Consider the following 72,089-nt stretch of genomic DNA (forward strand, 5'->3'; position numbering starts at 1 on the left):
CCTAACAAAACTTGGTTGCCTGTACAAACAATGGGTTTTTTCAAATGTGGTAATTGTGGAACATGTCGTTGGGCATGTCATAGGATTAGTGAATTTACTTTAAATGGGAAAGTCTACAAAATTTGTACAATGATCAATTGCAATACCACACATGTGATCTATATAATACGATGCAAATGTCTATGTATTTATGTAGGAAGCACTATACGCCCGCTCAAGGCCAGAATTTCGGAACATATGCGATCACTTAAAAATGGTGATGTGAGATATCCAATAGTTGCTCACATTTTATCTTGCAATTCACAATCAACCCATAAGAGCTTTGAATTTTTTGGATTAGAGCATGTTCCCCGCAATCCAAGAGGAGGAAATAGAGAACTAATGTTACGCAGAAAGGAGGCAATGTGGATAATGAGATTAAAGGCTGTGGAATCAGGTCTCAACTCCGATAGAGAATTGGAGTTCTTCTTGGGTGACTAGAATAACACAACTATGAGAAGATGAACCAAATAAGACATAAATATGACTGCATGTTATTGTAATACATGTGTACAGATGTTTTCTTTATTATTAACCAAAATTCTCACACTCCACTTCCACTTCAACAGTGGTCTACTCTTGACACTAGCACTCTCAACATATTGGACTCTCTATCACTTCTTTACTTTATCTTTCATTTAATAGATAGATTTTATAAAAAAAAAAAAAAAAAAAAAACTGGATTTGACAGGAGTACCCTGAGTCTAACTAGTTGCAACACACTTGTTGATTTTTGAAGTTGAGGTGGTTAATGTGTCGGTATAACAATCTACAACAGCGGTTATCTGAATAGAAATTGCCTGTAAATATTTGCTTTTCATGCAATCAATTTACATGTGCCATCTTTCAACAATACGCATACTTACTTGGATATGTATGATTTCATTATTTAGAGCTTATTACTCTTGGATGTCTCCTTTCTCTTTTCTTTTAAAAAAAACGGTGGTTTCGTCATTTTCAAACCGAGGCTTGTTAGTATCAACCATAAGATATGGATTTGCGGTATATCGATGATCTATGTTTAAGATTTGTGAAAGTTGTTGAATGGTGATTTTTAACCTACGATATAAATGACACCTCGCGTCTGGATTAGTTTGAAACGAAGGACTCCAGTCCGTCGTCTATTTTTAGTACACTCGACGCTCGCAGCATCCCGGAAATGTATTTAATTTCCGGTACTGCATAACGCGCCTGTGCGTACTCGCAACAAGGCGTTTTGTTAATCCTACGCTCGCCGAACCTGTAGCGTGTGATAACGAATAGGAGTTAAGGACTTAATGGACTTTATCTAATTGTTTTCTTTTTGGACTCCGTAATGCCAGAAAACAGTTTTCTCATTAATCGCAACCCTACGATTTATTTATTCCATAGCATTGACTGAACCGGTGTTTCCAAATATTGAATCCCGGGCAATTAAAGAACTGGACGTAAGATATAACTTTGCTATACACTGTCACATATGAAGTTTATATATTATTTGTTATATATTGATAGTACATGTTGGTCTTCTCTGTCCATTTAGGTTCGTAGGTAGATATATAACCTGCCTTTTGAAGCCAGACACGATCTTTTATATTTGAAAATCATACAAGGTATGATCACGTGGTAGCACACTGCACCTTTGACTCTATGGGTGCTTCTGTTATTGGTATTTGAACTCTTGATTTGATCTATTATATAGTTGAGCTTCGCTATTGTTGGACTCTGGCATTGGACTTTTCCCAATAACTAATAAACTAAGTAAGTCATACATTTAAATATATGCTGATTTATACTTTACTTGATATTGGTTTTTCTTTTTGGTTTCACTTATTATATCTTATAAATATGTAAAATAATTTGTTTACGTGGTGTTTTAGTGGACCAATGGCTAACTAGACTTTATTTCTCCTCATACATCGGAGCTATCATATTTAATAGAATCACCTCTCTACTATCACTATTGGGCCTTTCCTTTCTTTTACACAAGGGTCTTTAATAGACTAAAATTTGTAACAAGAAGTTTGAGCATTTTGGTTTCGGCTCATAGTTGTTTCTCCATGAACGATGCTGTAAAGTAGAAGACATTTCTAATAAATCTCTGGATTGGAATGGACTGAAAAACGATTTATGTGATACTTTTGACTGCATTTCCTTGAATTGAACTCACTTGAACTTGACCTACTTGTGTCACAACATTTCTCACTTGACTCTTGATTTGGATTTATTGTACTGAAATAAGTAGAACTTGTACGGAGGGGGCCTCACATTGTGTTAAATGTTTTGGTCGGGTTTATTCTAAACCTCGGAGGGATGGGTGTTTTCCCTTGTGGTGGCAACCCCTGAAGTTATATTTGGCCAAGTTTTTTTCCTGAGCGCCATTTATCCCCTGTTATTACACCCTCTTCTTTATTTTTATGTTCTCCAACGTGTTGTCCAGAGTGTTGTCTGCCCTGCTGAAACACATGCGCAGCTACATCGTTTTCCCTCCGGTGGAGGATTTGCCTACCGTGAAAGGTGACTTCTATGCCCTAGGACATATCCCCAACATCATAGGTGCCATTGATGGGACACATGTGGTCTTGGTACCCCCTGCAGGAGTGAACAGGTGTACTGAAACAGGAAGAGTTACCATTCTATGAATGTGCAGATGGTGTGTTTGGCAGACCAGTACATCTCCCATGTAAATGCCAAATTTCCTGGCTCAGTGCATGACGCTTACATTCTGTGGAATAGCAGCATCCCTTATGCGATGGGGCTACTCCAGAGGCACTGTGTGTGGCTATTAGGTGAGGACATGGACCCAATACAGTGTGACTAGGTGTCTGGGTCTGGAGATGTCCCTAAGAGTTAGTGTGTGTCTAAGAGTTGTCCCTCGACATTTGCAGGTGACTCTGGTTACCCCAACCTGTCATGGCTACTGACCCCAGTGAGGAATCCCAGGACAAGGGCAGAGGAACGCTACAATGAGGCCCATGGGCAGACTAGGAGGATTATAGAGAGGACCTTCGGCCTCCTGAAGGCCAGGTTCTGGTGCCTCCATATGACAGGTGGTTCCCTATTCCTCTCACCAAAGAAAGTGTGCCAGATCATCGTAGCCTGCTGTATGCTTCACAACTTGGCTTTGCGATGACAGGTGCCTTTTCTGCTGGAGGATGGTCCAGATGGAGGTGTTGTGGCAGCTGTGGAGCCTGTGGACAGTGAAGACGAGAAAGCAGAAGAAGAGGACATAGACAACAGGAACACAGTGATCCAGCAATACTTCCAGTGAGACACAGGTAAGAAGACAACACTTCCTGCTACATCTGATGTAATTCTTCTACCTCTCATCTGTCTGTCATTTTCACCCAGTGTATGGACATTGAGTTGTCACTTTCCCTTTTGATTTCACAGAGGTGGGTCCCACTGTTTGATCTCTGCTTTGTTTCTGCATGGACTAGAGCTGTGTGACATAGGTATGTTGACTTTACATTGGATATAGCATTTTGCCACTGTTATTGCTAATACACATTTTCGAAAGCACAGACTGACTCCAGATTGTTTTGTGATTTAAGGGTGTTTATTTAAGTGCAAAATAGTGGAGGGGGTTGTAAAATGGTCAGGGGTGATGGTGGAGGAATGTCCATGGCAGAGTCCAGTCTATTAGTCTCACAGGTGCATTGTCCAAGGCGGCAAAGGAAGTGGAGCTGGGGCAGTTGATGGATGGACAGGGTGACAAAGTGGGATAGAAGGATGACAATCAGGGTGGTCTCATTTCTTGGCAAGGGTCTTGGCATTGTTCTCTGTCTTTGTCCTGGATCTCAGGGACCGCTTGCGGGGTGGTTCTCCATCTGCAGGGTGTGGGGTGCTGGTGTTGTGGTCCTGTGGTGGTGTCTCCTGTCCACTAGCGCCGGCGGAGGTGGTGGGCAGTTCATCGTCCAAGCTAGTGTCAGGGGCCCCTTGTTGTGCCACAGTGTCCCTCCTGGTGTTGACGAGTTCCTCCAGCACCCCTACAATCGTGCCCAGGGTGGAATTGATGGATTTGAGTTCCTCCCTGAACACCAAATACTGTTTCTCCTGTAGCCGCTGGGTCTCCTGAAACTTGGCCAGTACAGTTGCCATCGTCTCCTGGGAATGGTGGTAGGCTCCCATGATGTTGGAGAGGGCCTCGTGGAGAGTGGGTTCCCTGGGCCTGTCCTCTCCCTGTCTCACGGTAGCCCTCCCAGTTCCCTGGTTTCCCTGTGCCTCTGTCCCCTGAACCGTGTGCCCACTACCACTGCCCCCAGGTCCCTGGTGTTGTTGGGGTGGTGGGTTAGCCTGGGTTCCCTGTAGTGGTGGACACACTGCTGCTTGACGTGTCCTGTGGACAGAGGTATGGGCCCGCTGGGTAGGTGCTGTGCTGGTGTTTCCAGAGGAGGGAGGCTCTGGTGTGGCTTGTGCCAGTGTGAGGGGAACCGACTGTCCCGAGGTCCCAGATGGGCCGGGCTGGTCATCTAGATCCAGTTGGACAGAGCTGCTGTCATCACTGTGGGCCTCTTCTGTGGATGGAGTGGACAAGTCTGGTCTCTCCTGTCCGGTGACGTTGGGTAGGGGTCCTGCAGGGGTGTAAAAGCATGATTATTGCATCTGTGTGTGCCATGGTGTGCAATGGGTGGGTGACCCTGTAGCCCAGTGCTTCCATTCTTGTGTGGGACCTCGTGTGATAATGGTTGAGGGGGTGTATGGGTAAGTGCAGTGGACATGCTTTGGTGATGGGTGTCCATGCTTTGGTATTACATGCAGGGCTTGGGTTTGGGATGTGTAGTTTGTGATATTGGGACATATGTGAGGAGTTGGAGTGATGGGGGTGAGGGTGAGGGTGGGGGTATGTGATAGCATGCAGGTGGGTGGGGGAGGAAGTACTTAAAGGTTTGACGTACCAGAGTCCATTCCTCCGGCTACTCCTGCGAGGCCCTCAGGATGCAGTATAGCCAAGACCTGCTCCTCCCATGTAGTGAGTTCTGGGGAAGGAGGTGGGGGTCCGCCGCCAGTCCTCTGAACCGCAATCTGGTGTCTTGAGACCACGGAACGCACCTTCCCCCGTAGGTTGTTCCACCTCTTCCTGATGTCATCCCTAGTTCTTGGGTACTGTCCCACTGCGTTGACCCTGTTCACGATTCTTCGCCATAGCTCCATCTTCCTAGCTATGGTGGTGTGCTGCACCTGTGATCCGAATAGCTGTGGCTCTTCCCAGATTATTTCCTCCACCATGACCCTGAGCTCCTCCTCAGAAAACCTGGGATGTCTTTGCGGTGCCATGGTGTGGTGTGGGTGATGTGTGGGGTGGTGTGTGTTGTGATGTGTAGGGTGATATTTAGCGGTGTGTTGTGTGAGGTGCGTGGATGTTGTGTGAGTGATGGTATTGAGTGCCTGTGGATGCTATTGTTCTTTCTGGTGGTGTCTCTCTCTGGCCTTCTGTGGCAATTGTTGTCGTAAGGGTTTGTGGGTGATGTGGGTGTGTGTTTTATAGTGTATTGAGTGTGTGGGAGTGGTGTGTGGATGTGTATCAGGTGTGTGTATTTCGAATTGTCCAATGTGGTTGTGTTTTGTAAGTGAATGTGTATTTTGAGCGCGGAGGTGTGTACCACCAATGGAATACCGCGGTTGAAAGACCGCCGCATGGATTCGTGGGTCGTGATAGTGTGGGCGTATTCCTGTTGGCGTGACGGTGTCAGTTTTGTTAAAGCCAGTTTATCACTGACCTTTGGTGTGGTGGACCTTTGTGGGTGCCTAGATTTTGGCGGATTCCGAGCGGTGGGTCATAATGGCAGTTGGTGGTCTTCTGCACGGCGGTAAGCGGCTTTTACCCCCAATGTTGTAATGGCCCCCTGTTGGAAAATGGGTTATTGGTAAGGGCAGGTAGGTACCTACACCTAGCAACAAGCCACTAACCTCCACCTAGGTACAGTTAGGTCTCAGTAAATTAATCCCAGCTCAACCCTTGGTAGCTTGGCAACGAGCGTCAAGGCTTAACTTAGGAGACAGTGTGTAAAGCATTCAAATATCACAAAACAGTAATTAAATAAAGCACAGGAAACAGTTTAAAAATCCAAAACCAATTTATAAAAATAGTTTATATTTTTATCTTTGAAATGACACAAAAACGATTAAAATCGGTTCAGGGGAACCGGAGATATGAATTTTTTAAGTATTATTATTGTTCTAGCGCTTAGAAACAATAAGCGCCAATCGGGTCATCTGGTTGCACCAGGACCGGGACAAAGTCAAAGTTTCAGGCCGACCGCGATGGAGCCCTGCTCGGCTACAAGTCGCGGGAGGCCTCGGTTGAAAAGTTACCCTCTGACTTAGTCTTTATTTTGAAGTTTTTTCTTCACCGGGACGAACCTGCCAGTTGAATCCGACCTCCTGGAGCCCTTGTCCGGATAAGCGATGTGGGTTTCCTCGGTGGTGATTTCTACCTTCGGACGTAGTCGTTTTTTCGAGATGAAAATCCTTCTACCGGGGTAAACCTGGATCTTGATCCGACGTCCGTGGAGCCCTTCTCGGATACGATGGCTGGGAGGTCCCGGTCAACTTTTTACGTTCGGACTTAGGCCCTCATTCTGACCCTGGCGGTCAAAGACCGCCAGGGCGGAGGACCGCGGGAGCACCGCCGACAGGCCGGCGGTGCTCCAATGGGGATTCCGACCGCGGCGGTAAAGCCGCGGTCGGACCGGCACCACTGGCGGGCTCCCGCCAGTGTACCGCCGCCCCATTGAATCCTCCACGGCGGCGCAGCTTGCTGCACCGCCGCGGGGATTCCGACCCCCCCTACCGCCATCCAGATCCCGGCGGTCCGACCGCCGGGATCCGGATGGCGGTAGGGGGGGTCGCGGGGCCCCCGTAAGAGGGCCCCTACATGTATTTCACTGCAACTGCACCCGTCGCACAGCTTCCACTCCGCCGGCTCGATTCCGAGCCGGCTTCATCGTGGAAGCCTCTTTCCCGCTGGGCTGGCGGGCGGTCTGAAGGCGACCGCCCGCCAGCCCAGCGGGAAAGTCAGAATTACCGCCGCGGTCTTTCGACCGCGGAACGGTAACCTGTCAGAATGAGGGCCTTAGTCTCTTTTTCGGATGTTTTTCTTTACCGGGACGAACCACGAAGTCAGGCCGGGTCGCGGTTGAGGCAAGCCGGCTAGAATTTCTGCGGCGGGTCGGTCCCTCTCTGGAGCTTTTTTACAAAATTTGTCATATCTTCTCCAAACTTCTGGGGCTTCACCCAGATGTTCCTTTAAGGTTCTTTTGGGGTCCACAGCTCACCCCAAGGGTCCAGAAGTTCTGTGATGGTCCTTGGGGGGTGCGGACTTCAACTCCCAGAATGCACCTGGCGCAAACTCCTTTTGGGCCACTGGGCAGTGGTCAACTGGTCTCTTTTTTAGGAGTTGGTGCAGGGGACTCTGGATAGCAATTTTTCACCTGTAGCAAACAGGGAGTCCCTCCTTGAACCAGTTGAAGCCAGGCAAAGTCCTTCTTGTGGTGAAGCCCAAGTGTGCAGCTGGTGCAGTCCTTCTGAGTGCAGGGTCCAGGTGCAGGCCAGGGGTCCAGCAGGGCAGTCCTTCTTCTCCTTAAGTTCCTTCTTCTTGAAAGTTGGCGGGGATCTGAGGTGTGGGGGCAGGTCTGCCAGTTTTATTCTTGCTCCTGGGTGAAAAGCAGGGGGGCCCTGGTTCTCCAATCAGGTACAGGGTCGCCCCCCTGTGATGACCACTTCCTGGGAAGTGTGGCAAAAATCCATCCCAAAAGGCAACAGTCTCTAAAAATCCAACATGGCTGAATCTGATTTTTGGAGGTTACATCTGGCTGAGCCCACCCACTGGTGTGGCTAAAAATCATAAACACACCCCTCTCCTGCCCTCTCCTAATCTAATCAAGGGGGCACCTAGCTGTCTGGGGTTGCAGGATGTGGGGGTGTTGCTGGGTGCTCCAGATGTCCTTCTCTGCCTTTGAAGACCAGTTTGGCAGCCCTCCCCCTTCCTGCCTCACCATCTGCTGAGGGGAGATTCTCTCCCCCAAGCACATTCCTTTGTGTGAAGCCAGGCCACTTCACACCTCATCAAAGTAGCCTGGCAGAAGCTGCTGCAGGCTGGCCAATCAGAGCACAGCAGCAAAAACAATGCAGAGCTGAAATTGGCAACTTTTTACGTAAAGTCTAAACTTTTTACCTGAACAAGTTATATTAAATCCAACAACTGGAAGTTGTGGGATTTATTACAACAATTAATTTGATACCGAATTCTTGGTATGTAACATTTAAGGAGACTTTAAAATTTAAAATAAAGTCTGCCCATTCTAGCCTATGAAGGCCATTTACTTCAATGAGGGAAAAACGAATGTGGCTGTTTTTACCTCACCAGGGCTTATAAATCTATTTTTATAAAGTCCCTGCTTATAGTTACATGGCACCCAGCCCTAGGGGCACATAGGGCACACCTTAGTGGTGACTTATATGTAAAAATAAGGTAGTTTAAGACTTTGGAAGTACCTTTAATTCCAAAGTCGAATTTGCATATAACTTTAATTTAAAAGCAGCCAGCAAGGCAGGCTTGCTTTTAAAATGACACTGGGCATCTCAGCAGTGCACCTAGGTGTGCACCACCTATGCTGTGGTCCCTAAACCTACATGCCCTACCATATACTAGGGACTTATAGGTAGGTTAACTTAGCCAATTATAATGAGCCTAATTTGCATATCCATTTTACACAGAGCACAGGCCCTGGGACTGGTTAGCAGTACCCAGGGCACAGCCAAGAGTCAGTAACCACCAGTACCTATCCAAAAAGAGTGGGGGTGATCAGGCAAAAAAGGAGGACTTTCCTACACTGCCCCCCCCCAGATGAAAGGTGATGGGTACTAACCTACACCCTGGTAGTCCTCATCAGCTAAGTGGAAAAACCTGGAAAGGCCATCTGCATTGGCATGGGCAGTCCCAGGTCTGTGCTCCACTGTGAAGTCCATCCCCTGTAGGGAAATGGACCACCTTAACAGTTTTGGGTTTTCCCCCCTCATCTGCATCAACCATCTGAGAGGTCTGTGGTCAGTTTGTACACGGAAGTGAGTGCCAAACAAGTAAGGCCTCAACTTCTTCAGGGACCAGACCACAGCAAAGGCCTCCCTCTCAATGGCACTCCATTTTTTCTCTCTGGGGAGTAGTCGCCTGCTGATGAAGGCAACTGGGTGATCATGGCCCTCTTCATTAAATTGTGCTAACACTGCCCCAATCCCTTCCTCTGAAGCATCTGTTTGCACTACAAACTCCTTGCTATAGTCAGGGGCCAGTAACACTGGTGCTGAACACATAGGCCCTCATTCTGACCTTGGCGGTCTTTTCGCAAGACCGCCGAGTTACCGCCGCGGTGAAGACCGCCGACCGCGGCGGTATGCCGCTGTGCGCATTCTGACCGCTGGGAGCGTTCCGCCGGAAAACCGCCAGCAGCCACACTGGCGGTCGGCGGGAAAGTGGAGACTGGTCAACCTCCACCGCCACGCCAGCAGAACACCGCCCACAGAATTACGACCCACATTTCTGTGTGGCGGTCTTCTGTTGGCGGTCTTCTGTTGGCGGTCACCTCCCCATGGCTCCCGTCGCCTCCCGGAGGACCAACGCACAAGGTAAGTTGACCGTCCGTGAGGGGAGGGGGTGGGGGGGTGTTGTGTGATGTGGGCGTGCATGGGGGTGTGCGTGTGAGTGTGTAGAGGGGGTGTGTGAGTGCGTGTATGCGGGCGGGGGGTGCTGCTGTGTCTATGGGTAATGTGTGCTGTTCGGCAGGTGCGCATGTCTGCATGTATGTGTGCGGGTATGTGTCCCCGTTGTGTATGTGTGTGTAGGGGGTGTGTATATGTGCATGTTGGGGGTGTGTGCATGTCGGGGTGCATGTATGTGCATGTCGGGGTGGGGGTGGGGAGGGGGTTCGTACCACCTCTGGGGGGTGGCAGGGGGGTGGAGGGTGTGGGGGGAGGACTCGGGTGGGTAGTGGGGGGTGGGGGAGACCCCTATCAGTGCCAGGGAAGGAATTCCCTGGCCCCGATAGTGCTTACCGCCATGGTTCGCACGGCGGTTCCCGCCCGCAAGAAACCGCGGCGGTAGGCAGGGTCATAATACCCTTGGCGGTCTTGGGACGACCGCCGGGCCGGAGTGCGCAAACTCCAGCCCCGCGGTCATGACCGCCGTGGCGGTCGGAGTGGAGAAGTGGCGGTCGGTCGCGGCGGGGACCGCCGCGGTCAGAATGCCATTTTTAATACCGCCGGTCTGTTCGCGGTCCGACCGCCGTCTCTCCACCGACCGCCAGGGTCAGAATGAGGGCCATAGCCTGTTTTAGGGTGTCAAAAGCTTTCTGACACTCTGGGGTCCAAATGACCTTCTTGGGCTGTTTCTTGGAGGTAAGCTCAGTCAGAGGGGCCACTATGGTCCCAAAATTCTTAACAAACCTCCTGTAGTACCCAGTCAGGCCAAGAAAGGCCCTGACCTGAGTCTGGGTTTTTGGAGCCTCCCAATCCAGGATAGTCTGGATCTTGGGCTGGAGAGGTTGTACATGGCCTCCACCAACAAGGTGGCCCAGGTACACAACAGCGCTTTGCCCTATCTGGCACTTGCTTGCCTTGATAGTCAGGCCTGCTTGAAGCAGGGCCTCAAGCACTTCCTTCAGGTGGACCAGGTGGTCCTTCCAGGTGGAACTAAATACAGCTATATCATCCAGATAAGCTGCACTGAAAGATTCCAACCCAGATAGGACTCTGTTCACCAACCGTTGGAAGGTGGCAGGAGCATTTTTCATGCCAAAGGGCATCACCTTGAACTGAAAGTGGCCCTCTGGTGTGGAAAATGCTGACCTCTCCTTAGCTCTTGGACTTAAGGCAATCTGCCAATAACCTGAGGTCAGATCAAATGTGCTCAGGAATTTGGCAGCCCCCAACCTGTCAATGAGCTCATCAGCTCTAGGTATGGGGTGAGCATCAGTCCTAGTGACTGCGTTTAGACCTCTGTAGTCCACACAGAATCTCAATTCTTTCTTCCCACCTTGGGGATTAGCTTTGGGCACCAGTACCACTGGACTGGACCAAGGACTATCAGAGGGCTCAATTACCTTGAGGTCCAACATCTTAGCCACTTCAGCTTTGATGTTGGCCTTGACCTGGTCAGACAGCCTGTACAGCTTGTTCTTGACAGGCAAGCTGTCACCAGTGTCAACATCATGGACACACCAATTGGTGAGTCCTGGGGTCAGGGAGAACAGACTAGCAAACTGTCCCAAAACCTGCTTACAGTCTTTTTGTTGCTGGTCTGTCAATTTGGGAGAGAGTACCACTCCCTCCACTGACCCATCTTTTGCCTTTGAGGACAGGAGGTCTGGCAGAGGTTCACCCTCCTCCTCCTTCCCTTCATCAGTGACCATTAGCATGGTCATGTCTGCCCTGTCCTGGTGGGGTTTCATCCTGTTTACATGCAGGATCCTGTGAGGATTCCTGGGGGTGCCAAAGTCCACCAAGTAGGTGATCTCACCTTTTTTCTCCAGAATTGGATAGGGCCCAGTCCACTTGGCCTGTAGTGCCCTAGGAGCCATGGGCTCCAAAACCCACACCAGCTGTCCTGGGTGATACTCAGGCAGGGTAGCCTTTTGATCATGCCAGAGCTTCATGAGCTCCTGGCTGGCCTCCAGGTTTCTGCTTGCCTTCTTCATATACTCAGCCATGCGTGACCACAGGCCCAGTACATAATCTAGCACATTCTCCTTGGATTCTTTGAGAGGCTTTTCCCAAGACTCTCTCACCAAGCACAATGGGCCTCTTACAGGGTGCCCAAACAGTAACTCAAAGGGGCTGAATCCAACCCCCTTCTGTGGCACCTTTCTGTAGGCAAACAGCAGGCATGGGAGGAGGACATCCCATCTCCTCCTGAGTTTGTCAGACAAACCCATGATCATGCCCTTCAGGGTCTTATTAAATCTTTCCACGAGACCATTGGTCTGTGGGTGGTAGGGGGTAGTGAACTTATAAGTAACACCACACTCATCCCACATGGCTTTCAGATAGGCTGACATAAAGTTTGTGCCCCTATCTGAGACCACCTCCTTTGGGAATCCCACTCTGGTGAACACACCAAGTAGGGCCCTAGCCACTGTGGGAGCAGTGACTGTCCGGAGGGGTATTGCCTCAGGGTACCTGGTGGCATGGTCCACCACCACCACAATGTACCTGTTACCTGAAGCAGTTGGTGGGTCTAGGGGACCAACAATGTCAATCCCCACCCGCTCAAAGGGAGTCCCAACCACTGGCAGTGGTATCAGGGGAGCCTTTGGTTTGCCTCCTGTCTTGCCACTGGCTTGACAGGTGACACAGGAGCTGCAAAACTCCCTGACTTTTTCTGACATTTGGGGCCAATAAAAATGGTTGACCAGCCTGTTCCAAGTCTTGGTCTGTCCCAAATGACCAGCTAAGGGGATATCATGGCTTAAGGTAAGGATGAATTCTCTATACTTCTGGGGGACCACTACTCTCCTAGTAGCCCCTGGTTTGAGGGCCCTTGCCTCAGTGTAGAGAACTCCATCCTCCCAGTAAACCTTGTGGGACCCACTGGTATCCCCTTGTTCTTGCCTGGCAGCAGTCTGCCTCAGGCCCTCAAGAGTGGGACACTCTCTTTGTCCCTGGCACAAATCTTCTCTGGTGGGCCCACCTGCCCCTTGCAGTTCTGCCAAATCAGGCATAGTTTGCAGGGAAAGTGTCCCTCCCTCAGAGTTCAGATCCTCCCCCTCAGGGTTGGATTCTTCCTGACCCTCTGTACTTGTTGGGGCTGGCAATCCAGACCCAGTGCCCTTTCTCTTTTTCTTGGAGGCTTCGCCCATTGTTCCAGGGTCCAAGTGTCCAGCATTTCCCTGTTGTGCTGCCTGTGACCTGGTCACAGCACACACCCATTCAGGGAGGTCCAGCATCTGTGCATGGACCCTTCTCTCCACTTCTGACCATTCAGATGCTTCAAGATCATTTCCCAGCAGACACTCTACTGGGAGGGCAGGAGCTACAGCTACCTTTTTAGGGCCAGTCACACCTCCCCATTCCAGACTCACCATAGCCATGGGATGGAGTTTGGTTCTGGTATCTGCATAAGTCACCTGGTGGAAGACACCAGGTAAGACCTGCTCTGGAGAAACCAGCTTTTCTGTGACCATTGTCACACTGGCTCCTGTATCTCTCAGAGCTTCCACTTCAGTCCCATTGACTTTAGGCCTCTGCCTATACCTCTCCATGATGGGAGGTAAGGTGCCCATAGTTGCAATGTCCACCCCATCCACGGATACTAAGGTGACTTCAGTGTACTCTGATTCCACCCCTGGGCCAACTTCCACCCCCAACCCTACACTAGCAATCCCCTGGGATTGCCCACCAGTGGGGGGCTTCTTGGAGCAGATAGCATCTCCTCTTTTATGTCCAGGTTGATGACAATCAAAACACTTGCCGGCCTTAGCAAGCTCCTGAAACCTTCCTGCTTTAGCAGGATCAAAGTTCTTTCCCTGATACCCTTTCCCTTTAAAAGTGAATTGGCTCGGGGCTCCCCCTCCCTGAGAAGTTTTTGGGGACTCTTGTGAGGACTCTTTGGGTTTTTTATCATCTTTCCCCTGGTTCTTCCCCTGAGAAGAACCATGTCCTCCCTTTTTCTGATCACCCCCTGGGGGTTTCTGGTTAACCCTAGTTCTTAACCAGTCATTTGCTGCCTCCCCCAGCTCTCTGGGGTTGGTCAACCTAGAGTCTACTAGATACTGGCGGAGCCTCTCTTGGACACAATTAGTTAGAAGGTGCTCCCTCATAATCAAATTGTACAGCCCCTCAAAGGTACTTACCCGGTTGCCCTGTATCCAGCCCTCCAGTACCTTTACTGAAATGTCCACAAAGTCCACCCAGGACTGGGTGCTTGTCTTTTGGGTGTCCCTAAACTTGAGCCTATACTGCTCTGGGGTCAGACCAAACTTTTTAGTCAAGCAACTCTTCATACTGGGGTATGAGTCTGCATCCTCCCCACTCATGGTTAGGAGCCTATCCCTCCCAGAGTTGGGAACTAACTCCCAAAGAAGTGAACCCCAGTACTGAGGCTTGACTTTCCTCATCTGGAGGGCCCTTTCAAAGGCCCCCAGCCACTTATCTATGTCATCCCCCTCTACATAGGCAGGAACCACCCCTTTGGGTAATCTGGGGGCAAAACCCCCACCCAGGGACACCTCAGCCTCTTTATCGCTGCCACCATCTCTTTTCTCTTTGCTTGCCCACTTTTTCTTTTCTAGGGCCAGCTTCTCTGCTTCCAAAGCTATGTATGCTAGCTGGGCCTCCAGCTCTCTTTCTCTGATGGATGGGTTCTCTCCTCCTGAAGGGACCTCCTTCCTACCACTAGCTTTGGGTCTGCCCCTAGTGACTGTATCTATTGAGGACCGTTCTTCCTCTTCCTCACTTAGGCTCAGATGCCTTCCCTCCCCTGAGTGGTTAGAGTTAGCATCTTCCCCTTTTTCTTCCTCCTCTGGAGCTTCCTCTGTCTCTACCTCTTGGGCCTCAGCCCATGCTGTCAGGGATTTAATCAGGATTTGCTTCCTGAGATCAGTGGTTGCAGGCAACCCTCTCTCAATACACAACCCCCTAAGCTGGACTACTGTCAGTGTGGGTAGGCTAGCCAGATCAAGCTCCATGGTTCCCTAGTTTTGTGTCAACAAAAACTTTTTGCAAAAATTGGAAACAAGAATTTAGAAAAATTACAAAAATTCAATAATTGAAATTAATCCAAATTAATAAAAAAATAAAATAAAAATAAAAATTTAATTTTTTTTTTTATTGCACTAAGACAATTTAAAGGATTTTTAATTTGTTTTACTTAAACTGTAACGTGATACTGAACACAAGTACAGGATCCCGCCGCTGCCACCAAAAATGTTGGAAAATGGGTTATTAGTAAGGGCAGGTAGGTACCTACACCTAGCAACAAGCCACTAACCTCCACCTAGGTACAGTTAGGTCTCAGTAAATTAATCCCAGCTCAACCCTTGGTAGCTTGGCAACGAGCATCAAGGCTTAACTTAGGAGACAGTGTGTAAAGCATTCAAATATCACAAAACAGTAATTAAATAAAACACAGGAAACAGTTTAAAAACCCAAAACCAATTTATAAAAATAGTTTATATTTTTATCTTTGAAATGACACAAAAACGATTAAAATCGGTTCAGGGGAACCGAAGATATGAATTTTTAAAGTATTATTATTTTTCTAGCGCTTAGAAACAATAAGCGCCAATCGGGTCATCTGGTTGCACCAGGACCGGGACAAAGTCAAAGTTTCAGGCCGACCGCGATGGAGCCCTGCTCGGCTACAAGTCGCGGGAGGCCTCGGTTGAAAAGTTACCTTCTGACTTAGAGGGTCATTCTGACCCTGGCGGCCGGTGGCCGCCAGGGCCACCGACCACGGGAGCACCGCCAACAGGCTGGCGGTGCTCCAATGAGCATTCTGACCGCGGCGGTTCAGCCGCGGTCAGAAGCGGAAAGTCAGCGGTCTCCCGCTGACTTTCCGCTGCTCTTTGGAATCCTCCATGGCTGCGGAGCGCGCTCCGCAGCCATGAGGATTCTGACCCCCCCTACCGCCATCCAGTTCATGGCGGGAAAGCCGCCATGAACAGGATGGCGGTAGGGGGGGTCGCGGGGCCCCTGGGGGCCCCTGCCGTGCCCATGCCAATGGCATGGGCACGGCAGGGGCCCCCGTAAGAGGGCCCCGAAAAGTATTTCAGTGTCTGCCTTGCAGACACTGAAATACGCGACGGGTGCCACTGCACCCGTCGCACCTTCCCACTCCGCCGGCTCGATTACGAGCCGGCATCCTCGTGGGAAGGTCGTTTTCCCCTGGGCTGGCGGGCGGTTTTACTGGAACCGCCCGCCAGCCCAGGGGAAAACTCGTAATACCCGCCGCGGTCTTTTGACCGCGGCGCGGTAATATGGAGGGCGGGATCCTGGCGGGCGGCCTCCGCCGCCCGCCAGGGTCATAATGAGGCCCTTAGTCTTTATTTTGAAGTTTTTTCTTCACCGGGACGAACCTGCCAGTTGAATCCGACCTCCTGGAGCCCTTGTCCGGATACGCGATGTGGGTTTCCTCGGTGGTGATTTCTACCTTCGGACTTAGTCGTTTTTTCGAGATGAAAATCCTTCGACCGGGGTAAACCTGGATCTTGATCCGACGTCCGTGGAGCCCTTCTCGGATACGATGGCTGGGAGGTCCCGGTCAACTTTTTACGTTCGGACTTAGGGCCTGATTCTAACTTTGGAGGACGGTGTTAAACCGTCCCAAAAGTGGCGGATATACCACCTACCGTATTACGAGTCCATTATATCCTATGGAACTCGTAATACGGTAGGTGGTATATCCGCCACTTTTGGGACAGTTTAACACCGTCCTCCAAAGTTAGAATCAGGCCCTTAGTCTCTTTTTCGGATGTTTTTCTTTACCGGGACGAACCACGAAGTCAGGCCGGGTCGCGGTTGAGGCAAGCCGGCTAGAATTTCCGCGGCGGGTCGGTCCCTCTCTGGAGCTTTTTTACAAAATTTGTCAAATCTTCTCCAAACTTCTGGGGCTTCACCCAGATGTTCTTTTAAGGTTCTTTTGGGGTCCACAGCTCACCCCAAGGGTCCAGAAGTTCTGTGATGGTCCTTGGGGGGTGCGGACTTCAACTCCCAGAATGCACCTGGCGCAAACTCCTTTTGGGCCACTGGGCAGTGGTCAACTGGTCTCTTTTTTAGGAGTTGGTGCAGGGGACTCTGGATAGCAATTTTTCACCTGTAGCAAACAGGGAGTCCCTCCTTGAACCAGTTGAAGCCAGGCAAAGTCCTTCTTGTGGTGAAGCCCAAGTGTGCAGCTGGTGCAGTCCTTCTGAGTGCAGGGTCCAGGTGCAGGCCAGGGGTCCAGCAGGGCAGTCCTTCTTCTCCCTAAGTTCCTTCTTCTTGAAAGTTGGCGGGGATCTGAGGTGTGGGGGCAGGTCTGCCAGTTTTATTCTTGCTCCTGGGTGAAAAGCAGGGGGGCCCTGGTTCTCCAATCAGGTACAGGGTCGTCCCCCTGTGATGACCACTTCCTGGGAAGTGTGGCAAAAATCCATCCCAAAAGGCAACAGTCTCTAAAAATCCAACATGGCTGAATCTGATTTTTGGAGGTTACATCTGGCTGAGCCCACCCACTGGTGTGGCTAAAAATCATAAACACACCCCTCTCCTGCCCTCTCCTAATCTAATCAAGGGGGCACCTAGCTGTCTGGGGTTGCAGGATGTGGGGGTGTTGCTGGGTGCTCCAGATGTCCTTCTCTGCCTTTGAAGACCAGTTTGGCAGCCCTCCCCCTTCCTGCCTCACCATCTGCTGAGGGGAGATTCTCTCCCCCAAGCACATTCCTTTGTGTGAAGCCAGGCCACTTCACACCTCATCAAAGTAGCCTGGCAGAAGCTGCTGCAGGCTGGCCAATCAGAGCACAGCAGCAAAAACAATGCCGAGCTGAAATTGGCAACTTTTTAGGTAAAGTCTAAACTTTTTACCTGAACAAGTTATATTAAATCCAACAACTGGAAGTTGTGGGATTTATTACAACAATTAATTTGATACCAAATTCTTGGTATGTAACATTTAAGGAGACTTTAAAATTTAAAATAAAGTCTGCCCATTCTAGCCTATGAAGGCCATTTACTTCAATGAGGGAAAAACGAATTTGGCTGTTTTTACCTCACCAGGGCTTATAAATCTATTTTTATAAAGTCCCTGCTTATAGTTACATGGCACCCAGCCCTAGGGGCACATAGGGCACACCTTAGGGGTGACTTATATGTAAAAATAAGGTAGTTTAAGACTTTGGAAGTACCTTTAATTCCAAAGTCGAATTTGCATATAACTTTAATTTAAAAGCAGCCAGCAAGGCAGGCTTGCTTTTAAAATGACACTGGGCACCTCAGCAGTGCACCTAGGTGTGCACCACCTATGCTGTGGTCCCTAAACCTACATGCCCTACCATATGCTAGGGACTTATAGGTAGGTTAACTTAGCCAATTATAATTAGCCTAATTTGCATATCCATTTTACACAGAGCACAGGCCCTGGGACTGGTTAGCAGTACCCAGGGCACAGCCAAGAGTCAGTAACCACCAGTACCTATCCAAAAAGAGTGGGGGTGATCAGGCAAAAAAGGAGGACTTTCCTACACCCCCTTAATCTCTTTCATCAGATCCTCTAAAGTTAGCAGAGGTGGAGACTTAGGGCCTGATTTAGATATTGGTGGACGGGTTACTCAGTCACAATGGTGATGAACATCCCGTCCTGTGAAATGTAAATCCCATTATATCCTATGGGATATAGATTTAGGCGGACGGGACATCCATCCCCTTTGTGTCCCCCGAGTATCCCCACCGCCAATGTTTAAATCTAGGAAAACTGGATTTTTTTGGTCTTTTATTGCTACCTCTCATTCCTTCTTTAAAAGAATTAGCAACAATGGATGACTGTGACTTAGGTTTTGGGACAGAGAGCATCTGACTATGGCCCTCATTATAACCCTGGCAGTCGGTGATAAAGCGGCGGTAATACCACCAACAGGCCGGCTATAAAAAAAAAATAGAATTATGACCACTGCGGAAACCGCCAACACATACAGCCACTTTAACACACTGACCACCACGGCGATAGCAACAAGTACCGCGGCGGTAACCGCCAACATCCAGGCGGAAGACAATGTACCGCCCACTGCATTATGACCAGCCTATCCGCCAACTTTTCCGGGGAGGTACCAACGCCATCAAAAGCACAGCGGAAACAGTACAGACGGGAAATGACTCACCTCTGGAGACTCAAGGAAGAACCACGACACCAAGGAGCCTGAACTGCAGATGTTCCCCATGCTGGTCTACCTCTTCCTACACCAGGAATACCAATGCCCGTAGCAATGACCACGGTGAGTACTGCCACCTAGCACACAGGGGAGGGGGGATGAAAAAGAGAGTGACACACACACACAACACGCTATACCCCCACCCTCAACACCATACACACAAACAGGTGCAACAACATTACATATCCACCCCCTACTCCTCAGGAATAATGCAAGGACAAAATGATTTGAAGAAAGTGAGTGTAATAAGATAAATAACTAGACATACGTCCTCAAAAAAAAAAAAAGTATTAACAGATATACAAATGAAGGGACACTACCCAGTCCATAATGTCCGTGGGCCACAGGGCCATATCACATAGGCCAAGGCCCCACTTGACTCCTGCCTCAATACAGAAAGGACACTGTTGGGGCATCAGGTCAAAAATACACAGGCACCTTAGGGGGAAGGGGAAGGGGAGGACACCTCAGCTGCAAGATGCTACAACGCCACTGCGCCTGGAGGGGGCTACATGCCCTCTGCGATGTCCTGGGGAGCGCAAGGCTACAGTCTCTCAAGTGGGTGGTTTGCCCACTGCTTGGTCCTGGGGAGTGGAAGGCCAGCGCCTCTCAAGTGGGTGGTTTGCCCACTGCTTGATCATGGGGAGTGAAAAGCCACAGTCTCTCTAGTGGGTGGTTTGCCCACTGCTTGGTCCTGGGGAGTGCAAAGCCACAGCCTCTCTTGTGGGTGGTTTGCCCTCTGCGATGTCTGGGGGAGTGCAGGGCCACAGTCTCTCAAGTGGGTGGTTTGCCCACTGCTTGGTCCTGGAGAGTGCAAGGCCACAGTCTCTCAAGTAGGTGGTTTGCCCACTGCTTGGTCCTGGGGAGTGCAAAGCCACAGTCTCTCAAGTGGGTGGTTTGCCCACTGCTTGGTCCTGGGGAGTACAAAACCACAGTCTCTCTAGTGGGTGGTTTGCCCACTGCTTGTTCCTGGGGAGTGCAAGGCCACAGTCTCCCAAGTGGATGATTTGCCCACTGCTGGGTCCTGGGGATTACAAAGCCACAGTCTCTCTAGTGGGTGGTTTGTCCACTGCTTGGTCCTGGGGAGTGCAAGGCCACAGTCTCTCAAGTGGGTGGTTTGCCCACTGTTTGGTCCTGGGGAGTGCAAGGCCACAGTCTCTCAAGTGGATGGCTTCTCCACTGGTTCTGGAGGGGGCTTTGTGCCCAGTGTGCCTCATCCTGGCAAGGAGGGGGTGAGTGGATGCCTTCTTCCACTGGTTCTGGAGGGGGCTTTGTCCCCAGTGTGCTTCATCCTGGCAAGGAAGGGGTGAGTGGATGCCTTCTTCCACTGGTTCTGGAGGGGGCTCTGTGCCCAGTGTGTCTCATCCTGGCAAGGAGGGGGTGAGTGGATGCCTTCCTCCACTGGTTCTGGAGGGGGCTCTGTACCCAATGTGCTTTATCCTGGCAAGGAGGGGGTGAGTGGATGCCTTCTTCCACTGGTTCTGGAGGGGGTTCTGTGCCCCGTGATGCATCACATGGGGAGTGCAAGGTCACAGTCTCCAACCTGGGTGTCAGATCCATGAGATTTGTTGTTGGCAGGATGCATGACACTCCATGGAGGCAGGACTACGGTCCATCCGCCAGCAGCGATGGCTGTACAGTGGCAGCAGTGGTGGTGCTGGTGTCGGTGCTGCCAGTGGCGGGGGGAGGCTCCAGCCCTTCCCCTGCAGCCTCGGACTGCTGCCCACTGGGGCTGCTGCTCCCGCCAGTGGTGCTGTGGCGGTGCTGGTGGTGGTGCTGCCAGTGGTGGGGGGAGGCTCCAGCCCTTCCCCTGCAGCCTCGGACGGCTGCCCACTGGGGCTGCTGCTACTGCCAGTGGTGCTGGTGGTGGTGCCGGTGGCGGTGCTGGAGGTGGTGCTGCCAGTGGTGGGGGAAGGCTCGAGCCCGTCCCTTGCAGCCTTGGACGGCTGAAGCGGCATGGTTGGTGGTGGGGGCTCAGATCCTGTCACAGCACCAGGTCTCCTGTCCCTCCTGCCTGCAGGGGCAGGCCCTTTGCCCTTGCCCTTGGCAGCTGGTGGTGCCTCTTTGCCCTTGGCAGCTGGTGGTGCCTCCTTGCCCCTGGCAGCTGGTGGTCCCTTCTTGCCCTTGGCAGCTGGTGGTGCATCCTTGGCCTTGGCAGCTGGTGGTCCCTTCTTGCCCTTGGCAGCTGGTGGTTGTTCCTTGGCCTTGCCCTTAGCAGCTGGTGCAGGCACACTGCCAGTGCTGATGGGTGTCTCCTTGGAGCCTCTCACACCTGCAGTACCTGCCGAAACTACGGTGACCGTGGGCTGGGTGGCTGAGGTGCTGGCCTGGGTTCTGCCCACCCTGGCCCGAAGTGAAGGATGGGGGGAGGGTAGGGAAGAGGTCAAGGGTGGAGACGAAAAGCTTCTTGGGGACACTGAGGCGGGTGAAGGTTTGGAAGTGGAGGAAGAGGGAGTGGTTGTAGTAGGTGTCTGTCTGCTGTGTTTGGGTGCAGGTGCACGGGCTGGATGCTGTAGTGAGGTGGACGGCTGTTGGGTGTCTGAGTGCTAGCGTTTGTTTACCTTGGGTGAAGGGGGCACAGACACAGTGGAGAGGACACCAGGGGAGTCTGCATGGATGTGGGGGTGGTGACTGCCAGTGAGGGGTATGTAGTGAAAGGCGTGATGGTGATGGAGGTAGTGGATGAGGATGTAGTGCATGCAGGTGTCAGTGTAGATGCTACTGGGAGGGAGGTGGACGAGGAGGAGGAGGAGGAGGGGGACACTGTGGAGGCAGTGGATGTCGGTGTGTCGGCCTCTGTATGTTGTTTGTGTGAGTGCTTGTGGGATGATGTGAGGTGCTTGTGTTTGCCTGAGCCACTCCTGTGTGTTGTCTTGGGTGCATGCTGGTCTGATTGTGTGCTTGGGATAGGTTGTGGTTGAGGGGAATGGGACTGGGTAGAGGAAGATGGAAGGGGGAGGCTAGCGACAGGGACAGTGGCTGGCATCAGGGAGGAGGCCAGAGCCTGGAATGATCTATGTTGGGCTACCACACCAGAGTGAATGCCTTCAGGAATGCATTTGGATGTTGCAAATACCACGCCAGCCCCTGGATGGCATTCACTATGGTTGACTGCCCAACAGAGAAGGATCGCAGGAGGTCAATAGCCTTCTCACTTAGGGCAGCAGGGCTAACTTAGGTAGGGCCAGAAGTGCCTGGGGCGAAGGAGATGCCCACCCTCCTGGGTGAGCGGGCATGTGAAACTCACTGAGGGGCTGCTGGGAGGGTGATGCTGGTACAGGGGGTGGTGGCTGTACATGTAGTTGGGGTGGTCACAGAGGTATCCAACACCAGCAGGGAGCTTCTATCAGAGGAGGTATCACTGTCAGAACTGTCCCCTCCTGTCTCCACCGTGGTGCTCCCCTCACCCTTCAGTCCACTGGTGCCCTCACAGTCGGTGGATTCGGCCTCCAGGCCCATGTGGGTGCCCTCCCTCGCCGGTGCCTCTGCTCCTCTGCTCCTCTGCCAGATGATGCTAATGCACATAAGGACAGGTTGACAAAACAAAAAGGGGGGAAGACAGATGTTACACTTGGTCAATGCCAGCAACAACACCACCGTTCGCTTACACAACACACAGGGGACAGCCCTAGGCACTAGGCGATGCGCTACCACTCACAATGCTAGTCACCAGGCCATGGACAGTAATACCTAACACCAGTTGCAGCATACCTGAGACCCACAGATCCCAGCCCAGTAGTAGATGCCCACTACCATGTTTGGGGGTGGAGTGCATCAGCCCCTGCCCAACATGGAAGCTACCCTGCGATGTCCAGCCTGGCCTAGTGGCACCCACAGGCCCACATCCCCCACCCAGAGACCACCCCACAACGGGCAATTTTCAGATTTAGAAACTGTACTCACCCCCTTGTGGCTGCTGTGATGCCCTCAAGCGCCCATCCAGCTCAGATAGGCCACTGCCAGGATCGGAACATCAGGGGGGTCAGGGTTCGACGGGTACCCCTTCCTTTGTTGGGAGGCCATTCCCAGCTGGGCCTCTGCCGTCTTCCTTGCCCAGCATCTCAGGTCCTCCCACCGTTTGCGACAGTGGGTGCTCCACCTGCCGTAGACCCCCAGGGTCCGCACGTCCTTGGTAATGGCACGCCATATACCCTTTTTCTGATGGGTGCTGACCGGCAGATAAATGAAAATGGAAAAAAGGGATCAGTCATACCGTCCAGCCTGTTACACCCATGGCCCACCATATCCCTCCCATCCCCTTAGGCACACACATTGCCCATCATACATGCTGCACGCTGCCCAGGACCCTCCACCCCCATTACACTAGGCCTTCACACACATCACACCAGGCATTCATGCCCCATGCATCGTGCTTACAGTGTACTCACCTGTTGGTCTGGAGGCCCATAAAGCAATCGGTACTGTGGTAGGACCCCATCCACCAGTTTATTCAACTCCGCAGTGGTGAATGCAGGGGCCTTTTCCCCAGTGACTCGAGCCATGGTCGCTTCCAGACAAAGGTCACAGCAGCACTAGCAGTGTATGTCCTCTCCTGTTGAAGGTCAGGTAGCAAGTGAGTGAACAGATAGAAAATTGCAGCCACATCTGCGGCGGTGCGGCCCGTCACCGCCGGCGTACATCACCATTGGCTACTGTAACCCATAGGGCCCAATGATAACCAATGAGGAGTTGCACGGTGGTGCTCGCCCGCCTCCCGCAACGGCGCACAACATCAGCGGCAATACCTCGTTTCCACCTGTCCCTCCACACAGGACTGGCGTCTGCCATTTCAGAAGGGAGCAGGCCATGGCACCTAACTGCATCACAACCGACATAAGCACATTTTGGGAATTAACATAAACATGCTCTTTCTGTCACAACATAAAATGCATTGTACTTTGAGGAAATGTTGGAAACTGACCAGATGCTCATCGTTTTGCCCCGTAGAGTACAACTGCTGCAGATGAATAGGAGATGGAGACATCCCTCTGTGTACAGGCAACAATGGAGGATAGGCACATTACTCTCACCTACACACTTGATAGGGCCACAATCCAAGAGCTGTGTGCCCAATTGGAGCGAGACCTGATCTCAGCTATCCGTCAGCCCACAGGGATCCCCCCTCTTGTGCAAGTCCTATCTGTGCTCCATTTCTTGGCAGGTGGCTCCTTACAAGTGACAGTGGCCATGGCAGCAGGAATGTTCCAGCCAATGTTCTCAAACGTGCTGATCAGAGTGTTGTCTGCCCTGATGAAACACATGCGCAGCTACATTGTTTTCCCCCAGGTAGAGGATTTGGCCACAGTGAAAATTGATTTCTATGCCATTGGACATATCCCCAACATTGTTGGGGCAACTGATGGTAAACATACTGCCTTTGTCCCCCTCAGGAGAAATTAACAGGTGTTCAGAAATCAAAGGAGCTTTCACTCCATGAGTGTGCCTGGAGGACCAGTATATCTCCCATGTGAATGCAAAGTATCCTGGGTTTGTGCATGATGCCTATATCCTGAGGGATAGCAGCATCCCATATGGGATGGCTCAACTCCAGAGGCACACGGTGTACCTAATAGGTAAGCCCATGGTCCCCACCCAGTGTATGTTGGTATATAGGTATGGGGTTGGCCCTAAAAGTGAGTGTCTGGCTAACAGGTATCCCTCAATATTTACAGGTGACTCTGGTTACCCCAACATCTCACAGCTACTGACCCCTGCGAGGAATCCCAGGACAAAGGCAGAGGAATGTTACAATGAGGCACATGGGCGAACAATACGAATTATAGAGCAAACCTTTGGACTCCTGAAGGCCAGGTTTCGGTGCCTCCATCTAACAGGTGGATCCCTGTGCTACTCACCCAAGAAGGTGTGCCAGATCATCGTGACATGTTGCATGTTGCACAACCTTGCCTTGAGACTCCAGGTGCCTTTTCTGCAGGAGGAAGAGGCTGGAGATGGGCGTGTGGCAGCAGTGGAGCCTGTGGACAGTGACAAAGAGGAGGCAGAGGTTGAGGATGTGGACAACATAACATCTATCATTCGACAGTACTTCCAGTGACACACAGGTAAGAAACTATAACTTCACCATCCATTGCAGTTTTGTGTTGTAAATTTTCACTGGCAGGCTGCTGTTCCTGCTACTATGGGCACTTACTTTACCCTTTGACATGTCTATTCACAAATATTTGTGCCCTACTCTGGCTCCTGGTGTACTAACTGCAGCACAATACAGGTCATACCTATGTATACGTTACTGAACAGTCTACTTGCAATGTCTACAGATTGTTAAAGGAATACATACTTAAATGATTTGACATACTACATACTTTTTTTTTTAAAGGGTGTTTATTTAATTGCTGAAAATTTAATTTAATGGGTATGTGCAGTGGGCTTGGGTGATGATGGAGGAGAGTCCAGGATAGAGTCCAATCTCTTTGTATCACAGGCGCATTGTCCAAGGGGGCATAGGAAGTGGAGCAATGGCAGTTCAAGGTGGACAGAGTGGGACACAAGGGTGACAATCAGGAGAGTCTTATTTCCTGGCGGAGGTCTTGGCAATGTTCTCTAGCTTCTGCCTGGATCGCAGGGACCGTTTGCAGGGTGGTTCTCCTTCTGCAGGCTGAGGGGTGCTGGTGGCCTGGTGATCTTGTGGCGGGGCCTCCTTTCCACTAGCATCAGGGGAGGTGGAGGGCTGTTCATCGGTGTGGCTAGTTTCAGGGGCCCGTTGGTGTGCCACTGCCTCCTTCAGGGTGTTGGCCATGTCTGCCAGCACCCCTGCAATGGTGACCAGGGTGGTGTGGATGCCCCTCAGGTCCTCCCTGATCCCCAGGTACAGTCCCTCCTGAAGCCGCTGGGTCTCCTGCAACTTGGCCAGTATCTGGCCCATCGTCTTCTGGGAAGGGTGGTGTGCTCCCAGGATGTTGGTGAGTGCCTCAAGAGTCGGTTCCCTGCGCCTGTCCTTCCCCTGTCTCACAGCAGTCCTCCCAGTTTCCCTGTTGTCCTGTGCCTCTGTCCCCTGAACCGTGTACCCACTGCCACTGACCCCAGGTCCCTGGTCGTCCTGTGTTTGTGGGGTTGCCTGGGATCCCTGTAGTGGTGGACACACTGCTGATTGACGTGTCCTGGGGACAGAGGGATAGGCCTGCTGGGTGGGTGCTGTGCTGGTGTTTCCTGAGGGGGGAGGCTCTGTGGTGGTATGGGACTGTGCCTGGGTAACCGACTGCCCGGAGGTCCCTGATGGGCCAGGTTGGTCATCCTGATCCAAGCGAGCAGAGCTGCTGTCATCACTGTGGGCCTCTTCTGTGGGGGGACTGGAAGTTGCTGGCACCTCCTCTCCAATGGCGTTGTGTGGGAGACCTGTGGGGATGTAAATGCAGTGTTAATGTTTCTGCGTGTGACATCTTGTGCATAGGTGTGTTGGCCTCTATGGTTGTGAGTGCCCTGTCAGCTTTGCCTTGTGTGAGTTGGTATTTTGTGGGCTATGTGATTCTCTCTAGTGTGCTTGCTGTGGTGATGGGTGTCCATGCAGGTCTGTGAGTGGTGTCCATGCATTAGTGGTGCATGCAGTGCAGGGTATTGGGATGGGTGGGTTGTGATGGTGGGGTGTGTGGGAGGTGGTGGAGTGATAGGAGTGAGGGTGAGGGTGGAGGTATGTGATGGCATGCAGGTAGGGGGTGAAAGTTGCAACGATTTGACTTACCAGGGTCCAGTCATCCTGCTATTCCTGCCAGGCCCTCAGGATGCATGATTGCCAAGACTTGCTCCTCACATGTTGTTAGTTGTAGGGGAGGAGGTGGGGGTCCACCACCAGTCCTCTGTACAGCTATCTGGTGTCTTGCTACCACAGAACATACCTTCCCCCGTAGGTCGTTCCACCTCTTCTTCTTGATGTCATCCCTTGTTCTGGGGTGCTGTCCCACGGTGTTGACCCTGTCCACAATTCTCCGCCAAAGCTCCATCTTCCTTGCAAATGATGTCTGCTGCACCTGTGGTCCGAATAGGTGTGGCTCTACCCGGATGATTTCCTCCACCATGACCCTTAGCTCCTCCTCAGAGAACCTGGGGTGTCTTTGTTGTGCCATAGGTGTAATGTGTGTGGTGTATGTGAGGGTGTGTGGGGTGATGTGTTGGGGTGTGTGCTGTGAGGTGCGTGGATGGTGTATGGGTGATGGTGTTCTGTGGCTCTGGTTGTGTGGATGCTCTTGTTGTGTGACAACTTTCTCTCAGTTGTCAGTTTCTTTGAGTCGTAAAGGGATGTGGATAGTGTGTGTGTGTTTTATAGTGGTGTGGGTGTGGTGTGTGTATGGGTGTCAGTTGTGTGTCGTTTGAATTGTCCAATGTGGTGTTGTTTTGTATGTGTGTGTGTGTATTTTGAGAGTGGCGGTATGTACCGCCAATGGTTTACCGCGGTTGAACGTCCGCCACAGTGATTCGTGGGTCATAATGCTGTGGGTGTAGTTCTGTTGTGGGTTTTGCTACCTCCATTTTATCACTAACCTTCGGGCTGGCGGACTTGTGTTTGTGTCCGTATAGTGATGGATTGTTATGTGTGGGTCATAAAATGGGTAGTGGTATACCGCTGCGGTATGTTGGCGGCAGTGGGCATGGCAGTCAGCAGGACTTACCGCCAATGTCAAATGATGGCCTACATATTTTCAATATATTAGTATCCTCCATGGCAAAGCAGGAACCACTGAGAGGAGGCAGCAGTGAAGTTGATTGAAGAAAGATTTTTCCTGTGACTGTTTCATTAAAAACACACTAAAAGTAGTTTGTAGAATGCAGGCGTAATAAAGACAATGTAGTAAAATATGCTGATGTAGAAATCTGTGAAAAATCGCTGCAGATATACAATGAAAAAATAAGAAACAGACAGCAACCAAGAGAAGAATCGTGTGATTTGAAAAGAATAACACAATAAAGGCCACAAACAAGGCCTTTTAAAAAATATGAAGCTATATCTGTGAAGCTCTTCCACACAGGGGAAGGTCCCAAATATCTTCTTAAGAAATGCACTCCTTTGAACTTTTAATTAGACCATTAAATTAGAAAAAGCCTTTAACCTCTTTATATTATTCCAATGTTTTGCCCATGTCGTCAAAAACTGAAGAAAACACTATGGCCCTCATTCTGACCTTGGCGGTCTTTTCGCAAGACCGCCGAGTTACCGCCGCGGTGAAGACCGCCGACCGCGGCGGTATGCCGCTGTGCGCATTCTGACCGCTGGGAGCGTTCCGCCGGAAAACCGCCAGCAGCCACACTGGCGGTCGGCGGGAAAGTGGAGACTGGTCAACCTCCACCGCCACGCCAGCAGAACACCGCCCACAGAATTACGACCCACATTTCTGTGTGGCGGTCTTCTGTTGGCGGTCTTCTGTTGGCGGTCACCTCTCCATGGCTCCTGTCACCTCCCGGAGGACCAACGCACAAGGTAAGTTGATCGTCCATGAGGGGAGGGGGTGGGGGGGTGTTGTGTGATGTGTGCGTGCATGGGGGTGTGCGTGGGAGTGTGTAGAGGGGGTGTGTGAGTGCGTGCATGCGGGCGGGGAGTGCTGCTGTGCCTATGGGCAATGTGTGTAGTTCGGCGGGTGCGCATGTCGGCATGTATGTGTGCGGGTATGTGTCCCCGTTGTGTATGTGTGTGTGTAGGGGGTGTGTATATGTGCATGTAGGGGGTGTGTGCATGTCGGGGTGCGTGTATGTGCATGTCGGGGTGGGGGTGGGGAGGGGGTTCGTACCACCTCTGGGGGGTGGCAGGGGGTGGAGGGTGTGGGGGGAGGACTCGGGGGGCAGTGGGGGGTGGGGGAGACCCCTATCAGTGCCCGGGAAGGAATTCCCTGGCCCCGATAGTGCCTACCGCCATGGTTCGCATGGCGGTTCCCGACCGCCAGAAACCGCGGCGGTAAGCAGGGTCATGATACTGTTGGCGGTCTTGGGTCGACCGCCGGACCGGGGTGCGCAGACTCCAGCCCGTCGGTCATGACCGCCGTGGATGTCGGAGTGGGGAAGTGGCGGTCGGTCGCGGCGGTGACCGCCGCGGTCAGAATGCCATTTTTAATACCGCCGGTCTGTTCGCGGTCCGACCGCCGTCTCTCCGCCGACCGCCAAGGTCAGAATGAGGGCCTATGTCATAATCATTGAATATGAAAGTTTTTGAATGCTGAGGCACATATTTGTGCAATCATACTTGAAAATATTGAAAATACATCATTAGAGACCATAGTTATACTAACAGTGACTAATGAAGAATTGAAAGCACGCACAATATAAATCCTGAAAGGAACAAAGAGGCCAAGAGAGTGCCATGCAGGAATTCATACTGAAAAGAAATGACAGTTCTGGAACCTGCAACAGTCAAAAACAATTCACTGATCCACTCTCGTAAATCAGTTCGGCCAGACGTTCATTGCTGTTATATATGAAAAACAGGTCTGGGACTAAGGAGCCAGTCATCTTGCAAACACCCAAACAACACCCCATGTCATTTAGGCCCATATTTATAGTTTTTTAGCACCGCATTTGCGCCGCTTTTTAACGCAAAAGTAGCACAAACTTACAAAATACAATTGGGGCATATTTATACTCTGTCTGCGCCGAATGTGCGTCAAAAATTTTGATGCACATTCAGTGCAAACCTTGCACATATTTAAACTTTGATGCCTGAGGCCTCGGATGTCAAAATCCCGCTGTGTGCGTCATTTTTTGGATGCGATAACCCATCTTGCGTTAATCATATGCAAGGTAGGCGTTCCCGTCCAAAAATTGACTTAAACACCCATGGGTCGTATTTATGCTTTCGGACAAAATTGCTGCACGGCAGGGCGGCGGAGCCGGAAAATTACGCACAGCCCGATTGGCGTCAAAAATTAACGCCTGGGTCAGGGCAGGCGTTAAAATGGGGCAAACACACCTGTATTTAATCAGAACACACATAAGCAACAGCAGAGCAGCAGAGCAGCAAAAGGAAGACATGGAGGTGCTTCTCATCCAGCGTGCATGCAGACGCAGAGCCCAACAACAACAACAGCAGCTACCACAACACCAGCAGGGACCCCAAAGGCAGCGCAGAAGGCAGGAGAGGATATTCCGCACCAGAACAACCCTTCATGGCCTCAGGGAACTTGACATCATCCAGAGGTACAGGTTGAACTGGCAGGCCATTCAGCAGCTGCTGCGCAACATTGAGCCACAGTTGGCCCCCACCTTGCTGACACCCCGCACCATCCCAACAGAAACCAAGCTGATTGCTGTACTTCACATGCTGGCAAGTGGCTCTTTTCAAACAACTGGTGCCCTGTTTGCCGGAATATCACAGCCATCATTCTCTGCCTATTTGCCCAAAGTACTGGATGCCATCATTGGACTCACAACCCACCACATCTGCTTCCCTAACACACTGCAGAAGCAGCAGGAAACAAAACAGGGGTTTTACCTCATTAGTGGCTTCCCTCATGTCCTTGGTGCAATCAACTGCACACATGTACGTCTTGTGCCACCTGCTGCAACTGAACACCTCTACCGCAAGAGGAAGCACACACATTCCATCAATGTGCAGGCCATTGTCAATCACCAAGGATTGATCACCAACATCGTGGCAAAATATCCTGGGAGTGTCCATGACTCATTCATCTTCCGTCACTCTACCATCAATCAACACTTCAAGGATGGACGGTATGGCAATGGACTACTTGTTGGTAAGTACAGAAACCTACTTATATACACACTGCACAGCAACCCTCTAGGACACACAACACATACACCACAACAGCAACATGTTGACAGGAACACACTGAGGTCGTGACATCATAGGTCTCCATTCAACCTGTCACACATCTGAAATTAGTGTACAGTCTAATGTTAAGACGTCAATGATCACAAAGTTTGGAGTGGTTTGCCTAATTGTTACCTTGCAAAATGTAAGGGTCTCAATGATGTTTAAATTAATCCATTGCATAAGTCTAAAGGTATGGGATGATCAGGGTACATTGATGTGAACGTGTTAACAACACCTGTATCCCAAGTCACAATGCTAGGGAGTGCACACTGTACTGCAAATCCCAAAACATACTGCTGACAACCGGTCAGCAGCCAAACACTTGTTCAGCCAAGGACACAACACAATGCAGATGGAACATCCTACAAGCCTAGGATGCAACACAATAACACAAAAGAGTCACAGACAACACAAGACAACTACTGCCATGCAAGGTGATATCAATGGGGCAAGCTACATCAACATGATCCCATTCATTTTCTCTTTCAGCTGATCAGGGGTATGGTATCCAGCCATGGATAATGACACCATTTGGCAACCCAAGCACTGCAGCAGAGCGTGCCTACAATGACGCACATAGGAGGACACGCAGCATAGTCGAGAGGACCTTCGGCATCCTAAAGTCGAGATTCAGGTGCCTCAACATCACTGGTGGTAGCCTCCTACATTCCCCTGAAATGGTCTGTAAGATCATTCTAACATGTGCCATCCTGCACAACATTTGCATAAGAAGGAACATTCCCCTCTTGGAACCAGAGCCACACATGCCTGAAGAGGAGGAAGAGGAGGATGGTGGCCTGCAACATGTGGGGGAACAACAAAACATGGCTGCTGGATTGCGTAGGCGCCAACATATCGTGAACAATTTCTTTTAAAAATAATCACCATCACCACTGTATGAACTAATGTAAATAAACACCGATAATAATCACCATAGCATGGTCTGGCAAATAATTTTTTCTCACCTTTATCTCTAACTATCAGAATAAGAGTGTAGCCTCATGGAGCACTGCTGATATACCGATAAGGACACAGAAAATCCCAGAGCAATTGTGATGCGTATCATACAACAGTCACATACACAAACACTGTAAATTACATATATCGTGTACATTTCACCTTTGAAGGGCAATAGCAGAGGACCACACCTATTTCACACATATATGTTGGAAACATGGTTCATCGCAGAATATGGCACACAGCTAAGACACCATCACTCAATAAGGGAAAACAAGCTCATACATGAGGCAGTTGATGTGCTATTGCATTGGTAACAGGAATGTATGACCAGACCCTTGACAGCAGTAAGTCCAACTGCATCCAATCTTTGCAAGGACTATCTGTGACTGGAGTTCCCTAGAAGAAGAATATAGACAGCACAAGTGCCATACCTATGACAAGCAATGGGCACATGACATTCAATGTACATGTCAGCCCATTTCCTAACTCCTGACACACCCATGCTCCTGGTCACAACCCACCTGTCTGAAGAGGTCCCTGGAATAGTAATATGTGTACCCCGACATTCCCTCCTCTACACACACAGACAAACAATTGTAATCCAGTGTGCTACACCCTTCCCTATGGTATACCATTGTCACAGTACATCTGACTGCATGGACGTGGCAGTTTTGCGTCAAAAAGTATAAATATGGGCCAATTGTATTTTGTACGTTTGTACCGCTTTTGCGTAAAAAAGCGGCACAAATGCGGCACTAAAAAAAGTGTAAATATGGGCCTTAGTGTTAATCACAAATGCTGGATTCTGCATTCCTTTGTTGAGGGTACAAGAGAGATATCCTTAAGTAGTAAAGAGAAGCGGATGTCGAGAAGGAAGTTGCCAACTCTTAGAAAAATGATTGATGAGAAGGAAGGGCAGCTAATTAGACGGATTCCTTCATATTATTCACACAGCTTTAATTAGAACTGAAAACGTTAGTGGATCATAATTGTTGATGATGTACATCTAAGTGACATAATAACTTCTAAACCTTTTAGTCATGCATAAATTGACGCTACTTTGAGTGGTTAGTGAGTCCCGGCTTTACAGACATTATTACTTCATGGTTATTCACAACCTCGTCCTTCCCTAGTTTGTCAAGAGTGGTAACCATGTTGTATACTGGTTTGTGATTGATTAATGTACATAATTCCGCTTATATATGGGAACAAATCATTCCTAAGAAAGCATTCATATACTAGGATAGTCCACATCTGGTTTATACGTGGGTAGGGACACTAGATTATTTTCTTTTTACTAATTGCACACTGGAGAATGTAAGAGCCATCCAATCCAAAATGTATAGATGTTTTATGGTCACACATAAACAGAAAAAGCTTAATAATTTTTGAGATCTAAACATCGGCTTTCGTGGAATTGACCTGATCAGCTGTGACAACATAAGTGCAGACAGGGTATTCAAAGTTCCACAAGCAGAGGTGAGATGGACTTGGAAGCTCAGAGCAGTGGATGTGAAGAAAATATGGATTATGAGATACAATATTTGTTTTAGGGAATAAAACAAAATAACATTCTATGAAGAAAACCTGGTAAACAACGCATTGCAAGAAAATCTTTTCTGCAGCATTCTGGCAAAACACCAGCTTGGAACCATCTTCCTTATCGTAATGAATAATGCAGTCTGTCAATAGTGGAATTCTTTGCCATTGTCTTTCTATATACTTATGTATTTACATGTATTCATGCCAAAGCTTTAATGCAATATTATTGCAAATTGAGGCTGACATTCTATTTCTCATTTGTATAATTACTTGTATGTTTTAGATTATTAAAAAACATGGAGTTGAGTTATTTGAGAGTTTAGCTTCCCCGCTGAAGCGTTTTCTCAAGCTGAGGGTGGCATTACTGTTGCAATTCACACTCACTAAAAATACTAATTTCTTCAGCCATTGGGCAGCTGTTTGGACTTATTTGGATCCTGGGAAGTCCCAAAGGTGAAGCCCACTGCCAGCCAGTTTCCACTCTTTCTGTACCAACATATCAATGAGTAACCAGATGTGAAAATATTACTTAATTCCTTTAACAGGACTTACTTCCCCCTCAGTCATTGAATATGGTTCTTTAACCTGACCCTGGGAAGGAACTCCTTCTTTAATACGAAATTGAACAAATACCTGAATATGGCAGTAATGGGAATGAAATGGGTGAATGAGGCAAATGGGCACTCTAGAATTGTCAATTACTAGAACATACAGCTGAAAATAGACAGAGAGCATCACGAAATGAGATAGACTTGGGGACTGATTACGAGTTTGGCTGTCAGAAAATCCAACCTCCAGACCCGGGGTGAGGAGACCACCGTCTCCCCACCCGCCCTATTACATCTTTCTCACTGGGCTGATGGACGGGAACCGAGGCTCTGTCCATCAGCCCAGTGGGAAAGGTGCAGCAGCATTGCCCCCGGCTAAAAATTGAGCTGGCGGCAATGCTGCTGCATACTAGGTGCACCGGCACCCTTGAAATGCATACTGTCTGCACAGCCCATGGCATGGGCTGTGCAAGACCCGCCCATGGGGCCGCCTACACTTATTCTCTGCCAGCCTTTTCATGGCAGTCAGACCACCTTGAAAAGGCTGACGGAGAACAAAGTTGTAATCAGCAGGGCGGTGCTGAGTTCAGCACCACCCGGCTGATTACAAGAAGAACCGCCATCAGCCCCTCAGGATCACTGATCCAGGCGGGGACAGTGGTAGGCTGGCAGGTCTTCCTGCCAACCTCGGATTGTGGTGGTTAGACTGCCACAGCCACTGCAGTCCAACCACCACCGCAAGGCAGTCGGTCTTGAGACTGCCAGTCTAGTAATCGGGCCCTTGGTCTCTGTCTTAGCCTCGATTATGAAGAGTATTTCTGAAGTATCATGGTCATGCAATCAGTTTTCAGGTCTAACATCCACCCCATTCCTGTATCAAGTTTATCATATCAGTAACCAAACTCAAACAATGTCAGGTGAGGAAATGAGTGTTATTTCACTAATATTGTTTGGCTCCTTTCGCCCCTCCTTTCCTATTTTTACATGTTTATTCATCTTTATAGTCCCATAACCGAGTTTGTGAGTTTTTGGAGGTGTTCGAAAACAACCCACATACTTGTTAACTAGCTGGCTGGTCTCCTCTCTTTATCTCCAGTTGCCTTGCATCTCTTAGTAGAATGGACAAATGGTTTATATAATTTGAACATTCGCCCCAGCTTGTTTCATTTGTTCTGAAAATATGGACCTGCCAATCACATGATTCACAAGGTTTATGGAGGAAAAAACTACTAAAACTTGCTAGGAAATTTCAACTTACAGCAGAAAGGGGCCTGTGGTCTACAGGTCCAACCTGTGGTCTGGGAACCGCTGCAGGTCATCAAAGCCTCCTCAGGGGGTCCTTGAAGGCTTAGAAAATTGAATAATATTAAGAGATTAATAAAGTGTATATAAATAATGTGGCCAAATGTACAGTTGAAATTTTTGAAGTGTACTGTAAATGTCAAGGAATTTGAAATTGGAGGCTACAAATTAAATTAACATCCTTAGATTAATTGGTGGGGGCAGTGCAGGTGCATCAAGTAGAATATAGTATTGGCGATGTGTGTCTTCAACTGAATTTAGAAAAGCTCCAACCTTCCTATTAAAGTTATTTTTTTGTTTTTCTTTATTTATATTTGTTTGCAAATTAAGTAAACTGTGTTAAAATTTGCATATGTGTTTGATGAATGCTTGTTTCTGTATTTTTTATTTATTATTTTGCATTTCAAATCATCGACAATGTTTAGGCCAGGGTCCCCGGCTTCCAGTAATGACTCAGCAGGGCACCCCCAGATTCCAGTAATGATTCAGGGGTGTTCCCAGGTTGCAGTAATGATAAAATGGGGGTCCACAGAAGTCAAAAGTTTGGGAACCACTGCTGTAGACTGACCTACTAGAGAATCTCTTTGCAACTTATGATACTATTCAGAGCTGTCGGGGGACTGGAGCGTATACTTTGCTTGGCCACAAGTGAAGTAGAGAAAGCTTTAGACCACTTAGAGGGCACAGTTGAAGACCATTGCGTGGTTTCTGGCTGGCAGACGGGGAGCTTTGCATTTCCCTGGGTCGATCCTCTTGCCTGCATGGAATGACAATAGCAAGGAAAGTGTAAGGCTGACAACTATTTGATGCTGGTAGATGATGTAAGCCTGTTGGCCATTTGAGGTGCCCGTCTCGGGTTTCGGGGAGCATGAGAGTTGCAGCCCCAAGCTTTGAGTGGGGCCTGCAAAAAGACCAATCTGTGTTTTTCACGTTGACAGGTAACGAGGTTGAAGCACTATGTCATTGGGTGGGCAGAATCATTTCCCCAAAAATGCCCTAATTGCCCCACACCCCCTAGAAGGTAGGTGCAAAACTAACTTACCATTTTCTGGTAGGCAGTTCAGTCTGGCTTAGATTCTGTTCGTGAGAAAACACCTCCTCACAGCTTCATGATCCAGGAAGTGAAAGGGGGCGGGGGTGGCAGTATTGTTTACACTAGTTTCATATTTCGGCCACTGTTTCACTCCAGTTTTTAAATTGCCACTACAACACCATGGCCACATTTGGCTACCAGCATGGATACAGAAGTGCAACAGCTTGGCATGAGAATCTAGTACTATCAATTCTACACACATGCCAGTGGATGACTTTACAGCCCTTATGAAGGACCACATCTTTCACCGACTAACACATATGATGTACGTTTTCGCTATGCCCGTAGTATACATACTGCTTTAGAAATGTACTGGTTATATCTCAAAGTAAATCTGATGCCTCGGCTCCTGTTGTGGTCCAACCTAAATCAATTGTCGAACACAGGTGAGATGCAACTCCACACTGGGCTCTGCCTTCACTGCCTGCCTCACACTGGTACTTAATTGGGCCCTGAGTGTAAGAAGGTGCAGGACTTCAATAGAAACACATCACCCCTTGTTCCAACATCCCTTGCCCGCAGGAGGTGTAATAGAAGTTAACGCTGCTCCTGTAGTTGGACAGAAGAGGTGTGTCCTTCCCACGCATAACCACAGGAAAACGGGTTGCCTAGCAACGACTTGAAAGATAGAAATGAGGACATTGCAGGACACCACAGAGCATCTCACTAAACAGGAGGAAAGCATGAAGCAACTAGGACTACATCGGTATTACCAATAAGATCGACGGGGATATGAGAACACAGACATTAATACCAGTTATCGCAGGCCTTGTACAAAGGACACGCTAGAATGAACCAACTAAAGACAAAGCAAAATCACAGTGGTATGAAAAAGCCAAAGGTGCATTGCACAGAATGTCACACTGCTTTGCGTCAGAATCTCAATAGCATGCAAAGCGGGTGGAAGCGGATAGGGACTGCACAAAACCACAGTACTTGAGATGCTTGCCAAGTATCAAGGTCTTGATTCAACCTCATACCTCTTTCTTCCACCATCAAACGCAACTTGTCTCCATCTCACTCCTGAAGTGTTTTTTCATCCCCACTTCCCCCCTTTTCCACAGTTCTCTTCTTCCCTCTTTATCTTTTTTCTACTTTACCCCTCTTTTTGTCTGGGTCAAAGTCTGGTTCTGAACACAACTGCGCCCTCAGCCCTCACCCCTCCCAAAAAAACGAGCACTTCTACCACTGGTAAACGACTGCTTAAATTAAGCACTAATAAGGTAATCAGGATGCCAAACATTACAGCCATTGGGAAAAAGAAAAAGATTATCACTGGTGCTAAACAGCTTTTGGGGGAAAAAAAATGAAAATGTCCAGACAAAGGCACTAATTTTGAATATGGCGGGCCGAACCTCCACATTATGTACATGGTGACGGCCGCCAGAAGCAGCTGTCACCCACCGCCAGGCTCCTGCCATCAGGCAGCCTGGTGGCTGGTTGAAACACCATCCGCCAGGGTAGCTGCGCCACCCTGCGGATAATGTTTAATTTCCCGCCAGCCTGGTGGAGGGGGTGCCCCAGGTTACCCCTGGGATCCCCTGCACTGCCCATGCACTTTGCATGGGCAGTGCAGGGTGCAACTGCACCTGCCACACAGAGGCATTGACCCGTCAATGTCCCGGGAGAGCCTTTCTGTGAGCCGGCGGGCGGAAACAAGGTTTCCGCCCGCCGGCTCTCAGGAAGGTTCATTATCTGTCCGGCGGGGTTCCGGGGTCGCTGGCGGTCAGTGTTTTGACCGCCAGCATGAACACGGCGGTTGTTTCTGCCGTGTTCATAATGACCCCCAAAGTCTGATGATGTGTATCTATGCATACGTCTCTACGCATGCGCACGTATATGTCATGACATTGGGCAGTCATTTTCTTTTAAGTTAAAATGACAGGTGCCTATCTTGAAGTAGTAATTTGGTTTTTTAAAATGTGGAAAGCACTTTTCTGACAAAGGAGCAACCGGGTAACAGACTGAAGATGCCAGATCCCTCAAAAATCAATAAATTAATTAATACATTTGTAACATGTGGCGGGAAAGCAGTGGTGCAGGTGGGGGGAAGCAACAGAACACCTCCAAAAGGTGTGGGTAGGCAGAGAGCTATAGAGGAGCTGAGAGAACTAGCAATGGAAAATAATTAAAATAATTTGAAGGGGCAGTGAGAGCAGTGGACAACCTAGGAGGAGTAACACGGAGAGCGTATGGCATGGGTTCTAAGTAAGAAGCAGCGCATGGGAGAGACAGCAAGAAAACACGACACTCCCCTTGAGTGCCAACAGAAAACAAGTAGCTCCCTGAATGGAAGCACAGAAAGGATACAAGTCATCCGGTCAATAGGATGGTAAAAAATGTAACCTCGAAATGGATAAACACAAGAAGGTGAAGGAAAGCCATAGAACATGAAGCAAACAAATGAGACTGATAAGAATGCCAACCAATGATAAACAATAATCACTGTAAGGTTAAGATTGTGCACAATAGGTCTTCACCAGCAGACTGCTAAAGAAGGCAGTAGGCAAGACATAAAAAAATGCCGAGATAGAGGAATAATGCATTATAACAGTTTATTCACCCTTTTGTGGTTCAACCCAATGTCTAGGTTTTCTGAGGTAATTCCGAAATTCTCCAGGGAAATAGAAGCAGTTTCTTCATGGAGTGCCGTGTTTTTCTGGAGAGCTTCTTCAAGAGGCCCGTGCTTCACCACAAGCGCTCTCACACCTCACCTTTCATGTCTTTCCAAGTAGGATGCGCCATTGATCAAATCGCACGAGTACAAATTGAAGGGCACGAGAGGATTGTACTTCAGCAAAAAAGCAATACAGAGGTGTTGAGAAATGAAACAGAAACCTATCTACCCAGGTTCATGCTGCAGAATTGAAAACTGTCAGATGATAACAGGTCTAACATTTCTTTTTAATACACTGTCTTTGATATCCGCGGTGTAGCTCAGTGAGCTAGGAGCCCTGTACTGCCATCACCAGGCAACCTATGCATTAACCAAGAAATGCGACATATTTTATTAACAGTACAATTAATGAGCAAAACTGGAGTATCTGATAAGTCAAAAAGTAAAGCTAATATCAATAAAGTGCTGAATTGATATTCTTGTGTCTGCAAAATGGCTCACTGAGTGAGGCTGACACTGCTGACATCTGTTATGTTTTTGCACAGAGTCCCACGTGAGTCAGGACTTTTGCCTGTGGAAAATCAGATGATTCTCATTAACAAGCATTAATCTATTAACACGCCCTCTTCTAAGATGAATTCAGTTCTGTGCATCACATCTAGACAAAGACAAGATTTAGTTGTGAGACCATTGCGCATTTCTTTGGCGCTTACTAGTCTTTCTTTCTTTAATGATCTCATAGAAAACATAGGGGGTCATTACAACCCTGGTGGACGGTGTTAAAGTAAGACCGCAAACAGGCTGGTGGAAAAAAAATGGGAATTATGACCGTGGTGGAAACCGCCAACAAAGACAGCCATTTTAACACTCCGAACGCCACGGCGGTACAGACAAACAGCGCAGCGGTCACCGCCTACAGACAGGCGGAAGACAAAGTACCGCCCACAGTATCACAACCTACCAATCCGCCACCTTTTCCGGGGCGGATTCACCGTGGATAAAAACACGACAGAAACAGCCATTTCAATGGGAAAACGCTCACCTCTACACACTCCACGAGGGAGGAGGACACCATGGAACCAGAACTCCAAATACTCCCTGCGATAGTCTTCCTGCTCCTGTACGACCATCATCAACGCCGGCGCCGAAGACAACGGTGAGTACTGCACCTACGACATAGGGGTGGGGGGGAGGCAAAAGTCAGGGACACACACACGCAACACCCGCACCTCCACCCCGACCCTCACCCACTACAACACACACACCAATGCACATCCAAACATTACAGTAACAACCCGCAAACCCCCCGGAAGAATGCAAAGACAAAAGGAAATGAATTCAACCATTGTAATATATCAAAATACAGTAACCAAATATATACAGATATAATTTCACATTCAACAAAATATACATCACGATTTGTAGTGCAGGTAATGCACCATTCAATGTCTGTGGACCACTGGGCCCAAAATGCATGGGCGAGGCCCACACACGATACCTGAGCAAAACGGAGAGAACACTGCTGGGGCATCAGATAGAAATACAACAGGCACCTCAGGGGGAAGGGAAGGGGGGGCACCTCAGCCGGATGAGTGCAGCACGCCAGATCCACGAGGGGGCTCCATGCCCATTGATGTATCCTGGGGAGTGCAAAGCCACAGTCTCTCAAGTCTCTACAGTGGGTGGGTTGCCCACTGTTCAATCCTGGGGAGTGCAAAGCCACAGTCTCTCAAGTCGATAACAGTGGGTGGGTTGCCCACTGTTCAATCCTGGGGAGTGAAAAGCCACAGTCTCTCAAGTCGATAACAGTCTCCACTGGTTCTGGAGGGGGACTGGTGCCCAGAGTGCTTCATTCTGTTAAGGACAGACGGAGTGGATGCTGTTCTCCACTGGTTCTGGAGGGGGACTGGTGCCCAGAGTGCATCACTCTCCCCGTGACGGTCCCAGTTCCGTCACTGCCCCTGCCGCACATGGGCTAGCGGTGCTTGAGTTGGCGGTGCTTGCCCTGTTCAGCGGTGCTTGCCATGGCGGTCTGTGCCCTGTTCAGCGGTGCTTGCCCTGTTCAGAGGTGCTTGCCGTGGCGGTCTTTGCCTTGTTCAGCGGTGCTTGCCGTGGCGGTCTTTGCCCTGTTCAGCGGTACTTGCCCTGTTCAGCAGTGCTTGCCACTGCGTTCTTTGCCCTGTTCCGCGGTGCTTGCCCTGATCAGCGGTGCTTGACTTTGCTGTCTATGACCTGTTCAGCGGTGTTTGCCATGGCGGTCCTTCATTGCCCAGCGGGCCTTTGGCTGCCGGGGCCCTCCTGGGCACTGACTCTGGTGGTGGCCTCCTGGCCAGTGACGATGGGGCTGCCCTCCTGGGCACTGACTCTGGCGGTGGCCTCCTGGCCAGTGACGATGGGGCTGGCGGTGGCCTCCTGGGCAGCGGGGATGATGGCGGTCTTCTCCGCCGTGCTGCTCTTCCCAGACTTTGGCGATTTCTTCTGCCCCTTCCCCACCTTGGGAGGAGTCACAGCTGAGTGGACACTCCCCCCGGGACCCTTGTGAGTGGCTTTGCCGGCTGGAGATTTCCCCCTCTCCCGTCGGGCACTGTCCAACTTCTGGTGCTTCACATGGGGGGGACTGGCTGTGCTGTGGCTCTGTGTCACACTGGCTGCCCTGGTGCCCAGTGCACTCCACTAACAGGCACCACTGGTACCAGCGATATTTTGGCTGAGGTGCTAGTACGGGACCTATGAATTGGAGGGGGGGTGGTGGGAAAGAGGTCAAGGTTGCTCAGGAAAAGTTTCTTACGAACACTGGGACGGGTAGCTGGAGGGGGTCTGGGAGTGGAGGAAGAGGAGGTGATTGTATGAGGTGTAACTTTTGTTGATTTGGGTGAAGGTGCATGCGTTGGAGGCTGTCGTGAGGTGGATGGTTGTTGGGTGGGTGTGTGCTTGCGTTTGTGTACTTTGGGAGGGGGCGTCACAGACACACTGGGAGAGGACACAGGGGACGTGTGAATGGTAGTGGGGGTGGTGAGTGCAGGTGAGCGGGGTGTGCTGGTGGGTGTGCTGGTGCGGGACCTAGTGGCTGTAGTGGTAGTGCATGCAGGTGAGAGTGTAGACGAGACTGGGAGGGAGGAGGGAGACGACGAGGAGGGGGACACAGTGGAGGCAGTGGATGTTGCTGTGTTTGTATGTGTGTGATGCTTGCGTGAGTGCCTGTGGGATGTGTGGTGCTTATGTTTGCCTGAGCTTCCCTTGTGTGTTGAGGTGTGTGCAGGCTGGTCTGATGGTGTGCTTGGATAGGCTGGGGTACAGGGGATTGGGTCTGGGTGGAGGAATTTGGAGGGGGGAAGCTAGAGACAGGGACAATGGCTGCCATCAGTGCTGAGGCCAGAGATTGCAGGGTTCGATGAAGGGCAGCCTGACCAGAATGAATGCCCTCCAGGAATGCATTTGTGTGTTGCAATTCCCTTTCTACACCCTGGATGGCATTCAAAATGGTAGACTGCCTAACAGTGAGTGACCTGAGGAGGTCAATGGCCTCCTCACTGAGGGCAGCAGAGGTGACAGGGGCAGGGGCTGAGGTGTCTGGGGCGAAGGTGATGCCCACCCTGCTGGGTGAGCGGGCACAAGGCGAAGGCTGAGGGGCTGCTGGGGGGGGGTGGTGCTGGTAGGGGGGCTGGCGGCTGTACCTGTAGAAGTGGGTGGCACAGATTTTGCCACCACCACAAGGGAGCTCCCATCGGAGGACGAGTCCGTGTTGCTGGTTGCTGATCCTGTGACCGCCGTGAAGCTCCCCTCACCCTTCGTCCCACTGGTGTATTCAGAGTCCATGGTGTGGCCCTCCATGGCCAGGTGGGATGCAGCTCCCTCGTGCTCCGGTGTCACTGTACCTCCGCCTGATGATGCTGATGCACACAAGAAAAGGGAGAGCACAAAAAGGGGGAGGGGGGGACAGTAGAAAGACAGGTTGAGTGCATGGCTTACCGCTACCGTTGGCGGACAATACAGACACAGCAGCCCCATGCACTACGCCGCGCTGTTGGGCTCTACTGATGCAGTTCCTGGGATATGGCCTACATGGCTATGGTGGACATCAGCACACATAGATGAAACAGGGACATGTATACCTGTACTTGGCACTCTACAGAGGTGGGGTGGAATGCCACATGGCCTGCATTACGGAGAGGCCTAGCCTACGGAACTCGCCCTGGCCTAGGGAAACCCAAAGCCCTCCTCCCCCACCCAGACACCTTCACTGCGCGCAAAGTCCGCTGAATGAGAGTGTACTCACCCCCTTGTGTCTGCTGTGATGCCCTCAAGCGCCCATCCAACTCAGGGTAGGCCACTGCCAGGATCCTGAACATCAGGGGGGTCATGGTGAGACGGGCACCCCTCCCACGTTGGGAGGCCATCCCCAGCTGAGCCTCCGCCGTCTTCTTGCTCCAGCGGCGAATGTCCTCCCATCTTTTACGGCAGTGGGTGCTCCGTCTCTGGTGGACCCCCAGGGTCCGGACATCCTTGGCGATGGCACGCCAAATATCCTTCTTCTGGTGGGCGCTGACCTACATGACATGTACAGGGGAAGAAGAGAAGTCATTACCAACTGCACTGTCAAAGTGAGTGGCCCACATCCCTACCCTTGCCATGTGGCACATGCATTCACAGTCCTTCATGCTCGCAGAACTCTGCCTCCTTCCTTCTTACAACCAGCCCTCTCCACCCAGGCATAGCCCATACAACTTGCTCCCTGTGTACTCACCTGTTGGTCTGGAGGACCATAGAGTAGTGTGTACTGGGGGAGGACCCTGTCCACAAGCTTCTCCAACTCCTGTGCAGTGAAGGCAGGGGCCCTTTCCCCAGACACACGAGCCATTGTCTCTTCCAGACCGGGGTCACAGCAGCACTTGCAGTGTAAGTCCTCTCCTGTCGAAGATCAGGTATCGAGTGATTCAACAGATAGAAAATGGCGGTCACATCCGCAGCGGTGGCGGCCGCGGCGATGCGTATCATCACCGCCGGCGCACTTCGTCATTGGCTCCTGGGACCCATAGGGTCCAATGTTAATCAATGCAGCATTGCGCAGTGGTCTTCGACCGCCTACCGCGACGATGTACAATGCCAGCGCAGTTACCTCACATCCCATTGTCCCAGTTTAGAGGTCAGGCAGCCGCCATATCAGGGGCCCACATGGCTTCATTTTCAACTCGTCACACATACCTAGGCCTGGACTCAACACACATACAGACAACCTTTTGGATTATGTTTCGTGTTCTGTGTAGACTGTGGGTACATACCTCTGAGTTGCTTGACTCTGTGGTCGCTGTTGTCCTTCCTGGGCACCGTCAGCTGGGACATGTGAGGAGATGGCGGAATCCTCCGGTGTACCAACCGCTGGTGGACCTGTTGACAATGGAGGAGCGACATTTAATCATCACCTACAGGTTTGACCGTGCCACAATCCAGGAACTGTGTACCCAGTTGGAGCCTGACCTGATGTCAGCTATCCGCCATCCCACAGGGATCCCCCCTCAAGTGCAGGTGCTATCAGTGCTCCATTTCCTTGCAAGTGGGTCTTTTCAAACAACAGTGGCCATGGCATCAGGGATGTCCCAGCCTATGTTTTCCAACGTGTTGTCCAGAGTGTTGTCTGCCTTGCTGAAACACATGCAGAGCTACATCGTTTTTCCTCAGGTGGAGGATTTGACTACTGTTAAAGGTGACTTCTATGCCCTTGGACATATCCCCAACATCATATCTGCCATTGATGGGACCCATGTGGCTTTGGTCACCCCCCACAGGAGTGAACAGGTGTACAGGAACCGGAAGAGTTATCATTCGATGAATGTACAGATGGTATGTTTGGCAGACCAGTACATCTCCCAGGTAAATGCTATGTTCCCTGGCTCAGTGCATGACGCCTACATCCTGCGGAACAGCAGCATCCCTTATGTGATGGGTCAAATCCAGAGGCACTGTGTGTGGCTATTAGGGGACTCTGGTTACCCCAACCTATCATGGCTACTGACCCCAGTGAGGAATCCCAGGACCAGGGCAGAGGAACGCTACAATGAGGCCCATAGGTGGACTAGGAGGGTGATCGAACGCACCTTCGGCCTCCTGAAGGCCAGGTTCAGGTGCCTCCATATGACAGGTGGTTCCCTATTCTACTCACCAAGGAAGGTGTGCCAGATCATCATCGCCTGCTGTATGCTTCACAATCTGGCTTTGCGATGCCAGGTGCGTTTTCTGCAGGAGGATGGTCCAGATGACGGTGTTGTGGCAGTTGTGGAGCCTGTGGACAGTGATGAGGAGGAAGCAGAGGAAGAAGACATTGACAACAGGGACTCAGTCATCCAGCAATATTTCCAGTGACACACAGGTGAGAACACGTTCTTGCCTACTACAATTACTTTCACACTTCTACCTCTATCCTGTCTGTCAATTTCAAGCAGTATATGGTAACTGAGTTGTACATTTCCATTACGGTTTCACAGGTGTGGTTACCAACGTGTGTCATCTGCTTACATTCTTCATGGACTTGGATCTGTGACATAGGTATGTTGACATTACATTAGAGAACGGATTTTGTCACTGTCATTGCTAATACACATTTTCAAGATCACAGACTGACTCCAGATTGTTTTGTGCTTCAAGGGTGTTTATTGAAGTGCTAAATATTGGAGAGGGGTGGTAAAATGGTGAGGGGTGATGGTGGAGGAATGTCCATGGCAGAGTCCAGTCTATTAATCTCACAGGTGCACTGCCCATATGGGCATAGGAAGTGGAGCTGGGGCAGTTCCAATATGGACAGGGTGACAAAGTGGGACAGTGGGGTGACAATCAGGGTGTTCTCATTTCTTGGCGGGGGTCTTGCCATCGTGCTCTGTCCTGTTCCTGGATCGCAGGGACCGCTTTCGGGGTGGTTCTCCGTCAGCAGGGGGTGGGGTGCTGGTGTGGTGGTCCTGTGGCAGTGCCTCCTGTCCACTAGCGCCGGCGGAGGTGGTGGACAGTTCATTGTCCATGCTAGTGTCAGGGCCCCCTTGGAGTGCCACGGTGTCCCTCCTGGTGTTCAGTATCTCCTTCAGCACCCCTACGATGGTGCCCAGGGCGGAGCTGATGGTTCTGAGTTCCTCCCTGAAGCCCAAATACTGTTCCTCCTGCATGCGCTGGGTCTCCTGAAACTTGGCCAGGACCGTAGCCATCGTCTCCTGGGAGTGGTGGTATGCTCCCATGATGGAGGAGAGGGCCTCGTGGAGAGTGGGTTCCCTTGGCCTGTCCGCCCCCTGTCACACAGCAGCCCTCCCAGTTCCCCTGTGTTCCTGGGCCTCTGTCCCCTGGACCGTGTGCCCACTACCACTGCCCCCAGATCCCTGTTGTTGTTGGGGTGGTGGGTTATCCTGGGTTCCCTGTAGTGGTGGACACACAGCTGATTGACGTGTCCTGGGGACGGAGGTATGGGCCCGCTGGGTGGGTGCTGTGCTGGTGTTACCAGAGGGTGGAAGGTCTGTGGTGGGCTGTGCCTGTGCGAGGGGAACCGACTGTCCCGAGGCCCACGATGGTCCGGGCTGGTCATCTGGATCCAGTTGGCCAGAGCTGCTGTCATCACTGTGGGCCTCTTCTGTGAGTGGGGTAGAGATGTCTGGACCCTCCTGTCTGGTGACGTTGGGTAGTGGTCCTGCAGGGGTGTAAAAGCATGATTATTGCATGTGTGTGTGTCATGGTGTGCAATGGGTGGGTGAGTGTCTACCCCGGTGCTAGCATTCCTGTGTGGGGGCTTGTGTGATGATGGTTGGGGGGGGGTGTTATGGGTATGTGCAGTGGGCATGCTTTAGTGAGGGGTGTCCATGCTTTGTTGTGTCATGCAGGGCTTGGTGTTGGGATGGGTGGTTTGTGTTATTCGTACACTAGTGAGGAGTTGGAGTGATAGGGGAGGGGGTGAGGGTGGGGGTCTGTGATGGCATGCAGATAGGGTGGGGGATATGACAGTTAAGATTTGACTTACCAGAGTCCATTCCTCCACCGACTCCTCCGAGGCCCTCAGGATGCATAATGGCCAAGACCTGCTCCTCCCATGTTGTTAGTTGTGGGGGAGGAAGTGGGTGTCCGCCGCCAGTCCGTTGTACCGCGATGTTGTGTCTTGAGACCACGGAACACACCTTCCCCCGTAGGTCGCTCCACCTCTTCCTGATGTCGTCCCAATTTCTTGGGTGTTGTCCCACTGCGTTGACTCTGTCCACTATTCTTCACCATAGCTACATCTTCCTAGCTATGGAGGTGTGCTGCACCTGTGATCCAAATAGCTGTGGCTCTACCCGGACAATTTCCTCCACCATGACCCTGAGCTCCTCCTCGGAGAACCTGGGGTGTCTTTGCCGTGCAATGGGGTGGTGTAGGTGATGTGTGGGGTGGTGTATGTGGTGATGAGTGTGGTGATGTGTAGTGGTGTGTGGTGTTTTGTGCGTGGATGTTGTGTGGGTGATGGTGTTGTGTGCCTCTGTGTGGTGTGGTTGTCTATGCTGTGCAGTCTCTCCGACCTTCGTCAAAATTTTTGGTCGTAGGGGTTTGTGGGTGATGTGGGTGTGTGTTTTATATAGTGTTGGGTGTGTGGGAGTGGTGTTTGTATGTGTATCAGGTGTGTGTATTTGGAATTGTCCAATGTGGCGGTGTTTTGGAGATGTGTGTGTATTTTGAGCGCGGCGGTGTATACCGCCAATGGAATACTGCGGTTGAAAGACCGCCGCGTGGATTCGTGGGTCGTGATAGCATGGGTGTGTTTCTGTTGGCGTGACGGTGGAGGATTTATTTTCGCCAATTTATCACTGACCTTTGGTGTGGCGGACTTGTGTGGGTGGCTGAATTTCGGCAGATTCTGAGATGTGGTTCATAATAGCTGTGGCGGATTTCCGCGGTGGTGTATTGGCGGTCTTCTGCACGGCGGTAAGCAGCTTTTACCGCCAATGTTGTAATGACCCCCATAGTTACTACTCTAGTTTGGTAACTGTGAAAAACAGAGTTTGGTGGAGAAGATACTGAGGGCCTGATAGAGTTTGGTGGATGGGATTATATAATAATTGTCAATTCAAAATGACAAGTTCAGTAAGAGCTTTATTGGAGCATCCAAGACTGAAGAGAGTAGCCAAGCAACTGACCGCCAGCCACCTCAACAATCTAGAACACATGTGAATTATAACAATAAGAACTAATGAGATGAAAGATATATAGCTACAGCATCTTACAGTTAAACTGTAAATGTAAGTAATTAACTTTAAGTAAACCATTTTATTAACTTACAAAATGTCTACAGGTTACTTCATCACAAACGTGATGAACATCCTGGTCCGCAGAATTACAATGCCGTCATATCCTAATGATGTCATAATACAGCGGACAACATATCTGTCACATTTGTGGTGGAGCAACTCATCTGCCAAATTCTAAATCAGGCCCAGCGTATTTATCAGGAGGAGTTTCGAGTGTCATGAGGTAGACAATGACAGCAAAGACTGAGGTGGTCATTCCAAATTTGGCGGTAACCAGACCACCAAATAACAAATAAGGCAGTGAACCCAACGCAATACACACAACTCACAGCGAGCACCGCCACCACCGACGAGCAGCATCCGGCGGCGGTAGCCAACTTCAGGCTGGCGGGAACCGATGTCCCACCCACTATATAATGAGTCACCAGACCGCCAGGATATCCGGGGTGGGCTGTCCGCGATGAAAATCTTGGCGGTAACAGAAAGTACAAAAGTAGACACCCACCTCCAGGCACACAGACGCATCCGCGTCTGCCAGGCAAACGAACTGCCACTCTTCCTAGCGTTGTATCTCGCCATACACCGTCAGGACCAGCGACAACGAAGAAGTGGACAACCATAAGTACCCCTAGCAGAGAGTGGAGGAAATGGCAGTGGTACACACCCACAGATAACACACAGTCTTGGCATGGACAACAAAGGCCACACACACATGCATACAAACATACCGTAACAGCACACACATCAAGACACACACATGCACACTCAAAATACATAAACTACAAGTACACAATACACACACAAAGCCAAGCAGAGACATCACAAACATACAGCACAACGCACACAAACACCACAAACACAGTCATACACATCCAAACACAACACCCCATAACTACACAATAACAACTAGACCACAAACACCTCACAAAGGCATAATCAGGCATGTTGAGAAACACCACATATACACACAAAAATAAACTGTATGTAGCAATGACACACAATTAATAGCAGTGAACACACATCCAAACAGTGACACATCTGACACATCACGTACAACTAACAAACAAGGAAATCCACAGATGCAGCAACATACACACGGATGCACACAACACCCCATACAATCCCACAAGCAACAGTCAGACACCTAACAACAAGCACATGGCACAACCCATCTACCCAGCGCATGCAACAACACAGACACAACCCATACACAGACCACACACACCATTGCACACAGATGTCCCCCCACCATGTAGAAGGAAACCAGGACAAGCATCTCAACTTGCCAATCTTAGCAATGTGGGGCGATGTATTTGGAACCATGACAGAGATAAAAACTATATACAAAATGTGCCAAATGGCAAGTCCAATGACCAGAAAATCAGGACACATTGTCCAGACATCATGGCCCCAACTTGACTTCCGACAGCAAGTAGGCCTCCACGTCACAGGGGCATCAATTGGTAACGCAGGCACCTCAGGGGTTTGGGATGGTGGGGGTGGCATGGTTTGGATTTGGAAGGGCATGTCTCTGTTTGGGCTTGGGAGGGGAAACTTTGGCTCTGGGAGGGCTGGAGGTTTTGCTAGGTGGAGGAGCAGGGGAACACCAGAGGGGGCACCTGAGGAATGGGAGATGGAAGGGCCTGGGAGGGGCAGAGGGACACAATGTTTAGGGGCAACACAGGGTGGGAGAGGAGCAGGGACGTGTTCAAGGGCGGCAAGGAAGACTTTTTTAGGTACACAGGGGCTAAAAAATGAGGGATGGGAGTGGAGGTAGAGGGACTGCCCGTGTGATGTGTTGGTGTGCTGTACATGGGTTCTGGTGTGTGCAATATGTGCATGTCTGTGGTGGGTGTATGTTGGGTTGATGTGTGGGTGCCTGTGAATATCTTGGGAGGAGGTGGGTAGAGATGCAAGGAGAGGGAATGGAAGATGTGTGAGTGAATGTTGTGGTTGGGATGTGCAAGCGAGGTGGTTGTACTGAAGGTGGCAGAGAACGTGGTCGTGGTGAGTGTGGATGTGATGTGTATGGTGGGTGTCCATAAGCCTGCTGTTGTGGTGATTGAGGGTATGACAGGAATGCTAGCAGGGCCAGTGTGTGATGATGCAGTGCTGGCAGGTGTGAGTTGTGATGTGACTGTAAGGGAGGCAGTGTGGGAAGTGTCTGTTGTTGTGAATGCAGATGTGTGTTGTGTATGTGCATGCATGTGGCTTCATTTGTGGTACTTATGTTTGTCTTTGCGCACCTTGTGTGTTGTAGTGGGTGTATGCTGGTCTGTAGGTGTACCCTGGATGGGTGTAGTGAGAGGGGTTGTGGATTGGGAACAGGTAGCTGGAGGGGGGACGGAAGAGGAAGGAACACTGGCTGCCATCAATGAGGAGGCCAGAGCCTGAAACCATCTTTATAGGCCAGACAAGGCACTGTGAATGCCTTCCAGGTAGGCATTGGACTGCAGCATATGGGATGCCAGTCCCTGGATGGCATTCACAAGGGTTGTCTGCACCACAGAGATGGACCTCAGGAGGTCAATAGCCTCCTCATTGAGGGCAGCAGGGCTGACAGAGGTGCCTGCAGCGAAGGAAACACCCACCCTCCTGGGTGAGTGGGCCCGGCAACTGGGTCGGTAGCTACAGGGAGGGAAGTGCTGGTAAGGGGGGTTGGTGGTCAAGGATGGTGCTGGGGTGGTCCCAGATGGGTCCGCCACCGCCAAGGAGCCGCCATCGGAGGAGAAATCTGAATCAGTTGTGGTGGTAGCCCCTGTCTTCCCCGTGGTGCTCCCCTCGCCCTCCGTCCCACTGGTCCCCTTGGCTTCGCTGGTGTCAGCCTCCTGGGTCCCGAGGGCTGCTGCATCCCCACTCGCCGGTGCCCTTCCTCCTTTGCCAGATGATGCAAATGCACACATAGACAGAGGTGGAGAGAGAAGGAGGGTGGGAGAAACAGAAAGGGAGGAAATGGTAATAACACAAACATCCACTTCACATACAAACAAAACACACATTTGCCCCGTCAGAAAAACAAGAGACCATTTTGCAGTCATGAACAATAGAGTCCTGAAAGCTATATCCAAACTTATCACCGATCACCTCATGCCTGTCAACTGGCTAAATAACTGATCCAACAATTCAACCCATTAACATACCCAACCACATGTTAGTCATCACAAGATGAAACAAATCTGACCTCAGAGGAACTGTGCACACAACCTAAATGACAGGAATGTGTGGAGTACATTTGGTACAGAGGTCCATTGATGTTGCAATTGAGGCAATTGCAATGTTAACAAAACATAACTGTCATTACCCAAATACAGTGCCAATAAGATCACCTTGTACTACTACAGAATATGCAGAGATGGAGTATGATGCCAGTGAAATGTCCAAACATTTGAGCAACCCATATGTACAGTAGAATGTGTGTTACAATACCACCACTTCTGTTCCTGCATGCTCAATATAGCTAACGTTTCACACTCCAACATGATTGGTGTGACAATTTCATCTGACCACGTATCCCAAGTCCAGTGAGGGTCACAGAGCACAACTATGCAGAAGTCACCTAACAGTCTACGCCTACCCCTTGTGGCTGCTGTGCTGCCCTCATGCACCCACCCAACTCTGGGCAGGCCACCGCCAGTATGCAAGCCATTGCGGGGGGGTTTCAGGGTCCGACAGGCACCCCTTCCACATTGGGAGGCTGACCCCAGCTGGGCCTTTGCAGTCTTCTGGGTCCGGCATCTCAGGTCCTCCCACTGCTTCCTGCGGTGGGTGCTTCGCCGGCTATGAACCCCCAGGGTCAGCACTTCCTTTGCAATGGCTCTCCTCAACCCTTTTTTCAGGTGTGTGCTGACCTGCATGGAAAACATTCCGAAATTGGGGGACATGATGTAAATGTTACCAATACAGCTGCAACCTTTGGTGACATACAAAACACACACAGACCATGCACACTGCCAATAAACCACACACATCATGTGCATGCAAAACCTCAAATCAGTAATCACATGTCAATGTGCACACAGATTCATTGTCAAACACCACCTGAAATGTGGGACAAAGGATGTTGTACTGACCTGTTGCCCTGGAGCCCCATACAACCGCCCTTACAGGGGTAGGACCCCTTCCACCAGTTTCTCAAGATCCTCAGCTGTGAAGGCTGGAAAACTATCCCCTGCAGTGTGTGCCATCTTTGCTCCAAGATTCAGGACACAGCAGCACACAAAGTGGAGGTCTTCCTTGCTTGAATGCCAGGAGTTAGGTAAGCTAGCCCATACAAAATGGCAGTCAAGACCGCAGCAGTCATGACCGTCACCACCGGGGGTGATCGTCATTGGTCCAAGTTTTCCATAGACGTCAGTGTTATCCAATGAGGAGTTGCACGGCGGTTCCGACCACCTTCTGCTATGACGACTGGCACCAGCAGAATGAGGTCACTTCCATCTGTCCAAAGCATGCGTCATTACCTGCATATCGTCACAAATTGATTCATTTAGGTTACATTTGGTAGATAATCACATATGTAGTGAGTGTCAGGTGACATCACCAAACTTGTCACTACATATGTCTGTATTGACAATCCGTATGGTGGCCATGTCCCTTGTCACAGGGATTATATGGCATTGTCTGGCTAGGAATGGAGTGTGGAGTAATGTGTATTTCCACAACATGACAGCCAACTTACATGACCTATAATTGTGATTATCGTGTGTCATACTTGGTGCACAGCATTGTGTGAGGTGCCCAGATTGTTGTTTGTCTTCCTGCCTAATACCGGCAAAATTGAGTCAGGAGGAATGCACCAGTTTACCAGCCACTAGTAGATCTTGAAATCATGGAAGAGCGCCACATCATCCTGACCTATCGACTGAACCGTGTGACCATCAGGGAACTGGTCGCCTAGTTGGAGCCAGACCTCCTGCCAGCTTTGAGAAATCCCCATGTCATCCCTCCAACAGTCCAGTTGTTGGAAGTTCTGCATTTTCTCGCAAGTGGATCTTTTCAGGTAACTGTAGGGCTGGCTGTAGGGATGTCACAGCCCAAGTTCAGTTAGGTGTTACAGGATGTGCTGGATGCCCTACTCAAGCATGTGAACAGGTACATTAGATTCCCGCAACATCCTTAATTGCCCACTGTTAAAGCAGCCTTCTACAATATATTACATGTCCCACATGTAATGGAGCCATTGATGGGACTCACATCGCCTTGGTACCTCCGAGGGCCAATAAACAGGTCTACAGAAACCGGAAAAGTACATATTCACTCAATGTACAAGTGGTGTGTCTTGCAGACGAGTACATAACACATGTAAGCGCAAAATTCCCTGGCTCGGTACATGATTCCTATGTCCTGAAGAACAGCAGTGTCCCTGCATTGATGTTACAGGTATGTGTACTGCTCTCCATGTCAGACATTTGATACCCCTCCCTACACAGTCTGCACTCTGCCTAGCATTGTTATCTATCGTCATATCGCAGGTGACTGCGGATACCCCAACCTGCCCTGGCTCCTGACACCTGTTAGACATCCAACTACAGGAGGGGAGAACAGATACAATGAGGCACATGGCCGTCGAGGAGAGTGATTTAGAGGACTTTCGGCCTCTTGAAAGCTAGATTTCGTTGCCTCCATGTGTCCAGTGGTGCCCTCCAATACCGACCAGGTAAAGTCTGCAAGATCTTTGTAGCATGCTGCATGCTCCATAATCTGGCCCTCAGAAGGCACATCCCACTGTTGGAGGAGGGGGACATTGATGCTGGAGCAGTTTTTGGGGCCAGAGACTCTGATGCTGGGGAGGAGGCAGACGAGGATGAGGCACATCACAACAGGACTGACCGGAGTTTGTCACTACTTTCAATTATGAACAGGTATGTGTGATTTCTATGTCATCTGCACTTGGACCATATATTGGTATAGCCAGTCTGTACACATATATTGCATGCATCAAGGTGTGTTTGGGGGCTACTGCCTTCTATCTTGGTTTCCGAGCCTGAAAGGTAGATGACTTACCATGAGGAGTAGTGGAAATGCATTGCTGCTAATGACTTGTTAAATGCTGGTGCCATAATGGAAGTTCCTTATGGTTGTATCAAAGGTTTAAAATCCTCAGTCTGCCTGTTTGGGTAAATGTACGGGGGACTTATCAGTCTTGTCCTGCTGTGTAGGCCTATCATGCTGCATTGTCAGCTGCTCTGTGGCAACTACCTGTTCCTGACTACTCAGGGAGGTGAACAGTAGAGGATGTTACCTTTGTGATATCTTTACTTTCCTACACATGTGTGAGTGACAATGCAGGCCCTTATATATGTGGTATCATAGCTGCTGGGCAGTTATCCCGTGTTTGTGCTCAACTGGTGTTGATGTATGACTATGGAGTACATCCCTAATTGCCTAATTTCCTAAATGCCTAATTCCATGTAATTTCCCCACTTCAGGTCACATGTCTGTTTGCAAGTTGCTTACTGATTTGCCTGTTGGCATCGTTGACACAGGATGTTACCACAGGGTGTAAAAGTGGCACACAGGGGTGACAGTTCAGGAGAGGGATAACTTCCTGGTAGGGGGATTGGTCTTTGTCTCAGGTCATGCAGGAGGTCTGGATGGCCTACCTCTTTTACAGGGGGCTCCCTCAGCTGCAGGGGTAGGGGTGCTGGTGGCCTGTGGGTCCTCCTGCTGAGCCTCCATTCCAGTAGCAGGTGTTGTTGTAGAGGGCAATGGTGTTGTCTGACTACTGGATGGGGCCTGCTGTTGGGTGGAGGATGTCTGCAGGATGTTGTTGAGTTCCTTGAACTCCCCTAAAATGGAGACCATGGTGGCATTGAGTACCTGCCACTGCTGAATGGCCTCCTGGTGGTAGTCCCCTTGCAGCCTTTGGGTCTCCTGAAAGGTGGTGAGTATCTGGCCCATCTTGTTCTGGGATTGTTGGCAGGCTCCCAGGACTCTGGGGACGGTCTCCAGGCCAGTCGTGTCCTGTTCCTGCCTCGTCCCTTGGTCCACGATTGCCCTCCCACTGGCCCTTGCCCGCTGTGCCTATGCCCCTGGTACTGTGTGCCCCCTCCCAATGACACCAGGACCATCACTGTCTTGGGATTGCACTGTTGACTCATGGCCCTGTCCTGTGGGGAACATTGATGTTTGATGTGACCTTGGGACACAGGTTTGGGAAGGTGGGCTCTGCTGGGCAATGGATGCCACAGGGAGGTGGGTTCTGTTGTGGGCAGGGTGAGGATGGTGGTGGTGGACTGACCACTCATGCCTGATGGGCCAGATTTGTCATACTAATCCAGACATCCAGGGGATTCCTCCAATACTGGACCTGCTTCCAGCCCTGGGCTTTCTGTCACTGGCATCCTCTGCTATGAGGCAGTATTTGGGAGACCTGTGGGATGAGAGGTATTGTGTCACATGATGGTATTGTACAAGTGATACACATGGTTGTATGCCATCATTGACTAGATTTGCAGGGCAGTAATGGCATTGACAGTTACTAGACTACTGCTTGTGTTTCCATCAGTGGAATGATGGAATGGTCCTATTTTGGGTAATAGTTTTTATTTGTCTTGCTACTCTCATTTGTACTGATGTGCATTCCAATTACTTATTGGTGAAGGGGGTGACATGATTTAACATGCAAGTGCAGAGATGTGAAGTGGATGCAGCAGTCATCCAAGAGTAGGGAGTGTTGCATTGTGGTAGTTGTAACATTTTCTGCAGTGTGGGGTATCCATGCACTAGGTGGGCCTGTGGGGGGAAGATGTTAGTAGGGAGCTGTGGTATGCAATGCTGGGTATCATGGTGGGTTTGTGCACGTTAGGGTGGTGTGAGGGGGTGTAAGGGTGGTTGGTGTACATGCGGTGCACGGGGACATGTTGGCAGGGGAGCATAGTTGACTTACCAGTGTCCAGTCCACTAGGTATTCCAGTCAGCCCCTCTGGGAGTAGGATAGTCAGGACCTTCCCCTCTCATAATGATAATTCTGGGGGAGGTGGTAGGGGCCCACCACCAGTCCTCATGACTGCGATTTGTTGCCTGGAAGCCATGGCCTGTACCTTCCCTGTACATTGTTCCACCTCTCCTTAATGTCCTCCCTTGTGCGTGGATAGTTCCCCACAGCATTCACCCTGACGACGATCCTCTGCCATAAGTCATTTTTCCGGGCTATGGATGTCTGCTGGACCTGTGCTCCAAACAGTTGCGTCTCCACTCTAATGATTTAGTTGACAATGACCCTCAGCTCCTCATCTGTGAATCATGGGTTTTTTTGTGGTGCCATGGCGGTTGTGTTGTGGGTGGGGGTGTGTGTGTGCAGTGATGCTGGGTGTGCAGTTTGTTGGTGTGAGTTTGGGTGATAGGATGTACGTGTGGTTTGTGGTGTTTGTGTGCAGTGGTGATGTGCGTGTTGTGTTTCTCTTGATGCCTGTTCAGGCCCATATTTCTACTTTTTTAGCACCGCATTTGCATCATTTTTTGACACAAAATCGGCTCAAACTTACAAAATACAACTGTATTTTGTAAGTTTGTGCTGCTTTTGCATCAAAAAATGACACAACTGCGGCACTAAAAAAGTAGAAATATGGGCCTCAGTGTGATGGTGCCTGTGACATCTATTTTTCTGGCAGTCGTGTGTTGGTGACTTGTAATACGGCGGTCTTCAGACCACCATCACTGGCGGTCTTTCAGAGCCCCCTTACACGACGGTCTTCGGAAAAGACCGCCAAAGTCAGAAGGACCACCTGAGTTTTCTTCGATGTCACTTAAAGCTCCAAGGTGAAAGATATGCCATTTATTATCAGTTATTCATCATATTTTTATGTATAGCCCACACCACACCCTTTCTCCTGCTCAGATCAGCAGTGCAGGGGTAGAGGATTTAAAGTAAGGGTTATGTTTATCCTGGAGTCTTCTCAGGCACTTCACCACCTTCTGCTTAAGCCTCATCTCCCCTGCAGAAATACAATATAATGACCTGGTGCTCTATCACGCACCTCACCTCTTGGCATTACCCTCCTCTCCAAAACTATTCATATACCTGGTGCCCTTTCACCACCCCACCACGCTTGACATTATCCACCCATCTCACAACCAAATATTTGAAAAGTCATATATCTGATGTCCTGACACTCTCTAAATGAGTGGTTTTAAACCTGTGGTCTGGAGACCCTGGGAGTCCACAAAGCCTACTAAGAGGGTCAGTGAATGCTGAGAAACTAAATATTATTAACATATTTGGTGAATATAAAGAAAGAAGCAAATTGCAAAATTCAGAACAATATGTAAAAGTGAAGAAATTAAAAAAGTCTTAAAATTGGGTTAGTATAATCAGATTGAAAAGTGGGAGAAGTGTAAATGCATCAGACAGATCTTAGTATGGCCAATGAGTGGCCTCAATTGAATTTGGAAACGCTTCAACTTTCCCATTTCAATTACAGTTTTGATTTTTTTAAAATATTTATTTGTGAATTAAATACAATCTTTAATACTTTTTTATTTGGTGAATGCTTGTTTCTGTTTTTTTGTGTGTATTGTTTTGCTCTTCAAATCATAGAAAATGCTTAGGCTAGGCCCTTGGCTTACATTAATGACTCAGTGGCATCCCCAGATTCCAATAATGATTCAGTGGTGGACCCAGTTTCCAGTAACAATTACATGTGGCTCCACAGAAGTCAAAATGTGAAGAATAACTGCTCTACACATTTCCTCCACCTCTCCACCAGATGTTGTGCTCTGTTCTATTATTTTGAGGAAAGAGGGCCAGTACCTTGCTGACAGAAGGTTTATGAGATCCACTCATCATTGTGGCCATGTTTTCTTTTGTAAGCACAGAGACCTGCAGATGACAGAGAGGAAGGCATTTGGTGAAGCAGAAGCCGCACCCACCCTCCTCCTCAGATCTCTAGAATTATGTTGTAAGTGGCGGGTGCTCTCTAGAGCACTGGCTTCAGAAGATGGCACTTCCTATTCTGACATATGAGCAGTGAATAACCAGGTTATGAAACCCATGTAACCAATGTCTTAAACAACAGCTTCCTAAGGAAGCCATGCACAACAACCCTTTAACCCTAAAGCAGGCTTCTCCAACGAGTACCTCTCCAGCTGCCTAGAAGCAGCTCTCCTGGGTGCAGTCTAGCCTACTAAATTAGAATCATTTTTTGACTGAATTAATGTATGTGTGCCACAAAGGAAAAATGTGTATTTGAAACCAGAATGTGTGTATTTTCAGAACTGATGGTTGAATTTCCAAAATATATTTGAAGTTCATATTTGAGTAATAATTTATGTGGCTTTTTAGAAGTTTCTTACTAATATTATTACCTTGGTGGCAGGGGCATTTATGCTATGGCTGTAATGTATTACCCAGGTAACAGCATTTTAAATTGACAAAGCCTTTTTTTACATTACTGCTGGTTACCCAGCCTGATGCGGAGGTGATCACGTGATCACTGTTGGTCATTTTACATCAAATGGCCGCTAATAATAATCTTGCCTGATGTAATCACTGTTACAATAATAATGATATAAGTAGTTCAGGATAATTTTTATTAATCATAAGCAGGGCTACTGGAATGATGCGGCTATGGATGGCCAAATTATGCAGGAAGGTTGACTAAATTATGGGGGCACGAAAAGGCAAATTATGCGGCATTTAGTGATAGTACTACTTCACTATTTTGTCATTTTTACACTTTTTAACACTGTCTGGACATAGGTTGGACCTTATTAGTAACAGGTTAACACTCAAATTTAACAATAAGCATGAGAAAGGTGACCAGTCAACCTTCCACTGTTCTGCAACATGCATCGCTTCATTTTTAGTAACATTTGAACCATTTAAGCAAGAAACAACTTTTTTATTGCAATCTGCAGATTATGCAGCAGATGACTGATTATGTGGCAAATGCAGTAACTGTGAGAAAAACACCACAACCACACAGATGCATAATTTCAGTGCACTGCTCATAAGTGGCTCTCATAACAGAAAAGATTGAACACCCCTTCTCTAAAAGCACTTGATAACCTAAGAAAATATTTATCAACAATAAATGTGCTCACACCATTTTTTACTTCTCTCCATCTAAGTACAACCACGCCATTGCTGTGGACACATTTTAGAATAATTACTTTTTATTACTATACTGAGTCAAAGCCTGATTTAGAGTTTGACAGACAGGGTACTCTGCCAGAAATGTGTCAGAGTACCCTGTCTGCCAAACTACTGGTCTGCCCACTCTATTTAGAGTTCGACGGACCGTCATGTGACCTCTAGTAAAAGCAGGGTTTGTCAGGGTCATTACATTTTTATTATACATCGCTCCAATTTTGAGACTTGGGCCCTCATTACAACCGTGGCGGTTGGTGTTAAAGCAGCTGTAATACCGCCAACAGGTCGGAGGTAAAAAAAAATGGGATCACGACCACGGCGGGAACCGCCAACACAGGCAGCCACTTTAACACTCGGACCGCCACGGCAGTAGTAACGAACACCGCGTGGTAACCGCCAACAGACAGGTGGAAGACAATGTACCGCCCACCCCATCACAACCCGCCTATTCGCCAGCTTTACCGGGGTGGTACCAACGTCATCAAACGCATGGCGGAAACAGAACACAGAAGGGAAACCACTCACCTCTTGACACTCAACGAAGAGCCAGGACGCCATGGAGCCCGAGTTACAGGTCCTGCCCATGCTGGTCTACCTCCTCATCTACCAGGATTACAAAAGGCGGCGGCGATGACCACAGTGAGTACTGCACCTAGTACACAGGGGAGGGGGAGGAAAAAGACAGTGACACACACACGCAACATGCAACACCTCCACCCCCACCCTCACCCACAACACCATACACACAAACACATGCAACAACATTACATTTACACCCCGTAATTCCCTGGAAGAACGCAAGGACAAAAGGAATTGAGTTAAATCAGTGATATGTTAGAAATAGGCAGATATATGTAATGAATAGAAAAACAGTATTTACAAAAATATACAATACGTACATAAGGCCGTACACTGTCCCTTCCAAATGTCCGTGGGCCACTGGGCCAAAAATCATGGGCCAAGCCCACACTTGACTCCTGCCTCAATACGGAGAGAACACTGCAGGGGTATCAGGTCGAAAACACACAGGCACCTCAGGGGGACGGGAAGAGGGGGGTACCTCAGCCGGAAGATGGAATAATGCCACTGCTCCTCGAGGGGGCTCCATGCCCACTGCTTGATCCGGGGGAGTGCAAGGCCACAGTCTCTCAAGTGGGTGCTTTGCCCACTGCTTGGTCCTGGGGAGTGCAAAGCCACAGTTTCTCAAGTGGGTGCTTTGCCCACTGCTTGGTCCTGGGGAGTGCAAAGCCACAGTCTCTCAAGTGGGTGGTTTGCCCACTGCTTGGTCCTGGGGAGGGCAAAGCCACAGTCTCTCAAGTCTCTCAAGTGGCTGGTTTGCCCACTGCTTGGTCCTGGGAGTGCAAAGCCACAGTCTCTCAAGTGGATGTTTTCTTCCACTGGTTCTGGAGGGGGCTTTGTGCCCAGTGTGCTTCATCCTGCCAAGGATAGGGTGAGTGGATGCCTTTCTCCACTGGTTCTGGAGGGGGCTTTGTGCCCAGTGTGCTTCATCCTGTCAAGGATGGGGTGAGTGGATGCCTTTCTCCACTGGTTCTGGAGGGGGCCTTGTGCCCAGTGAAGCAACACTTGGGGTGTGGCAGTTCACATTCCCTCACCTGGGTATCTGAGGCACGAGATTTGCAGGGAACAGGTTGCATGATAGTCCATGGAAGCAGGGCTAGACTCCATCCTGCAGCGGGTAAGGCTGCAAACTGGTGGTAGCCGGTGCTGGTGGGGGTGCTGCCAGTGGTGGTGGGAGGCTCCAGCCCTCCTCCTGCAGCTTCGGACGGCTGCCCACTGGGGCTGCTGCTGTTGGTAGTGGTCCTACTGTCAGCGGTGCAGGTGGCGGTGGTTGCGGCGGGGCCTGTGGTGGTGCTAGCAGCAGTGCATGTGGTGGTGCTGGCTGTGATGAGGGTGCCGGTGCTGCCAGTGGTGGAGGGAGGTTCCAGCCCTTCTCCTGCAGCCTTGGACGGCTGCACACTGGGGCTGCTGACAGTAGTGGTGCTGGCGGCAGTGCAGGTGGCGGTTCTTGCGGCGGTGCCTGCGGCGGGGCTGCTGCCAGTGCTGGCCACGGTGCAGGTGGCGGTGATGGTGGCTGTGCTGGTAGCCACCAGGCCTTCACCTGCAGCCTCCGACGGCTGAAGTGCCTTGCCTGGTGTTTTCTGCCTCTTCCTCACCTTGGCAGATGGTGGTGTGACCTTGGGTCTGGCTGCTGGAGTTTTTGAGGAGGCCTTGCTGGGTGGTTCGTGTTCCTTGGCCTTGCTGCATGCTGTCCCCTTCTTCACCTTGGCAGGTGGTGGAATGGTTTTTTCCATTGCAGGGGTTGCTGGCACACTGGCTGGCCTGACAGCTGCCCCCTTTAAGCCTCTGTGAGTTGCAGGTACCACAGCGGATGTCGACTTGGTGGCTGAGGTGCTGGCCTGGGTTCTGGACACCCTGGCCCGAGGGGAAGGATGGGGGAGAGGTAGGGAACAGGTCACTGTTTTCCAGGAAAAGCTTCTTAGACACACTGGGGCGGGAAGAGGGAGAGGGTTTGGGAGTGGAGGAAGAGAGAGTGGTTGTAGGAGGTGTCTGTCGGCTGACTTTGGGTGCAGGTGCATGTCTGGATGCTGTTGTGAGGTGGATGGCTGTTGGGTGGGTGGGTGCTTGCATTTGTGCATTTTGGGGTAGGGGTCACAGACACACTGGGAGAGGACACAGGGGACGTGTGAATGGATGTGGGGGTGGTGACTGCTCGTGAGGGGTGTGTTGTGATGGGCGTGCTGGTGAGGGAGTTAGTGGATGAGGATGTAGTGCATGTAGGTGTGAGTGGAGATGCTACTGGGAGGAAGGTGGACAACGAGGAGGAGGGGGACACAGTGGAGGCAGTGGATGTTGGTGTGTCTGCAAGGGGATGGTGCTTGTGTTAGTGCCTGTGAGATGAAGTGTGGTGCTTGTGTTTGCCTGAGCCACTTTTGGGTGTTGATTTGGGTGAATGCTGGTCTGAAGGCGTGCTTGGAATAGGCTGGGGTTGAGGGGATTGGGTCTAGGAAGAGGAAGTTGGAGGGGGGAGGCTAGAGACAGGTACAAGGGCTACCATCAGTGTTGAGGCAAGAGCCTGAATTGCTCTCTGTTGGGCCACCACGCCAGAGTGAATGTCCTCCAGGTATGCATTTGTTTGTTGCAAATGCCTCTCGACACCCTGGATGGCATTCAGTATGGTTGACTGCCCAAAAGTAAGGGATCTCAGGAGGTCAGCAGGCCTGACTGGGGCAGGGCCTGAGGTGCCTGGGGCGAAGGAGATGCCCACCCTCGGTGGATTCGGCCTCAAGGCCCATGTGAGCTGCAGCTCCCTCCGTTGCTGGTGCCTCTGCTCCTCCGCCAGATGATGCTACTGCACACAAGGACAGGGTGACAAAACAAAAAGTGGGGGGAGAGACAGAGGATACACTTAGTCAATGCCAGCAACAACACTACTGTTGACATACACAACACACAGGGAGCAGCCCTATGCACTAGGCCATGCCCAACCATTTACCAAGATAGTCACCAGCCCATGGGTTAAAATGCCTACCGCCATTAGCTGCACACCTGAAACCCACAGGACCCTGCCCAGTAGTAGATGGCCACTAACACTATTGGGGTAGGAGTGCTTCGGAGCCTGCCCAACAAGTGACCTACCCTGCCATATTCGCCCTGGCCTAGGGGCATCCATAGCCCACATCCCCCGCCCAGGTAACTCTTAACGCGTGCAAAGTCAGGATTCTGAATCTGTACTCACCCCCTTGTGGCTGCTGTGATGCCTTCAAGCGCCTATCCAACTCCAGATAGGCCACCGCCAGGATGCAGAACATCAGGGGGGGTCATGGTGCAACGGGCACCCCTTCCTACGTTGGGAGGCCAGCCCCAGCTGGGCCTCCGCCGTCTTCTTTGCCCAGTGGCGCAGATCATCCCACCTTTTGCGGCAGTGGGTGCTCCGTCTGTCGAAGACCCCCAGGGTCCGCACCTCCTTGGTGATGGCACACCAAATACCCTTTTTCTGGTGGGTGCTGACCTGCATGGAAAAGACAGCAGAAAAGTGAATTAGTCAACCGTCCGGACCGTCTTACTCATGGCCCACCAGATCCCTCCCATTCCCTGATGCACATACACTGACCACCTTAGATGCAGCACTCTGGCCAGGACGCTTCTGCCCCCCCTACATGTGGCTTACCCACACAGCACTCCATACATTCATGGCCCATGCATTATGCTCACAGTGTACTCACCTGTTTGCCTGGAGCACCGTAGAGTAACGTGTACTGGGGTAGGACCCCCATCCACCAGTTTCTCCAACTCCTCCGCAGTGAAGGCACGGTCCCTATCCCCAGACACATGAGCCATTGTCGCTTCCAGACACAGGTCACAGCAGCACTTGCAGTTTAGGCCCTCTCCTGTTGAAGGTCAAGTAGCAAGTGATTGAACAGATAGAAAATGGCGGTCACGTCCGCGGTGGTGCGTACCGTCACCGCTGGCGTACATCGCCATTGGCTCCTGGAACCAATAGGGCCCAATGATAACCAATGCGAAGTTGCGCGGGGGTCTTCGACCGCCTACCACGACGGCGCACAATGCCAGCGGAATTACCTCATTTCCACTTGTCCCTCCTCACAGGTCAGACAGCCGCCATTTCAGGGGGGCACAGGGCATGGCACCTAACTGCGTCACAGCAGACATTGGCACAGCAACAGATTGTCAGATTCACCTACTGGTTTTGTAAAGCAAAATAATCATCACTAGTGCAATAGTGAGTGAATATGACCCTCTGCTCACCATTGTCTTCCATAAGCTTCAACCGCTGAGGCTGAATATGAGATGGCGGCATCCTCCGGTGTAAAGACCCCTGGTGGACCTTGCGACAATGGAGGACAAACACATTATCATAACCTACAGACTTGATCGTGCCACAATCCAAGAACTGTGTGCCCAATTGGAGCCAGACCTGATGTCAGCTTTCCGCCAGGCCACAGGTATCCCCCCTCTCGTGCAGGTCCTGTCAGTGCTCCATTTCCTGGCAAGTGGTTCCTTCCAGACAACAGTGGCCATGGCATCAAGGATGTCTCAGCCAATGTTTTCCAATGTGTTGACCACAGTGTTGTCAGCCCTGCTGAAACACATGCGCAGCTACATCGTATTCCCCCAGGTGGAGGATTTGGCCAATAGTGAAAGCTGACTTTCATGCCCTGGGACATATCCCCAACATCATTGGTGCCATTGATGATAATACACATGTTGCATTTGTGTCCCCCGGAGAAATGAACAAGTGTACAGGAATAGAAAAAGCTATCACTCTACGTTTGGCGGACCAGTACATCTCCCATGTGAATGCCAAATATCCTGGCTCTGTGCATGACGCCTTTATCTTGAGAAATAGCAGCATCCCATATGTGATGGGCCAACTCCAGAGGCATTGGGTGTGGCTAATAGGTGAGCCCAAGATCCCCACACAGTATGAGTAGGTGCCTGGGTATGGGGTTGTCCCTAAGGGTTAGTGTGTGTCTAACAGATGTCCCTCAATATTTGCAGGTGACTCTGGTTCCCCCAACCTCTCATGGTTACTGACCCCAGTGAGGAATGCCAGGACAAGGGCAGAGGAATGTTACAATGAGGCACATGGGTGTACAAGGAGGATTATTGAAAGGACCTTCAGCCTCCTGAAGGCCAGGTTCCGGTGCCTCCATCTGACAGGTGGATCCCTGTACTACTCACCCATGAAGGTGTGCCAGAACATCGTTGCATGTTGCATGTTGCACAACCTGGCCTTGAGACGCCAGGTGCCTTTTCTGCAGGAGGATGTGCCTGAAGATGGTCTTGTGGCAGCGGTGGAGCCTGTGGACAGTGACGAAGAGGAGGCAGAGGAAGAAGATGTTGACAACAGAATCAATATAATTCAGCAGTACTTCCAGTGACACACAGGTAAGACACTGTAACTTCACTTTACTTTTCAGGTTTCTGTTGGACATTGTACATGGCAGCCTGTTTCCCTATGGCTATGGCCACTGAGTGTACCCTTTGGCATCTCTATTTTCAGATCTCTGTGCCCAACGCTGGCTCCTGCTATGTGTACTGCTGCCCACCAAAGGTCATTCCAAAGTATATTTCACTGTACATTTGACTTGCAATGCTTTGATAATGTGAACTAATACATATGTGAATCATTTGACAGACTCCAGATAGTATTTTTTCCAAGGGTGTTTATTTACGTGCTCATAAGTAGAGGGGGATGTGCAATGGGCTGGGCTGATCGTGGAGGAAAGTCCAGGGTAGAGTCCACTCTCTTGGTATCACAGGTGCATTATCCAATTGGGCATAGGAAGGGGAGTAATGGCAGTTCAAGGTGGACAGGGTGACAGAGTGGGACAGAAGGGTGACAATCAGGAGAGTCTTATTTCCTGGCAGGGGTCTTGGCAATGTTCTCTGGCTTCTGCCTGGATCGCAGGGACCGTTTGCGGGGTTGTTCTCCTTCTGTAGGGGGGGTGGGGTGCTTGTGGCCTGTTGTTCCTGTGGCGGGGCCTCCTGTCCACTGGCGCTGGCAGAGGTGGAAGGCTGTTCATCGGTTTGGCTAGTGTCAGGGGCCCGTTGGTGTGCCCCTGCCTCCCTCATGGTGTTGCCCATTTCAGCCAGCACCCCTGCAATGGTGACCAGGATGGTGTAGATGTTTTTGAGGTCCTCCCTGATCCCCAGGTACTGTCCCTCCTGCAGCCACTGGGTGTCCTGCAACTTGGCCAGTATCTGGCCCATCGTCTCCTGGGAATGGTGGTATGCTCCCAGGATGTTGGAGAGTGCCTCCTGGAGAGTGGGTTCCCTGGGCCTATCCTCCCCCTGTTGCACAGCAGTCCTCCCAGCTTCCCTGTCGTCCTATGTCTCTGTCCCCTGAACCATGTGCCCACTTCCACTGACCCCAAGTCTCTGATCGTCCTGTGTTTGTGGGGTTGCCTGGGGTCCCTGTAGTGGTGGACACACTGCTGATTGACATGTCCTGGGGACAGTGGCATGGGCCCACTGGGTGGGTGCTGTGCTGCTGTTTCCTGAGGGGGGAGGCTCTGTGGTGGGTTTGGACTGTGGCAGGGGAACCGACTGTCCAGAGGTCCCGGATGGCCAGGTTGGTCATCCTGATCCAGGCGTGCAGAGCAGCTGTTGTCACTGTGGGCGTCTTTGGGGGAGGGGTGGATGTAGCTGGCACCTCCTCTCCGGTGATGTTGAGTATGGGTCCTGTTGGGATGCAAATGCAGTGTTAGTGTATCTGTGTGTGCCATCTTGTGCAATGGGTGTGTTCCCCTGTATGATTTTGGTTTCCCTGTCAGCTTGGCCTTGTGTGAGTGGTGACTTTGTGGGCTGGGTGAGTCTCTCTACTGGGCATGCTGGGATGATGGATGTCCATGCAGGTCTGTGTTGGGGGTCCATGCATTGGTGTTACATGCAGGGCTTGGTATTGAGATGGGTGGGTTGTGATGGTGGGGTATGTGTGAGGTGGTGGAGTGATGGAGGTGAGGGTAGGGGTAGGAGTTTGTGATGGCATGCAGGTAGGGTGGGGGGATAAAGTAGTAACGATTTGACTTACCAGAGTAAAGTCCTCCTGCTACTTCTGCGAGGCCCTCAGGATGCATTATTGCCAAGACTTGCTCCTCCCAAGTTGTTAGTTGTGGGGGAGGAGGTGGGGTCCACCGCCAATCCTCTATACGGCTACCTGGTGTCTTGCAACCACGGAATGCACCTTTCCCCGTAGGTCGATCCACCTCTTCCTGATGTCATCCCTTGTTCTTGGAAGCTGTCCCACGGCATTAACCCTGTCCATGATCCTACACCATAGCTCCATCTTCCTAGCAATGGACGTCTGCTGCACCTGTGATCCGAATAGCTGTGGCTCTACCAGGATGATTTCCTCCACCATGACCCTTAGCTCCTCCTCTGAAAACCTGTGGTGTCTTTGGGGTGCAGTGGATGTGGTGTGAGTGATATGTGTGAGGATGTGTGGGCTGATGTGTGGGGTGATGTGTGGGGTGATGTTTTGGGGTGTATGCTGTGAGGTGCGTGGATGGTGTATGGGTGATGGTGTTCTGTGGCTCAGATTGAGTGGGTCCTCCTGGCTTGTGTCTCTCTCTGTTGGCAATCTTTTCTTTCGTTGAAAGGGTTGTGGGTAATATGGGTGTTTGTTTTATATTGGTGTCAGTGTGTGGGTGTGGTGTGTGTATGTGTGTCAGGTGTGTGTAGTTTGAATTGTCCAATGTGGTGGTGTTTTGTAAATGTGTGTGTATTTTGAGCGTGGCAGTGTGTACCGCCAATGGTTTACTGCAGTTGAAAGACCGCCGCGGTGATTCGTGGGTCATGATACTGTGGGCGTATTCCTGTTGGCGTAACGGTGTGGGTTTTGCTATCGGCAGTTTTTTACTGACCTTTGGTGTGGCGGACTTGTGTGGGTGTCTGCATAGTGGCGGTTTTCTCAGTGTGGGTCATAATATCCGTAGCGGAATACCGCCGTGGTCACAGTATGTTGGCGGCCATCAGCACAGCGGTAGGCGGCATTTACCGCCAGGGTTGTAATGAAGGCCTTTGTTTTTATAACATAGAAAGATTTGCTGAACAGCTGTATGAAGAATGGCTATTGCTAAGAAAACATACAATCCCTTCAGAGTAGCCACCATGACATTGGCACATCTGAGGGCCTATAGATTTCCACCATGCCAGCGGAGATCTCTAAGTATGGTGGGCAGTGGTCCTCCAGGGCAGCAGACATTATTACCTCCTCTCCCCTGATGGATTTTGGGTTGCATGCTAATCTCTCCATTGAGGCCTTGGGGTGTGATTTATAGTTTATGAAAAAGGTACTCCAGCCATTACCATGGCAGAGTATCCTCTCCATCAAACTTACAGTCTGCTCACTCTATTTAGAGTCAGATGGTCCCTCATAATTCTGCCTCCAGTGGCCCCGCTGGATCCTCTGGCGGAAACGTTACACCGATGGCCCAACCACCACATTTAGAGCAGGCAGCATTATGTACTTGTTTTCTATTTAGGAATGCCAGTAAAAGTCTGGCAATCTGAAAGAGATATAAAGAAAAATGACTCAGAATCATTAATGTTTTGTTTAGCAGAGACAAACACCCACTTAAGAAGTTTGTTTTTGTTAATCAAAAATGTGTGCTGAGCAACTGCATGAAACATAGCAGCCGCTCACCAAATGTTAAATTATTTCACTGGAGTCACAGGAGCTCCTCTGAAGGTGTAGAGACCTCCACCAGACCTCCATAGATCTCTGTCCACCAGGACAGTGAAAACATTACCTCTGCTGCTCTGGAAGATGGTTGACCTCCTGCCAACATCTAAATTGGGCCCATAGATCTTTGACAGGCCATTGGGTTTTATTTTAAGTCTCTGCCTTCATTGTTTTCTATGGGAGGGTTTTGCAGCATAAGTGGTTGGCTATGTGGAATGCTGGGCTTACCAGTGTTTCTTTTTGCAGTGGTATCTTGCACAAATTTGGGTGGAGATGTTTAAATCTACACTTTTGAGTAACTTACACTTCCGATTTGTGAATAGCCAAAAGCAGTAAAGTTACTCAATAGTGTAAGAGTAAATTACACATGTAAATTACTCACAAGTGCAAGTTACCTGTGGTTACTGAGTGGTTTTAATCATGGAAGCAACGCCTTTACTGTTTACCAGAAAAGTCCAAAGCATGCATCGGCAAATAGCCTCTCTTACTTAGACTTTCTCCCAGCTGGTAATATAAAAAAATAATATTGACGCTGCTAAGAATGGTAATTTGCAAGAGTTGTATTTTTTGCTGTATTGTGCATAATGATTTGTAATTATTTACTTCATCATGTACGAATGTCAGGTTCTGTTTTCTCTATTGCAGAGCTCCTGCACAGAGCTCCACCCAACTGTCCTCTCCTGGTGCCAACACCAGTGTCTTCTAGTGGCCCCTCTTGATAGTACATGCCTCCCACATTGTGACCAATATAGCACAGGCATCTGCATTACTAAAACTGCATTGAAGGTACCTTTATTCAGCATACATCTTTCCATTACCAGAAATCTAGAAACACTGGAGCATATTTACAAGAAAGTGGTGCATCGGTCCCGATGCAGCACTTTTCTTGTATCACCCCTGCCCCACCTAACAAAACCGTGGCTGTGCCATATTTATAGTATAGTGCACCATGGCAGTTGTTAGGACAAAAGCAGCAACATTTTTGACACTATTGTGGCGCTTTGCTGCACTAGCGTCAAATATTTTTACACTAGTGCAGCAAAGCACAGGGAGGCTCACTGATTAAAATGGGTGCTCAATTTGCCCTGAGCAGGCATTAAAAATAAAGGAATAAAATGGCACCGTGAAATGTTATAAATTTCACTAGGTCAATTTTTCGGGCCTCCTTGAGTCAGAACGCCCCCTTGCATACATTATGTCTGGTGCAGGCATAATGTGGCGCAAGGGTTTACACAGTGACACAATGCAAGCATTGTTGAGAATTAAGCATGGGTTAAAGGCCTCCTTAAAGCTGATTTAGCATAAAAAAATTATGCTAGGGCAGCGCGAGGGCACTAGGGGCTTGTAAATATGCCCCACTGTGCCTGATTTTCCAAAGGGAAAAAAGTATTCTACTGAAAAAATCACCTATCACCTAATTTTCCACATACGTGTAATTTCAAAAAGAGCATTTTTTACTGGTAGTAAAGTTAGACTTTTGGTTTACGTTTAGATCAAAAGTCTAAACATAGACCAAAAGTTTAACTTTACTATGAGTAAAGCTAGACTTTGGGTCTAATCTTTTTTACCTTTGTGAATCAGAACCGTAGTGTGTGCAAAATTTAACAAAGATCCATTAAGAAAAGAGGCAAACTAGTTACAGAGCCTCCTAGTTTCTGAAATTGTGCCCCCATCTTCGGTAGCTCCCAGGTGGAGCTAGTTAAATTCCTTTGAAAGACATCACATTTGAAGCACATCAAAGACCATACACCACAAGCCAAACATTTCAGCAACCACCATCAGCAGTATCAGAAGTCATCAGCAAAAGCAGTGCATTTCCTCTCAGGCACTAATAATATTTGTAATTTGTACAGCACACACCACACAGCATATAACTAAAGTGAAATTTAGAGATATTTGGTTGCTTGATCGTGGATAAATGCTTGAGGCTGGTCATTTGCGGTTAAACCTGTATTCCGAATAGTTTATCGCAGATGCCACGCAACTGAGTCTCTCTGCAATCTCACTCACTGACGGGGTGGCCTTTTTCATTTTTAGTCCTTGATGTAGTTTAAATTTTAGTAGAGCCCCTCGTGTCAGAAAGGTCATCAGAATGTGACAATTTGGGCCATATTTAAAAGGCCCTAGTGCCCCTTAGCGCCAGACTAACATCATTTTTTTCACACTAATGTGGAGTTAAGGATGCCATTCTCCTTTGCCGTATTTACAAAGTGGCACAATGCATGCATTGCACCACTTTGCAACCCCTTGCATCACATTATGCCTCTGTCAGGCATGATGTATGCAAGGAGGTTGTTCCCACGCAGGGAGGCTCGAAAAATGGCTTAGTGAAATTTACACCATTTTTAGCATCATTTTTAATGCCTGCCCAAGGCAGGCGTTAAATTGACACACCCATTACTTTCAATGGCCTCCCTTTACTGTGCATGATTAGTGCCACCATTTGTGGTGCTAACCTGCAATGTACCACAATAGCGTCAAAAATCTTTGACGCTATTGTCCTAATGTGCACCGTGGTGCGCCGTATTGTAAATACAGAACACACATGGTGTTGTTAGGGAGGTGCAAGGGGGCACGAGAAAAGTGGTGCATCAAAGATGATGTGCCACTTCCTTGTAAATATGGCCCTTTCTGTCTTATGTTAATCAAAGTGCTAACATTTAAACGTAGAAGCTGCACTGACACACAATTTAAATGTCCACCTGCTTGTATGTCAGAGTTCTACTTGGGTGGTATTTGGATTAACCCACATGTTAGAGGGATAAAATTGATGTTATAATGTAATTTAGACTTTAGATTAAAAGTGCATTTAGAAACAATATTAAATTTCTAATGATTAATGAATTACAAATATGTGCCAAAAATGAGGAAAATGCACTTCTCTGTTGTACCTAATGAAATGCATTAGCAAGGTTTACTGTTTTTAATGAAATGCATTCATCATATTAATGATGTGTTATTGAAGTAGAATGTATAAGTTTGCATACTATATCTGTTTTAATAAAAATTAATTTAAAGCATTTTTATAATTCCCTTGTGTTAGCACAATTGAGGCCTGTTGAAGCTTGTAATTTGTGAATGTGATAGAAATGCTGGTTCATTTTCTAACATGAACTTTCTTTTAGGATAGGTTCTCATGAGAACCTTATCTAGATGGTAATAGGCTCTATTGTTTAAGCATAGGGAGAACATAGCATAGTGACCATGATGGAAGAAATTGTGGAACATGGACTGACATTGTATACAATTGTTTCAAACTTGTGTGGAGTCACACAGATGGAAGATGTTCCCATGACAGACCTGGAAAAGTATTGATTGATTTTTATTGGATGATGCCCATTCAGGGTGACATGGACTGATGTCCTTGACAAATCAGGATGCTTTGGAAATTCTAAAATATTGATGGACATTTGAACTTTGAGCAGTCCCCAGAAGCATCTAGTAGTTTACAGAGAACTCAAGATGCTTGCAGATGCCTTGCTGACCTTGATTTTTTGCTGATGAAGAGTCCCTGAATGATGTATCCTTTTGAGAGGTATCTCCCTCTTAACAACTGCCCTTTGAAATACCCTTTAGACCTAATAATCCCTTTATGTCCCCTTCAGAAGGCTTTTGACTGAGCTTCTGATATGCTGACGCTTTCCGTTTTTACATATCTTTTGCCTAACTTACTTAGTTATGTGCAGTCCGAGATTATTTTTTGCCAAATAATTTTTGTCCTCTTTGTGCTTTTTGTCTTTTGCCCGCATGGGTTTCTGCCCACACATGTATTTCCCTGATTTGGGT

The sequence above is a fragment of the Pleurodeles waltl genome, chromosome 6 (genome assembly GCF_031143425.1).
Source record: "Pleurodeles waltl isolate 20211129_DDA chromosome 6, aPleWal1.hap1.20221129, whole genome shotgun sequence".
Taxonomy (NCBI): domain Eukaryota; kingdom Metazoa; phylum Chordata; class Amphibia; order Caudata; family Salamandridae; genus Pleurodeles; species Pleurodeles waltl.